At 46.1% G+C, this 68,432-nt stretch overlaps 4 protein-coding genes across 10 annotated transcripts; 2 read left to right on the top strand and 2 right to left on the bottom strand.

The window, feature by feature from the left end:
• The first annotated feature begins 13,272 nt into the window (after window positions 1–13,272).
• Window positions 13,273–40,074, top strand: Nynrin (NYN domain and retroviral integrase containing). 2 transcript variants are annotated; one of them, XM_013157575.2, is made up of 9 exons: window positions 13,273–13,709; window positions 13,834–14,048; window positions 28,925–29,583; window positions 29,709–31,421; window positions 32,188–32,318; window positions 32,441–32,537; window positions 33,960–34,061; window positions 34,267–34,368; window positions 35,517–40,074. In XM_013157575.2, exons 2-9 carry the CDS (start codon window positions 13,851–13,853, stop codon window positions 38,362–38,364), a joined length of 5,850 nt encoding a protein of 1,949 aa, XP_013013029.1. In that variant the 5' UTR covers window positions 13,273–13,709; window positions 13,834–13,850; the 3' UTR covers window positions 38,365–40,074. The 2 variants fall into 2 exon arrangements, with proteins under 2 accessions (XP_013013029.1, XP_013013030.1); XM_013157576.3 differs by lacking the exon at window positions 13,273–13,709 and having other exon boundaries at window positions 13,721–14,048.
• Window positions 40,075–43,730: 3,656 nt separating this feature from the next.
• Window positions 43,731–61,269, top strand: Khnyn (KH and NYN domain containing). Of its 5 annotated transcripts, none has more exons than XR_010043349.1 (8): window positions 43,731–43,944; window positions 51,006–51,223; window positions 51,686–52,770; window positions 52,921–53,051; window positions 53,144–53,240; window positions 55,918–56,100; window positions 56,228–56,329; window positions 56,848–56,868. XR_010043349.1 is itself a non-coding variant. In XM_063236850.1 (8 exons), the coding sequence occupies exons 1-8, from the start codon at window positions 43,827–43,829 to the stop codon at window positions 57,095–57,097; spliced, it is 2,109 nt and encodes a 702-aa protein (XP_063092920.1). In that variant the 5' UTR covers window positions 43,735–43,826; the 3' UTR covers window positions 57,098–61,269. The 5 variants fall into 5 exon arrangements, 4 of the variants coding, with proteins under 4 accessions (XP_063092920.1, XP_013013026.1, XP_003474408.1 ...); XM_063236850.1 differs by having other exon boundaries at window positions 43,735–43,944; window positions 55,918–56,025; window positions 56,848–61,269; XM_013157572.3 differs by lacking the exon at window positions 43,731–43,944 and adding an exon at window positions 50,287–50,436 and having other exon boundaries at window positions 55,918–56,025; window positions 56,848–61,269.
• Cbln3 (cerebellin 3 precursor) lies at window positions 46,501–50,205 on the bottom strand. The gene is made up of 3 exons (XM_003474363.5): window positions 49,173–50,205; window positions 48,743–48,862; window positions 46,501–48,485 (listed from the first exon to the last, which is right to left on the bottom strand). Exons 1-3 carry the CDS (start codon window positions 49,470–49,472, stop codon window positions 48,288–48,290), a joined length of 618 nt encoding a protein of 205 aa, XP_003474411.1. The 5' UTR covers window positions 49,473–50,205; the 3' UTR covers window positions 46,501–48,287.
• Sdr39u1 (short chain dehydrogenase/reductase family 39U member 1) lies at window positions 59,709–62,888 on the bottom strand. 2 transcript variants are annotated; one of them, XM_003474357.4, is made up of 6 exons: window positions 62,784–62,888; window positions 62,410–62,516; window positions 62,242–62,324; window positions 61,611–61,732; window positions 60,744–60,887; window positions 59,709–60,458 (listed from the first exon to the last, which is right to left on the bottom strand). In XM_003474357.4, exons 1-6 carry the CDS (start codon window positions 62,797–62,799, stop codon window positions 60,046–60,048), a joined length of 885 nt encoding a protein of 294 aa, XP_003474405.1. In that variant the 5' UTR covers window positions 62,800–62,888; the 3' UTR covers window positions 59,709–60,045. The 2 variants fall into 2 exon arrangements, with proteins under 2 accessions (XP_003474405.1, XP_063092922.1); XM_063236852.1 differs by lacking the exon at window positions 62,410–62,516 and having other exon boundaries at window positions 62,784–62,804.
• Between the last annotated feature and the right edge of the window lie 5,544 nt (window positions 62,889–68,432).

Below are 68,432 nucleotides of genomic sequence, written 5' to 3'. Positions count from 1 at the left end.
TTACATTAAAAAAAAAAAGTTGAGATCTTAGTTTTTTTTTTAATGTGGAAAAATATCAGTATACTTCTATATTTTAGGAAGTAGTTAGCAAAGGAGAAAACCTGGGGCTCCAATAGCAGGAGGAGGAATTCATTTTAAAGCCTTTCATCTTTTGGAGACACATTCTTTTGTCTGCAGTATAAAGACCTAATCTGGAAGACCTGTGGTTCTGTATCCATTTGGGTGTATCACAGGCATTTGCTTTAGATGGAGGGTTTGCAGCAGAGAGCAATTCTCCTTGGTTTCTTTCCTTCCTTCCAGACAGGCGGGTGCTGTTCCAGGCTGGAGAATCTAGAGACTCCTCTATTCCAGGCTGGAGACTCCTCTCCTCTCACTGGGACCTGGCTCAGCCTCCTATCCTGGTTGCTGGTGCTGTGGGGTGGGTGTTCCCCTTTTCTTGGACCGTCCTAGAGGTTATCACCCACAAATGCTAAGAAGGTGACTGACAGGTGATAATTGTAACAGAGTGAGTGAAGAGTGGTCAGGCAGGGGCAGTGAGAGGAGCACCTGAAAAAAGAACAGAAAAGGAATTATTCTGTTTCAGTGTGAACTTTATATACCATGTCCTCTTCTGCATTTTCTGACCATTTCCTCCTTTTCAGAATCATTGGTCATTCGCCCCTTCATAATTGTAAGTTTACATCATTAATTGTGTTTTTTAAGGAATGGTCCTAAGGAGCAGAGAGAGAGTTAATGACTTTTTATACCTCCTTGTGCACTGAATCATAGAAGCAGCCACTGCGGGCTGGAGTTGTAGCTGCGGGCTGAGATGTAGCTCAGTGGTAGAGGGCTTGCCTAGCATGTGCAAGGTCCTGAATTTGATTCCAGACACTGCTAAGCAAACAAGCAAGCAACTAAAAAAACCCAAATAAACAAAGTTTCCATTGCTGTGATGTGTAATATCAAGTGCCTTGTATGTTTTAATGGCTTTCATTTGCTGCAAACTGAAACTGAGTCTCAGCGTGATGTATTAAGAACAGAGCGCAAGGAAACAACATGTAAGGGGTGCTCACTCTGTTCCAGGGGCCTCAACAAACTCTTTATGTGTATACCTAATCTCATTTAATCCTCTCTCAACCATCCTGGGAAGTTTGGTCTTCCGATGAGGAAAGCCAGGGATTGAGGTTAGATAATACTAGAGTCACATTCAACTCACCAACGATGCATCTGGGATTTTTTTTTCAGGTGCTGGGATAACAAGTATTCATCACTATAGTCTACTCATAGCTAGGATTTGAAGGTCTATATCCTAAATCCAGGTTCAGTGATCTTTCCCAAGACATGGTGGCCAGTTCTTTATTATATGAGCAATTTCAGATTAAAAGTGAAACATCCAGTCTTCACATAAGGTAGACAGAAAGTTAAGAAAATAAACTTTAGACTTTTAATCAAATGTCCTGGGATTCTGCTTCTATTTGGATACCGTGTATTTTCCCTTTCTTTCTTTAGGTTGTTGCTTAGCCTCAGAACGAAGCCTCTTTTGTTCCTTGTCTCCAATGGTGGTAAAGGGCTTAGAAATAGAGAAGGCCACCGTCACCCTCAGCTATGGTGATGAAGCCAGAGTACCTTGATTCAGCTAGGTACCACTTTATGACTTCTAATGTGAATGACTAGTTGGAGCTCAAAGGTTTTCCAAACTGAGATGATAAGCTTCATATTCACTTTGGGACATTTTAAAAAATATTTTCTCCATCCTAAAAATTTTAATACTTAACTTAGCGTGCTGTTATTTACTGCTAATCGTTTTATCTAGCTTTGGAGCTCCTCAATGTAGGGTGGACCTGAATTCTCTTTATTTCCTGTCTGCATTAAAGTCCCCTCTTTATTGTTAAAGGTGTGTTTGTTCAAGATGATCTCTTTTTCTTCTGAATTGTAGCACACCATCACCAAAAGTCTCTGTAGCTCAGTCACCCCAAACTTCATTTTGTTGTTCATTTTGGACTACTAATTCTTTATTGAATAGACTTCCTTTTTATGAGGATTTGTGATGTTTAATTTTATGTGTCAACTTGATTGAACCAAAGGATGCCAAAATAGCTGGTAAAACATTATTTCTGGGTGCATCTATGAGTGCATTTCTGGAAGAGACTAGCATTTGAAACAGTAGGGTGAGTGAAGAAAGTCTCTCATCAGTGTGAGTGGGTAGCATCTAATCCATTGGGGGCCCAAACAGAAATCCCCCCACCTGTGTTAGGGCTAGGATATCCATCTGGTTTCAGCCATTAGAACTCCTAGTTCTTTAGTCTTTGACTTAGCCTGACTGGTTTCTCTGTTTCTTAGCTTGCCGATGGCAGATTATGGGACTTCTTGGCCTCCGTAATCGTGAAGGCCAATTTCCATAGGTCAGTCTTTCTCCCTCTCCCCCCTTTGCCTTCTCTCTGACCCTTTCCCTACTCTCTCCTCTCTCCTCTTCTTCTCCCTTCCTCCTATCTCTATTTTCTATGGGTTCTGTTTCTTTGGCAAACTTCGCTTACTGCAAGATTCTAGAACTTCCAGGGAAAGCACATCAATCTCTCTTAGAATTAAAAAGATATATAAGTCCTATCCTCAAGAATGCTGTGGCTCTGGCAGGAATTTGTCATATAGTCACATTAGTTTGTTCACAAAGGACTTAGATAGTATGAAGTACTAGGCAATGAGAAGTACTGGGGATACCCAGATCAATAAGATATGATTCCTGTCCACAAGGAGTTCACACAGAAGGGCTCACTAGCTGGTGGCCTGAGGTATTTATTTGGTTGGCAAAGTGATTTAATGGTTTCTGTCTGTTATCTATTGCTGCATAGCAAACCATCCTAATTGTGGTTTAGAACAGCGATTCATTTTTCTTCCTTGCAGTTCTGTGGCTTACCCTCACAATTCTGTGGGACTCACCCGGCAACTGCATTGGTGGTGGGGGGTCAGCCAGTTGGTTGTGGCTCCTATATCTGAGGTCTCTGTTGGGTCGGTTGGTCAGGCTGGCTGGGACAACTTTACTTTTATGTGACTGTGTAGCCTCTTTCCACACAGGATGTCACCCTCCTTTAGACTATCCTGGGTTCCCTTTGTGAAGGTAGAATATTCTAAGAAGGTCAAAGACAAAGTCAAGGTCTTGATTTAGTGTTGGAAATTTTAACTCCAACTGCGTCCTATTGGTCAATACAAGTCACAAGTTTAGGCCAGAGGTGTGTGTGTGTGTGTGTGTGTGTGTGTGTGTGTGTGTGTATGGAGGGGGAAGTGTCAGTAACATCACTTGGCAAAGGATTTGCCCATAGGAATGGGAGGAATTCAAGATTATATTTTGCAGTATATCATGGTTGTCAGTATAAAATCAAAAGTAAGTTTCATGTAACATCAGGTTTAGTAAGCTTTTCTTAAAAATGGGGAGATTTAGCAACATGACATTAGAGCTGAGTAAATCCTGGACTATTTGGGCTGGACTTTGTACTCTAGCTCAGAATAGAATCCACTACTCTTTAAAGGAGAGGAAGTGGGTTTTTTAGAGCTGGAAGTTTGTCTCATCTGTAGATGCCAGAGCTGGTGCTTTTAATCATTATATTCACTACCATCACTCAGTGGACTCCAAAGAAAATGATGTTGGAAAATCACGACTGTAGGGCCACTCAGTGTGTCTGGGTAAGATGGTCCCATGGAGAAAGTAATGCTCTTCAATTAACCAGGGTCTGGATTCTGGGACAAATGGATAGAGGAGGATGGTTATCTGATGGCTGCCCGACTGATTTAGTTGTTTCACCAGCTCAGGCAAGAGTGATCTGTGGCATCTGAATCTTAAATCTCAGAAGATAAGGGCCCATTCATGGAGCAGTTAATGTAAGTGGCACGTGAGCCAGTGAACCTTTATACAAAACACTAATCTAACTATGCCACTTTCCTCCTAGAAACTTTGTAGTCTGTCTATTGTTCATACTCTTGAGTCTAGATGTTAAAACACCATTTACTGAAAAAAAAAAAAAGCAACCAATAGGACTGTAAGGTAGACTGCAAATTATAGTTGATAATCATTGTCATTATGTGTTGAAGCTGTATTATAATCTCTTGTAACAAAAGTATCACTAGCTCATGATCTTGATAGTAGGGAAAGCTGCAGGAGGCAAATTTGAAACTGTTTTTTCCATCCAACCTTGCTGTGGCAATTCTAGGACACTTGCTCTGGCAAGTTTAGGAAACAGATAGGGTTGACTTTTCAAAAACTGCAGGACTCAAGGTATTACCTTTCCTTCATAATGCTTAATGCAGTTACTGTGAAACAATTATGCAATTGCTATGTTTTCAACGTTAGATTTAGGCTCCAAGAGAGCAGGAACCATGATCACTGCTACATCTCCAGTGCTCAGAACGGAACTTGGCACACAGGAGCATTCAACATATATTGGTTGAAGGAAGGAGAAATCAGTCTATAGAAATTACTGATTGATTTAATGAGAGAGGTGAGGGGAGGAAAGCTCTATGCTTCAGGGTGGCTTTAGTTAGTCATATTCTTGCTAGAGACCTCTCAGAGCTCCCCACTGTCTGTCCTACTCTGCATGACCTGTGCTGGCTCTGCCTTCTGGAGCCCCTGTTTGACAGCTTAGCTCCTTATTCACCCTAGGTAATTTCTAGGCCAGTGGGTACACATATCCAGCATCCGATATGCTCTGTCTTTCCCCTTCAGACCTCTAGTCCTCTAACACACTTCTGTCCAACCTCAGAGCTCTGGCCCAGCACCTATAAATCTTGGACAAATTGTGCCTCTTTTTTTTTTTTTTTTTGGTACCAGAGACTCGAACTCATGACATCATGCTTGCTAGGCAGGCATTTATACTACTGAGCTAAATCCCCAGCCCTAGATTTTTGTATCAGTTACTCAAAGTAGTAAATATGGGTCAAACATGGAAGTCACCAGGGTCCTTTGGTGTTCTTGGGTGACCAGAGCGTAAATTTTTGTGAAACCAACCTTAGACTTCTTCTAGAAAGGGCAAAAATACCCCAGGTCTAAGGCAAGGCAGAAATCTCCCAATCTGGTGTGATGTGAGGGACAGAGATGCTCTGTTTGTCAGTTTGGGCCAAGATAAGTAATAATCCTAAGGCCACAGGGAGGGTGTCTGTTTCAGAAATGAGTCCTGGAGGGAGGTGGGATCAGTACTTTCATCACAATTGGAACATTTTAAATAAAAGAAGATAGAGTGTCCTCCCTAGGTACTGGCATATTTGTGTAATAACAGGTCTACTTTACTTTCCTCCTATATAGTATTTAAAAATTATAAAGGCAGTACCTGCTCATTAAACCAACCAACCAAACAAACAAAAGCTATAAAAATAGGAGAGAGGCTGGGACTAATATATACACACTCACACACATTCATACACACGCACACACATGCAAAGGAAAGGCCTCTGAAGCAGGAAGTGGAAAACTCTTCTTGTAGTCCTGCAGCAGAAGATTCCCTCTAACACACACCAGAATACTTCAGCTTGTTAGTTGCCCAGGTAATAAATAGCTTCTGTTCTAGTTCTGGTTGCTTCTGTCTCTTGGAAATGGCTCGCCAATGTGAGGCATAGCTGGTCAGTATCATGCACATTGTATAAACCAATCCACAATTGACTAAATCTATTTTGCCTCTGTACTTCCTGCTTGCTTATCCCATGTTAGCCTTCGAACACAAGAGCTCAGGGCCTGCTGTTCTGGGAATGATCCTGATGGGTGTCTGCTGACGGACGTAAATAAGTCTGCCTCCAGATCCTGGGGGTTGCTTCGATGTTTCTGCCTCCCTTTGCACTCCTTTCTCACTCCACTGTAAAATCAAGGCGTATTTCTTGTTTTGGAGCTTGTGTCTCTTTGCTGTGCTCCCCACTCCCCGTTAGGGATCAATCCATCATCTATCTCATTATTTTTATTGGCTTCATGATTTCCCACAGTACAGCTGCACCATAATTCTTGAGAACAATCCTAGTATGCATAGCCTTTAATGCAGCAATTTTGCGTCTTCCAGAAACACTTGTGCTAGTGTGATTCTCTATATACATGAGTGTGTATCACAGGATTGTTTGTCAATAGTGAGTCATGAAACAGATCTGTTGATTTGTAATGTAACTGAGTGATGAAACCAACCACTTAGATATGAGGAACTCTGATGACTCTGTACAGGGTGCCATTATTATGTAGTGTACATGCGTTTCTGTTTTTGCCTTTTGGGGCCACAGATAAAGTAATATTGGGTTGCTCAGTCTGTGAACTGGACTGCTAGGTCTAAGCAAACAGGGAGGACACTCCTGACAGTAGCTTGCTCTTTTCTTTCTCTCTAACTTGCCTTGCATTTCCTCTTCTCATTTCCTTCCCTCCCTTCTTTCCTTCTTCTTTATATTAAAAGTAGAAGTCAGAGCAGTATTTTTCATTTTGCTTGTAATTTATGGTACAAAAACATAAAAATCAAATTAAATGACATGTTCCTAAAAACTAAAAAGTACAACAAAACCCTGAAATCCACAAAAATAGCAATTTTTTTTAAAAAAGGAATTAACTCCTTGACATGTGTTTGCTTGCCTTTTGCCTTTGTGTGGCCATCCCAGTCGAGGTGGTCCAGTGGCCATCAATATATTGCTGAATGGAATTTCAACACACAGACAGCAGGCAGTAATGTAACTGTGCATGGAAGTTACTGCGAACCATATGAGTACATCTCACTAAACCTACAATTAATGTGTCTCTATAGGATTTCTCCTTCCCAAAAGCCCCCAGATATACATGGTGGCCCTAATGCTACCAGACACAAAGAAAAGTGGGGCAGGGAGGAAGTCAAAAGGGTAGTCCATGGTGGTTTTATGAAAAACTTTTTGCAAATTTTACAAAAACATGGGACCATGTGAACACACTGCTGGAGCACACCCAGAGTCTTTTTGTGGAAGCCCTGAAGCTTCAGGTTCTTTAGTGACACTGTGACTATCTGTACCTATGGGTGTGGCTTCTAAGGTAGCTGATGGAGCTGCAAGCAGCTCGACAGTTCCCTCCAGTCCTTCCTTGCCGTTGGCTTCATCAAGCTCACCTTTCTGTATTTTAGAGCTAGTTTTACACTGGGACGAAGACAGCTGCCTACCTCTATCTTTGCTTTTTCTGAGTCATGGCAGTCATACAAACACCCATCTTTAGACGCTGTAATTTCTAATCCAAAAAACAACACTGCAAAGAATATACCTGCTTGGATATATTTTAAGCATTTGTGAGAATGAGTTTGTAAAATAAACTCTCAGAAGTGTGACTGCTGGGTCACAGAGGAAGGGTAGTTAACATTCTGATGGACGTTGTCATCAGGTGTCTTTGTGGGCTGGGTGAACATATGGGCAGGTACAAGAGTAAACAAGAGTGTGAGTTAGAAAACATTGTTGATTCTTGTCATTTTGTAGTTAAAAATGGTATCTTGCTGCAGTTTAAAGTTTCATTTCTGTTGTTAAGGATGGAGTGGAGAACCTTTCCATATTTTAAGAATCATGTATCTTCTTTGAGGACAACTGATATTCTTGGTTGTAGTCAGTATTTACAAAGGACATATAATTTATGGGATTATTCTATAATATTAACCCAAAAATTCAAATGCAGAAGACAGCAGGAGCTCTCTCTGTGAGATATAGACCTGAAAAATCCAGCCAAGGGCCTGGATCCCATGACAGTATCCTGCATGAGTATAGTCCACAGCAATGTCTCATGCAAATCTGTATCAAGGATCTACACTGGGAAAGCCCAATACCAGAAAAGCTAGAAAAGTCTGCACTGGCAGCAAAGTAAATGATCTGTGCCTCAAGGCTGAGAGATCTGTACTAGAGCCAGAAAGCAATGCTCAAGGTGGAGACCAGGGCTCCCCGGAAGCCATCCCTGGTGACAGCAAGGACACAAATTCCTACTCCAAGGACAACAGCCAAGTTCTAGTTTGTATCAGAAAAACCAGCCATGGCAAGCCTCTCCAGAAAATATCAGTCACACACCATCCTCCCTTCCACTTTCTTTTTGTACCACCGGCAACAATCAAGTGGAGCCACATTAACTCAGTGCAGTTTTTCAACTTTATTATTGTGCAAAAATAATATATACTCAGTAGAAATCATACTTCAATCTTTTTTTTTTCTTTTCTCTGGCTAGCAATATGTGCAATATGATGCTGTCAAGGTCATGAGGTTAAGCAGCGAATCTTCTATTGTGTGCTGTGTTCTTGAGCTGGGACATTTGGTAGGTTGGGTACACTGAACACCTTTGATTTATGATTTTTAAAATTAATTTTATTGGCACATTTTAGATATACAGAATGATCATATTCATCATAGGGAATTTGTACCTGAACATAATGTATCTTAATTCTTTTCCCCCCTTTTCAACCCCTCTTCCCCATCTTTATTTACAAAAATTTTGTTTCCATTTTTCCTTTTATTCTTTTTTCTTTCTTCTTCCTTCATTTCTCCTCCCCGCTTCCTTGTTCCTTTTCCCAGTTGAGCATTTCTCCCTATTTCACAAGATCTATTATACATTTTGGGACTTATTTACCTTTTCAGTTTTTCACATCAGAGAAACAATGTGATGTTTAAATACATGTCCAATTTATTTCAGTTAAGAGTATGGTCTTAGGTTTATCCTTCTTTATGGCAGATTACAGTACTTCACTGTGTTTAAAAAAAAACCCACATCTTTATTCATTCATTGGTTGATTCATTGGTGTGTTTCCAAGATTTAGCTATTAAAAATTGTGCTGCTAAAACATGGGTGTGCATTTATCACTGTGGCATAATTTAATTCTTTCAGGAAGCTACCAAGGAGAATAGGTGGGTCAGATGGCACTTCTAATTTTAGTTTTTTGAGGAGATGTTTTCAATTTACGATGGGCTTATTCAATGAGGTACTTGTAAACTGAGGAACATCTTTACAAAAATTCATGGTTATTTTGTGCTTTTATTATTTCTTTGTTATTTTTCCTTTGTTTCCTTCTTTTTTCTTTTCTTTCTTTTTTATTTTTTTTTTTTTTTTGTCTTTTTCGTTTTTATCGGTACCAGGGATTGAACTCACGACGGCCTGCTTGCAAGGCAGGTGCTTATGCCGCTGAGCTAAATCCCCAGCCCCTTCTTTTCTTTTTTTGAAGTACTGGTATTTGAATCTAGTGAGTGCTGAATTACATACCTAGTCCTTTCTATTTTTGTATTTTTGGGGGGACAAGACCTCAGTAAGTTGCTCGGGCTAGGCTTGAACTGGTGATTCTCTTCCCTTAGCCTCCTGAGTGGCTAGCATTATAGGCATACACCACCACATGAAGCTCATTTTTAATTTGAAGCATTTGATTCTCCAGGGATTTGTTTTGCTATGAGAATCTATCTTACTTTATCTAGAAGGCTTCCCATTACCACAAGGTAATTTTTTTGAAAATACATTTTGTTTCCACTAATTGAAAGAGTATCTTTGCCATATATAAATTTAAATATATAGTTGACCTTATTTTGTAGATTTTTAGTCTGTTCTATTGAGTAGTGTGCTTATTCACCCGCCAGCTGCTCACAGTAGCTCTGTGATATGCTTTGATTTTGGTCTGGTCTAGGTTTCTGACTGACAGAGCTGCCTCTCTTTCTGGATCTTTGAGGGGACAGGCTCTATGATTTCATCCGCCTCAGAGTGTAGGCCCCTCCTTCAACCAAGGTGAGCTTTCTCTTTGGAGACCTCTCACTCCTCATGCGAACAAACTCCTGGCAAGGTATACTCCCCAATGTCAGATACGCTGAGACATATCTATTTCTATTAACACCTGAACTAGGACCCTCTTGGACAATGTTGAAGAAACAGATTTGGCCTAGATTGCAGAAGGCCTCTAATATACCCAAACAAGTCTTAGCCTCATATTGTAGTAAGAAATCAAATAAATATATCATTTAATGCATTTGTGCCATAGAAAGACTTGGATCAAAAATTGCTGTTTCTCTTGCTGCCATCTCATTGTTCATAAACTTTTTTTTTTGTCTTTTTCCTTTTTATCGGTACCGGGGATTGAACTCATGACCGCCTGCTTGCATGGCAGGCACTTACGCCGCTGAGCTAAATCCCCAGCCCATCACAAACTTTTTTACCCTCAGTTGAAACATCACCTGGCCAAAGAGTCCCCATCAAGACACTCCTTGTTTTATTTTAAATAAAATAATACTTGAAATGCTACTGTTTTCTTTTTCTTTCTTTTTCCATTCCACAGAAGAGGCAGATATCCATATTAGTCAGTGCTATATTCCTAGAGCTTGGCCTATAGTAGGTGTTAAAGTCAATAAATAGGTGTTAAAATTGTTGAATGAACTTGATCCAATATGTGAACTTAGCTGAAGAAGACTTTTTAAAAATGATCTGCTTAAGGGTTCATAACACATTACTGGAAAACCTGGGTAAAAATCAGTCTACATGGCCAAATCCATTATATCCATGTGAACAGGTAGGAGGCAGGAGGTGAGTTATCAGAAAGAGTGAAGAAGAGTGATTTCTGGGATGGTGTGGTGACATGTGCCGAAAATAAGATAGGGAAGAAGAGACAAGATCTGTGAAAGGAAATCAAATACTTACTGGTGTGTTATGGTTTGTCTAAATGTAACCCAAAGTCTCATGCAGTTATGGGAAGGGACTTTCTGGAGATGCCTGAACCTGGACCATGTGATTGATTCATAATGCAATGCCAGGATTAGGGGTGTTGGGATTAAGGATGGGTGGCAGTTGGATCAGTACACTGATGGGAATGGCACTGCCCCAGTCATGGTAGACTCCATATAAGGGACAGAAGTGGCTCTTCTTTTTTACTCCTGCTAGCTTCCACCATAATAAACTGTTGCCCCTCTGCCATATGATACCCTGCCTTAAAGACAGCTAATTATGGACTGAAATGCTACTGACTGTGAGCCAAATAAACCTTTCCTCCTTTAACTTTGGGCTCCTGGTATTTTGCCTCAGCAAATAAGAAAATTAACTAAAACAGAATTTGGTACCAGAAGTGGAGTCATTGCTGTGACCATACATGACTGTGTGGTTCAGGAGCCTTTAGGAATGGCTTGTGGGCAGAGTCTGAAATGATCTGGAGATACTAGTTTAAAAAGTAAAGCTGGAATGCTATAGAGAGATTCTTTCAGTGTTCAAAAGACCAGAAGGCCGATAGAAATCTTGCCAATAGGTTCCAGAGGTTTCCACTGGGATAAAGGACTACATTGGCCTCTGGACTCCAAATGATGGGTGTCATGGCTTGGCAGAAAGTTTGTCTGGATCTTGCTCATGTCCACCGACTTTGCCTGAGACTAAGATTAAGGGTGGTGGACTAGTTAATCCGGCAGAAGAAATTTCAGGGGAGTCTAATGTTGAAGTGTGGCATGGCTACTGTTGTGGGCTTTTAGCCAGGTTTATGTTAAGAATCAAGAGTAAAGCTCTCAGCAGAATGATCTAAAATATTGTGAGTTGGCCAGTAAAGAAGCTCCAGTAAAGCTATGGACTCAAAAGACATAGCAAAGGAGTTCTTGACTGCTGAGAAGGAACAGGAGACAAGAAAAGATGGCCTAAGGGCATCACAAGAAGCAGCAGAACTCCACCCTTTGCAGCCTAATCTGCATAGACTCTATATGATACAAAGGACATAAAAGGGCTTATCTTGCTTTTCTTCTGTTGCTTTTGTGTCTTCGGCCACCATGAACTATTACCCCTCTGCCATATGACACCTTGCCTTGGTGCCTGCCAATTATGAATTGAAACCTCTACAAACTATGGGCCAAGTAACCTTTTCCTCCTTTTAACTTTGGGAGTTGGATATTTTGTTCAGCAATGAGAAAAGTAACTAAGACATGGTGCTTGGCCTTGTGCTTTATTTGTGTGATCTGATTTACAACCTGGGTTGTTGGTATTGTTATCCCTATGTTTATGAGCGAAGGAAACAGAGGCACAAGAGTTTAAATAAATTTACCTGTTTATGAAGGACCTAATTCCTAAACTTGAAAGAATTAGGGTCCTGCCTTCCACACAGCCCCTTCAAACATAAGATTAAAGTCCAAGGGTTTTCCTTGACCATGACACCCTGTTTGTAGTCTGTCAGTTGGAAGAGGGCAGCATGAGTTGAGCATTCACTCTGAGATGGAATGGTAAGTGTGAGGTATGGCTCTCATCCTGCTCAGGAGGAGAAATTGAATTAAAATATGGCAGAAGCTCCTTTGGTAATGAGGGCATAGTTAGAAATGGGAAGGGTGGAGAGAAGTGGAGACTCACTGTGAGGGTCTTTTTGTTTCAAGGTTCTCTAGAAGGGAAAGGACTAAGGACCAAGAATCCAGGTAGCCAGAGCTAATGCGGGAATCACATTTTCCTGTTCTGAATTTCAAACTGCTCATAAGAATCAGGCCTGGGGGCTGGGGATTTAGCTCAGTGGCATAAGCGCCTGCTTTGCAAGTGTGCGGTCTGAGTTTGATCCCTGGTACTGATAAAAAAAAAACCAAAAAAGACAAAAAAAAAAAAAAAAAAAAAAAAATCAGGCCTGGGGCATAAGAGGGGGCTAACAGACTCAGTCTAGTCCAGGCAGGGTGTTTCTGAGCCCCTGTCCTCCTCCCAGTTGACACCTTCTGTGCAATAGTGCTCTCCTGGTCCCTTGCCTATACCCTCACACAGGTGGGCCTGCAGCCCAGATATTCCAGCCTGACTTAAGGTTCACTTCCCTTTGTCCCCATAAGCACACTTGTCAGTCTCAGTTTTAGTCTGGAAAGGGAGGTCTTCCAAGCCTCAAATGTAGACCCTGCCTCCCAGGGCACAGTGCCAAGTTCTGTGCAGACCACAGGCTGTAGAAAGCTTTCTTTGTGCTGAGAATGTCTCAGGGCCTAGGTTTTGAAGGTGGCCCCCCAGCCTAGGGTAGTCCCAGACCATGGAAACCAGTCCTGAGTTTGTGGGTCAAGGCTGGAAGGAGACCTCTGGGGCTACCTTACCAACCAGATCCTCACTCCAGCCCCTCCCCTCCCAGCATAACTCACATTTGCTAAAAACGGCTTTCATAAACAACTGAAGTCTGAAATTCTGGCAGCTTCCCCTCTGCCCCTCCACCCCTGGGGGCTTCAGGAGGGTCTGGGCTGTCGGCCAGCCCCAGACGGTCCCCAGACTGCTGCGGGGAGCGGAGAGTCAGGGCTGTTACCCTTTCCTTCCTGCTTGGTCTCCAGCCCAGGGTTTCCTCAAGCCCCAGCCTCCCTCCCTACCCTCCCTTAACCCTTTCCTCCAAGGGAACGGTGGGTGAGGTCCCACTTCTCCGGGAAAGGCTAGCAGGCCTGGGGGGAGAGGGAGTCGCGTTCCAAATCACACAAGGGAGTCACTGAAACCAACTTTCTCCTTCTTGTCCTTTCCTCCACTAAGGATAGGGGACTGTGGAAGGAAACTAACTTTCACCCCGGGATTCTGGCTCGGCGCCCAAAATTGGGTGGAAGGCAGAGGGTTCTAGGACCCTCTCCGCCCCTCCTCCTCACCCTGTCTCCCCTCCCTCTTCCTCCCGCGCCCCTTTACGTGGTCAGGCAGACGGAGTTCACCCGGGAGGGACAGGCTGGGCGCTGGAGAGGCGGAGGGGGGCGGTGGAAGGGCCTCTTGGAGCCCGACCGGTCCCACCCCCAGCTCAACCCGGGCAGGAAGAGCTCGGTCGCTGGAGCCGCTGCGGAAAGGGACGGAGGGCGGGCGCCGGGGCCTCGGGGTGGGTTCCAGGCCTGGGGAGGCGCCCGGGGCGGGGGGCGCTGTAGGTGAGGGGGCAGGGCTTAGCTCCCGAGGGGGGCTCCTAGCGCTCTGGACCTCGGTGACGCCGCGGTCTCCCTCTCCAGCCGCGGGAGGGGCAGCCATGCTCCTGGCTGGGGGTGAACCCCCGGCGCTGGAATGGTTCATGGTGCAGACAAAATCGAAGCCTCGGGTGCAGCGGCAGCGGCTCCAAGTGCAACGCATCTTCAGGGTCAAGCTGAACGCCTTCCAGAGCCGTCCCGACACCCCCTACTTCTGGCTGCAGCTCCAGGGGCCCCGGGAGAACACTAGCAAAGCCAAGGTAAACAGTCCCCAGCCCCTTCCATCTTGGTCTCTCTTCTTCACGCTCCTTGAGAGGCAGAGGTTCCCAGATGTGCCTGACCTGGGTTCGGCAATTTGGCCTGCAGGTACTGGGGACGTCCTCTCTCTCCTCCAGATCTGCAGCCCGGGCTCCTTCTCTACCCGCTTCTTTTCTCTGGTGGCTTTTCTCGCTCTCTGCCCCACCCCTCTCTGGCATGTCACTTCTGTCCTCCAGTGAGCTGGGATAGCCTGAACGGTCTATCTCCCTGCAGGCTTTTCCTGGCCAGGCCCTAGTATTCACTGCCCTCCTGTTCCATCTAGGGAGCAGATTAAAGGTCCTGCATTTCTGTGGCCTCTGAGATACATCTCTTTGTTCACCATCCTTCTGTTTGCTTACGCCCTGGGCTGCCTTACTGAGTGCTAGAACTGGAGATACTCCTATGGTAACGATGACATTTTACAGATGAAATATTGAGGGGTCTGCTGGAGAATTCAGGGTCAAATAAATATGGGGTGGTGGAGTTAGATCTGAACCCAGGTAGGTAGGGTTCTGGGCTCCCCGCCTCACACTCTTGATGTTGTAGGTGGCCTCATAAAGGGCTCCGGGTGAGGTGGAGCTGCTCTGGAAGACCTTAGCCCTTGGTGATGAGAGATAATCCAGGAAGAAGGTGGTCGGCTTTCTGATGAAATGGCCTGCTGCTGTGTGGGGCATTGAACGGCCAGGTCACAGCTTCTCTCTCTCCTCTCTCACAAGCTTATCTTGCACTTGGGCCTCTCAGTTCCGCCCCCAATCTCGGCCAAGGTTGCCCTCTTTGCTCAGATTCCGCTATCTTATCTCTTGGCGGAGGCATGTACATATTCTTGTCTGCCCCATACTGGTTTCCCCAGACAGACAGACAGACAGACAGACACACACACACACACACATACACATACACACACATACCTTCTGCTCACAGCTGCCCCCACTGCCATCCTAACTGGTCACAGCCACTGGAGGGGAACCCCAGAACTGGGGAAGTGTCTCCCTCAGCCTTTCTGAGCTGCATCAGCAATTTTTCTAATTCTGACTGGGTGGGGGTGGGGGTGGGGTGGAGGTGCTATAACAGTAATAATCTTCAGATCTGGGGGAGGGTAAGTTAGCAAAAGGAGTCTTTTGAGTTCTTAATCTTTTAGTTACTGTGAAAAATCACATTCACTCGGATAAGGAGCAACATTTTCTGACATGCCCTGCTCTGCTACTGCCTGCTGAAATCCTGGGTGGCCTTCTCCAGACCTGCCAGCTCCAGCTCCCCCGGCTGCCTCCCTTAGGGTCCCTGGGGCCATGGATCCTCGCTTGCTATAGGTCCCCCCTTGGAGTACTGCAAAAGGAACACGGGGGCTCCCTCACTCCCTTTCCCAGCCCCCATTCCCCTGGGCAAAGGCACATGTATTACTAAAGAGTGAAAGGATTCCGGGTAACTCCTTCCCTTATCACACAGATGAACAGAAAGAAACAAATTTCAGAGGCAAGAGAACAAGGAAGGTGGGAAGAATAAAGTTTTGTTCCAGATCTAGGTTTGATGTGCTACAACCAAAATATGGCCCAGATAGAAGTGTGTGGTGGTGGAGTAAAATTAGGGTTTTCTGCATTATAATACCTTCATTCCAGGGGATTGAACCCAGGGAATTCTGAGACACATCCCCACCCTTCTTTATTTTATTTTGAAGCAAGATTTCCCTAAATTGTCCAGGCTGGCTTTGAACTTTTGATCCTCTTTCCTCAGCCTTCTGAGGAGCTTGGATTATAGGTATGCGCTGCCATGTTCAGTGACTTGGGCCAAGTAATTTGCTCTCCCTTTGAGCCACTTCCCTTATTTATAAAACAGTGTAATAATACTCATTTCATGGGGGGGGGGAGGTTGTGCAAGTCAGCTGAAGTAGTACGTACTTAAGTATTTTTGCAAAATGTGAAGAACTGTGGGAAATAAATGTCAGATATCCTTATTAACTAACTATAACTGAACAAGTTCTTTTTTTCTCTCTGAGTCTTACTGTCTTTGTTTGTAAAGTGACAGACAGGCTTGGATTAAAAGCTATGTAAACATTTTCCCCAAACATAAAGCTGTCTTATGGTTTCTAAACAGAGGTGATGTGGCTGACCTATTTCTAGCTGTAGGGGGATAGAATCTTACATTTGGTACATAGGCTAACTGGTAGAGATTGCAGGCTGGGGAGAGGGGAGGGTGGGGTGGCTTGTTTAGGTGGAGGAGTAAAGAAGGATGCAGGCTCATCTGGATAAGCACCTGGGTGGTGTTTATTTCTATCATACACACTTGGCTTTCCAGAAAATCTCTGTAAAACTCAAATGCCTTTATTTATTGATTTTTGATAACTGGGGATCAAACTGATGACCTCACGCATGCCAGGTGCGCACTGTGCCACTGAGCTATATCCCTGCACCTTTATATTGCTTTGAGTGGTGGAATTTATAAAAGATGAGGGACACTACTGTACATCACATTTCCAGGGACCAAAACAAACACTGGGGAAGTGCGGCTCTTAGGAGGTGAAACTAGCAGGTTGGGAAGAGAGTTTTAATGACTGGAGGAGCCCAGGGATCAACCCCGCTCATCATACCTGCCTTTGCTGATAATGATCTAAGGATGCATTGAGTGGCAGAAAGGAAAGAGGATGGACGTGTTCCCTTCTTTTCTTTTTGGAGGGAATGGAAGGATTTAAGGGGGACCCTGAAGACAGAAGCAATAGAAGAAATGACCTCTGGTTACTGGGTTATGGAGCTGTGGGGCAGGCTGAGGCTTGCTGGCCTTGGCTTGGCTGTCAGGTGGAAGTTGAACTGTCCCTGCTCTCCAGTAACTAGGAGTGAAACTGTGGGGGTTGGTTGTGGTCAGGGGAGCTCTGGACTTGGCTCCTGGCCACCCATTGTTAAGATTTCAGAGACTATTAAGCCAGTGAAATGCTATTTACAGCCATAGTGGGATTATTTACACCAGAGAAATTTGCAGATACTGCAAATCAGGGATCTTTCCCAGTCCTGTGCTGATTGCAAAACCTATACCAGCATACCTGCTTGTGCTGTAAGCAGCTAGTCCCTCTTTTCCTTAAAATTTTTCTTTTTTCAGTAATGTACATTTAAAAAGTCCAATACTTTTTTTGAAAATTTGCAAATGAAATAGCTCCCTGCCTTATCCTTTTCAACTCCTGTTTTTTTTTTTTTTCCTTTCTCTTTTATGGTACCAGGGATTGAACTCACCAGCTTTGATCAAGTTTGGATGTTATCTTTTTTCATTCTTATTGTATGTGAGGCGTTAGTTCCCTTACACTGCCATTCCTTTTTTCTTCCCAATATAGTTCTGTTTTGGTTTTACATTAAATCTTGATTTAGTGATAGTAAATCTTTATTTACTAGTTGTTGTCTAGTTATGCTTGTGCATATCACACATCGATGTTCACGAAGTATGATTTTCTTTTCTTTTTTTTGGTACTGGGAATGGAACTGAAGACCTTGTGCTTTCCAGGCAGGTGCTATGCCACTGAGCTATATCCTGACCCCACAATTTTATTTTCTTTTTCCTTTTTTTATTTCACTGAGGTTAAGAACTCCTTTTTATTCAGTTAGCTTGTTTTTCTTTGCATCCATTAATAATTCTTACACTTCCTAGTAGCTTCTCAATATAGTTTTCTATAGGTTCATATGCTAGTTAGCTTTCTATCACTGTGACAAAATACATGAGGTAAACAATTTATAAAGAGGGAATGTTTACTTTGGTTGTGGTTTCAGAGATCATTGCTTGGCCTTCTTACTTTGGGCCTGTCATAGTCAGTATATCCTGGTGGGAGTGTATGATGGAGGAGGATTCTTCATTTCATAAGATCTGGGAAGCAAAGAGAGAGAAAGGAAGGGACCAGAGCCCAAATATCCTTTCAAGGCCATGTGACCTCACTTTCTCCCAATAGGCCTCACCTCCCAAAGGTTCTACCTCCTCCTACAGCACCAATCTGAGAACCAGCCCTTTAACATTTGTGCCTTTGGAAGCCTTCTGGATCTAACTGTAGCAGTTAGTCGGTCCCTTCAAGGTGTTCTAAACTATTTTCTTGTAGACACCTTCCTTTTGTGTGGTCAGTTACTTTCTAGGCATGCAGCCTGTCATTCTGAGGCTTTGGTGTGCTGGCTTCCTTGGCATGCCTTTGCCTATCTTCTTGGTTAAATTATTTGTTTCTTGGATTTCTTGTCTTTTTCTTTCTTGGGTTGATGGGGTATATCCATCAGTAGTTTCATCAAGTTAAAAATATAATACATAGCCAGGTATGGTAGTGCATTCCTATAATGCCATAATGCCAGCACTCTTGAGACTGAGGCAGGAGGATCCCAAATTCAAACTCAGCCTGGGCAACTTAGTGGGCTCTGTCTCAAAAAAAAAAAAAAAAAAAGAAAAGAAAAGAAAAAAAAAAAAAGAAAATTCAAGTGTGTTGAAGGTGGTCATCAGCATGCCTTTTGCCGCTGACCACACTCTTTGTTTTGTAGCATTGGTGATTAAACCTAGGACCTTTCTACTGAGCTGTATTCCCAACTCTTATTTTTTATTTCAAAACAGAGTTTCACCAAGTCCTTAGCTTCCCGAGGCTGGCTTCAAACTTGTGATACACCTGCATCAGCCTCAGGAGTTCTGGGATTATAGGCCTGTGTCACCACACTTGGTTCAACATCCTTGAGTCTAGTTGCCTTCTCTGATGACAGTTGTTCTAAAGCAGTGCTGGCATATAGTCAGTGGTCAATAATGATTTGCTGAATGAATGAATAAATTTTGATGTCTGTCTTCACTGTCATTCTGGGAATTGTCTTTGCTTCTTTATTATGTTAACTCTCTTCTCTCAATTTCCTTCCTTGATTTGCTAGAAAATTGCTCCGTAATGGTGCTACTATTTAAAGGTCCTTTCCAAAACTCATGTTAAAATGGAATCGCTTTTGTGACAGTATTAAGAAGTGGGACCTTTGAGATGTGTTAGGTCATAAAGACTCTGTGCTGTAAATAGGTTCCTACTATCTGGAGAGGAGAGGGTTAGTGACCATGAGATGGGTGTAAGTTTGTATGTCAGGCTCATTCCTGTGCCTTTCTGCTATATTAGAACACAACCAGAGGCCCTGGCCAAATGCCAGTGCTGTGCTCTTGGACTTCCCAGCCTCCAGAAGTGGGAGCCAAACAGAGTTCTGCTCACCATAAATTGCCCAGTGTGTAATATTCTGTTAGAGCAGCAGAAAATGAATGAAGAAAAATGGCTTTCTAAGAAAGGTTTATTTTATTTTATTTTTTTGAGTCAGGGTTTTGTTTTAGTTTGGGCTGGTCTTGAATGCACTCTGTAGTCCAGGATGGCTGCAAACTTGCAGCAATCCACCTGCCTCAGCCTCCCAATTGCTGGGATTATAGGCATCTGCCACCATGCCCGGCGAAAAGTTTTATATAGTAGGAAAAACATTCGCATATCTGCATGTTTGAATTGCATATCCGAGGGCCATTCGATTGATAGTTGGCTGTACTGAATTATAAATTCAGAAATATAAAGGCAAGAGCTGATCAGACCCCTGGATACTTGTAGGGGAAATGGCAGGGAATAAAGACAAAGAATAATAGTCAAGTACAAAAGGACAAGAGGAACCTGCCTCTGATGGGCAGAGGCAGCAATCTCTGTGGTTGACTCACTTTTATTAGCAGGCGAGAAGCATGGGGGAGGGGTAGTGTACTTTTCATGGAACAGCAGCTACGGTAAATGGGGAGCAATTTAATGGAGAACAAGTCCTTCTCTGAATCAATATGCCTGTGTTCTTTAGATTGTCCTCAGCAAATGTTATGTTGCCTTATGCTGTTGTTATGAGCTTTCTCTGTGCAGCCAGGAAGCATGTGACCTTTTGCAAACTTCTCTGTTCCTAAAGAAGCTCACACTGGCCTTGGAGCCATGGAACCCCAGTCATGGTACTTGCTTTTTGTTTCTGTAATTGTAAAAGTTGAAACTCCATAACTTGAGGTTACACTGCATCATCTGATTTGATGTTCCTTACTACACTAGTGGCATTATGGCAATGAACATATTTTGGAGGGTATGTGGTAGACCCTGTCTTGTCACCAACTTTTTTAGCCTCCTAGGTTGTTTTTTTCACTTGCTCCAACGTCATCGGCCTTGCCACTTCTATAGTCATCAGTGGCTGAGGTATTTCCTCCAGGGTCCCAGGAAATCATCAAACCCGTGGTGGATTCTGCAGCCACGCAGCCTATCAGTATGAGCCTTCTCACGTGAGACCTTGGAAGAAATACCCTTGGCAAGTGGTGTGAATCATATGAGAATAAGGGTTTACAGAGACATGTACATATTGTAACTGCCCAAAGGATTTGGAATGGGAATTCTTTGCCCAATGATTTATTTTATGGCAATGAAGACAAAGACCTGGAGTTGGATCGGTATTCCCTTTGGCAGGGGGTGGAATGACTGGAGGAGTACACCATCTTGGCTGGACCAGTACATTGTTTATGAATATACCCTGCTTTTCCATGATTGAAACACTGAACAGCAGCATTTTTGTTCTCCTTTGTAAGACTTAGCACAGCTTGGGCTAACATTGAGCTTTTTATAAGATTCGGTTCTCACTTCTTGACAAGCTTTTTGATAATTTTTAAGATTTTTTTGTGGTCCTAAATGCCCCAAGTCTTATAGTCTTTATTTGTATTTTTGAAGGCCAGTTACACTGTAACTTTAGCTGCTTGTGAGTGAGGAATTTGTCTGTGGACTGTCTCCTGTAATCTAGTGAGGAATTGAGCATATGGCTCCCTGAACCCCTGTAAAATATGTAAAAGAATTGAAGGGGAGTACTCTCTTTGAGAACCATAGTTTATGCTTGTTTTATCATCAGATGTATCTGCTCACTGTGTTTTATTAGTGTAGGATCATTGTTGCCCATGATCTACATAAGGTCCTGTTCCCAGAACATATCCTCTGTCATTACTGGTCTCCTTGCTGTCCTATTTCTGTCTGCCCGTTCTACTGCCAGCTCTTGTAGCTGCACATTCGATGAGATACTGACCTGTCAGTAGATGAGAATGGTCTAAGATCTTTGGGGACCATACATGGGCTCCCAAAATGGACCCCAGGAGTCCCAGTGTGAAGGGATCCTATGTTCCTTTATTCATTACACTCTGTTTTAACTCTATGAATTCTGTTTTAATTCTATTCTGTGATGTTCATGTACCATTCTTTGGGGATTTTGGGGGTCCTGACTAACCATAATAGGGAAGCAACATCTATCTCATCATCTATCTCAGCTTGCCGATTTAGTTGTTGGTGCTTAGATAAACAAGGGTGGCTTACACTAGCCTCTGAAAATTTAGGAGGTATGGGCTAAGTAAGAGTCTACTTTTTTCTTGATCTCTTCTTTTTCCTCATCAAGGGGAGCAGTAGCAGTTGTGGTAATCATTGTAGCACACAAAGGTCCCAGTATAGGTTTCACCAGATTCCATGTTGAAAAGGTAACAGGGCAATCTGTTTTCCCCTAGCATGCCCCTTTTTAAATTTCTGCCCACTCTATTCCAATTCTTTACATCCAAAGTTCCTGTCTGCAGGCACCATGTTGAAGGGGCACTGGGCTTCTGGGTGCAGGAAGCAGGGAGTTAGAGGGTGCAGCCCAGCCACTCCTGCAGGTTTTCGCAAGAGCAGCACCAACCACAAAGATACCTGAGTACTGACCCAAGAACTGTAGCACCACAGAGCCCAACAATGATCCTGGTTTTCACAACTCCACCTGTAAATGTACCTGTTATGCCTTCCTGAGTGGCTGTTCTGGCCAGGGCACCCCCTACCATGGTTTTTCATGTGTATAAACCCCTGATTTCCTCCCCTCAGGGTCACTGTCTGCAAGATGACTCCTTCCTTGTGCCAAATAACCTTCTTCTTCAAGGCAGAGTGTCTCCATTGGTCTTGCGTGGGTTATAGTCTCATTTACCTTTCATATGTGTTGTAATTGACAATATCTTGTAACATTTTAGAGAGAGAAAGTACTGACCAGGGTCCCTGCCTGTCTGAGTAACATATGCAGTAACTGAACATAAATCTGTTTTCCTACTAACAAATTTTGGGCCAAAAGAAAAAACTCTTTTGAGGTGTTATTGCTTACTTTCACTTCTATGTGGCTGACTCCAGCATCATTCCACGGAATCCCCCAATGTATGCATTGCTCTTTCCTACTCTGGTGGCCTTCCCTTCTAAGTTTCAAATGCTTTTTAGGTGCTAAGTGCCAGGGGCTGATCAGAACCCCAGATACCTGTGGGGGGAATGACAGGGAATAAAGACAAAACACAATGTCAAGGTACAAGGGGAACAAGAGGAACCTGCCTCTAGTGGACAGGCAGGACAATCTCTATAGTTGACCCACTTTTATTTAGCAAGCAAGAAGCCCAGGGGGGTGGGATGGTGTACCTTCATAGAACAGCAACTAGAATAAATGGGGAGCAATTTAATGGAGAACAAGTCCTCCTCTGTATCAATATGCCTGCATTCTTCAGATTGTTATTGGCAGATGTTACGTTGCCTTAGAAATGCTGTGGTTATGAGCCTTCTCTGTGCAGCTGGGAAGCATGTGGTTTTCTGTAAACTTCTCTGTTCCTAAAGCAGGTCCCACTGGCCTGAAGCTTTGTGACCCTAGACATTCAGCCTGGTCCCAACACACTGACATCTTGAAAAGTGTGAATATATTCTGGTTTCTGGGCCTTTATTTGAGATGTTTTTGTTCTTGGAAGTCTTTAGTTTCTTCCAATGTTCTGAGGTCTCCCAGCCAGACTTCTGTATGGGTGAATCTGTTTTTTTCCTTTGTCACTTGCTGTTGTACTCAGTGAGTCCTTTTATCTGGACTTCATTGGTCTTCAGAACTGGGAAATTTTGGGGGAGCTACTTTGTTAATGATTCTTCCCCTGTGCCTTCCTGACCTCCTGTTAAGACACAGAGTTTTCTATAGGTTCTTTTCTTATTTTTTTTCTCCTGTTTCCCAACTTTAACTCTGTTTTCTAGGATTTTTACAGCCTGCTCTTTCTTTCTTTCTTTCTTTCTTTCTTTCTTTCTTTCTTTCTTTCTTTCTTTCCTTCCTTCCTTCCTTCCTTCCTTCCTTCTTTCTTTCTTTCTTTCTTTCTTTCTTTCTTTCTTTTTGTCTTTTTTGAGACAGGGTCTCGCTATGCAGTTCAGGCTGGTCTTACACTCTCTTTCTAACCCAGGCTGGTTTTGAACTCACAATGATCCTCCTGCCTCAGCCTCCTGAGTGCTGGAATTACAGGTGTGTGCCGCCATGCCTGGCTTTTACAGTCTTATTGTCCAACCTTTTCTTGGCTCTTTCATTTCTGCCACCATTTTCTTAGTGTCTTACAAGTCATTTGTGTTCTCTATTTTTAAAAGTAGCATCCTGTCGTGTACTATGTACCATGTGTTTCTCTGACAGGAGTAATGATAATAAGCTTCTTGAATTTTCTCCTCCCCACCCTGTTTCACTTCTTCCAGTTTTCTTTTCCCTATAAGTTTCAGCCTCTGTGTTTTACATTAGAAGTTTCCCTCATTTACCTGGTAATCCCTGCATAATTAATGGTGAAGGGCAGAAATTGGATTGGGAGTTAGAGCTGTGGGTGAGGCTTATTGATTTTGAGCTTGGTTGTATAGAGGTTGGGATATATCATCTGTTGAGGAACCTCTTTCGTGATCATTGTGTCTTTGTTCTTGGGCTGGCCAGATTCTCCAGAATTCACCCCTCTATTCTCCAGCCTGGAGGGTTCAGGGTGTGACTGTCATATCTCTGAATGGCAAGAATGGGTTTTTCTACATTCAGCTTCCACTGTGACAACATTATTTGGCCTTTCACCTTTTACCATCCCTGTAGTCCCAGTGCCTGGGAGGTTGAGGCAGGAGGCTGTGGGAAGTGTAAGGCTAGTCTGGCTGTATAGTGAGTTTATTTTTTTTTATTATTTTTTTATTTTTATTTTTATTTTTTTTGTCTTTTTCCTTTTTATCGGTACCAGGGATCGAACTCACGACTGCCTGCCTGCAAGGCGGGTGCTTATGCCGCTGAGCTAAACCTCCAGCCCCTGTATAGTGAGTTTAGAGCCAGCCCAAACTACATAGCTGGATCCTGTCTCAAAAACCAAAATCCAAAACAACAAAGAGAAACCATCGATTTTCTTCCCCAATATACTTCTTCGTTTTTATTTTAATTGTTTTTAAATTTTAAAAATTTTATTTAAGGAAAAAAAGAAAAAAAAAAACCAAAAAGTTACAAGTTATACAGAATTTAAAAAAAATAAACAGTAGAAAATCACTAGTTAATAGATTACATATTGTCATTTTAGAAATAGTTGTTCAAGGTACAAAATTAAAGCATATAAAGTGGACATTCAAACAATGAGACTGTAAACAGTTCTGTTCAATGATTCAACAAAAACTCAGTAATATGGTTATCTATCTTATACACTTAAATATACATGCAGTTATATCCTTTAGAGCACTTTCTTTTCCTCTTTTTTTTTACAATGACAATCACACATTTTGGGTTTTATTACTCCCACATTTATTACCTTTTTTTTTTTTTTGAAGAGAATAAAACCAAATGTGACATGACAAAACAGTCAGTCAAATCAAAAGGATGGACATAGTACATAATGTAAAAACAGAATACAAGGTGATCAATAATGGTTACTAGACTGCCTCTTGCTATGTTAAAAAGAATTGTCTATATCATCAGTTATAATAAAACTGAACAAAACAATAAAGAACAAAACCAATAAAACCAAAACATTGGAGATATTACAGGGCTCCAAAAGAAGATAATAGTCAAACCAGAATGAGCATCATAGTGATGCTCATTGCAGTTGTTGCCTATACTTTCAAATGTGATACTATCAAGCAAAACAGAATAGAGTAAAATCAGTCAAAACAAGATGGTGAGAGCAATACAGGGGTTCACATCCAATTAATAGGAAATCAAAGTGGGTTACTATAATATATCCTGCTATTTTTTATTTTTCCCTTAATTAAAAAGATAGAAATAAAAAAAATAAATAATAAAAAAGGAGATTGAGATAAAAGAGGATATAACAACAAAACAGCACAGGTCAGAACATAACCACTTAAGCAAAATAGTGTTTCACCACAAGATATCCCGACATAAAAATAGTTACCATCATGTCTCTTTCCTTGAAATCTTTGAGTATAACTTTGTATACTGTAGCATCAAACATATCAAGACAATGTAAAACCATTCAAGAGAATGACAGTACTACAGGGTATTTAGAACCAACTAACAGAAATGGTTTCTTCTTGTCTATAAAAGTTTTGTTTATATTATCACAAATGATAAAATCCAATAAGATACAACATGTTAAGACCACTGGAGACAGAAGAACAAAAGCTTGATGGGACTTCAAAACAAGATGATATTAAATCAGCACTAGCTATTATGATGTCTTGTTTTCTCCAAAATAGCTGTTCATTCCATCCAACCTTCTCTGCTTCATTTCTGTTGAGCTCTTTTTCTGTCCTTAGTTGTCAGTTTGTCTTCTTCATTTCGCTTTCTGCTCCATTCATTGTGGCCTCTCTGCCACTGTTTCTGGACTGTTGGTATTTTTCTCTCTTAGAATGTCCTGCAGTATTCTCTATAGAGTTGAATTGGTGGTTGCAAATTCCCCTGGTTCCTCTTTATCCTGGAAGCACCTTGTTTCTCCATTACTTTCTAGCAACAGTTGTGTAGGATATATTAATCTTGGCTGGAGGTTATTATCTTTCAAAGCTTGAATTATTTTACCCCATGCTCTTCATGATTTGATGGTTTGTGCTGAGAAGTCTGCTGTAATTCTGATGGGTGTTCCCTTGTAAGTGATCTGTTTCTTGTCTCTGACAGCTTATAATATTCTGTCCTTATATTGGATTTCTGGAATTTTGATTTTTATATGCCTTGATGCAGTTCTGTTTGGGTTGTAGGTGGCTGGCATCCTGTATGCTTCATAGATCTGAGTATCTTTACCTTTTCCTATATTAGGAAAATTCTCCTTGATTATTTCTGTGAATAGCCTTTGCAGTTCATTTGTTTGTATCCCTTCTTCTTCCTTTACATTCTTAATTCTTAAGTTATAGATCCTCTTATCATCTTCTAGCCTTTGAATTGTTATGCTTGTTTCCTTATTATTTTTAAGAAGTCTTTCCTTTCATGCTCCCACATTACAAATCTGTCCTTCAGTTCAGATAATCTATCCTTAGTTTTTTTCAAGCTGTTATGCCAGCTTTCAATAGAGTTTTTAGTTTCCTGGTAATCTCTTTGAACCTGCTTCATGTATTCTACGTTTTCTCTATTTTCTCCATCAAACAATTCTCCCCTTTTTTTCTGTTCTTCCATTCCACCATCTATTTTTTCTTGGAGGTGCTTAGCATTTCTTTAACTATTCTACTTATATCTTGCTTTACTTGGTTAAATACTTCACTTTTGAACTTGTCTATAAGGTCCCGGAGATATCGCTTTATGTCTGTTGGTGCCGTGCCTGATATTGCATGTTTTCTGTCCTCATTCTCCTTTGCATTTATCTTTCCTGGATCAGTGTTCTCAGGGTTGGGGGCTGAGGACCCTTTCTTGTTGTTCCCTCTTCCCATACTTTTTGTTCCTTCCATACAAGCATATATAGGAGGCCCAGTTTCTTTCTTTGTCAGTTACAGTTTGTTTGAATTGCGCAAGCTAGGTGTTCCTGCCCACTGCAGTGTACTAGGGAGACGCAGACCTGGGCAGCCTATGCTGGGCCCACCCCTCCAGGTCAGTCATCCTGCTGAAGGCTTCTCTACATTAGGGTGCACTGCCAGGTACAGGGACCTGATTTGGGCTACCCTACTGGGTCTTAGTCGTGGCATCACCCAGGTCAAGTGCTCCCCACCAATCCTGCTTGAGAGGGAATATGTGACTGAAGTCACTGTAGTGTCCTGTTCCGGCTAGTCTGCCTGGTCTTAGAATGTCCTCTGTTGGAGCCTCCTAGTTTATAGAAGGGTCCCTGTTCTTCTCACTCACCACAGGTTGATGCAGGGCTCCCCGCCAGCTCTGCTCTGAATTCGGTTAGCCAGTTCCCACTCTCAGAGCTTTTGCATCTCTATCCCTGCTGTGCCGATTCAGCTACAGCAGTGGCGGCAGGAAATTCAAGCCACGGTTTCCAGAGGAGCGGGTTCCAGTTTCAGCACTGAGATTTTAGCTGTTCCAGTCGTAGCGCCAGGATTGCATTTACAATTGGTTTCCCTCAGCTTAGTTCGTTCCTGGGTCAGCAGGGTATATCTCCCCCTGCTTAGGATTCCCCACACCGCACCATTCCTGGAATCTAAGCTGGCCATCTCAGAGAGCCTCCATAGCTGCTGTTATCTATCTGCCATGTTCTCTCGGAAGTTCACTTCTTCATTTTTATATACCGTTTTTATACTCTTGCAATGTGGGGTACATGGGGTTGGGGACATTAGTTAAGGTGAGTGTTTTCTGCACTTGGTCAGATTCACCTTTGCAAGGCCTTTGGCAAAGCTGAGGTTTGGGTGGCAGGAGCTGGATTAGGAAGTCCATCAGATAGTGTGCTGTTTTTCACTGGTTGAAAAGAGGTTATGCTTGGGTATAGTTCAGATCCTTCAGGAAGGGGTTGTAGGTAATGGCTTAGGTTGAGTGGAAGAGGTCTGCATAATCCTGAATAGTGAGAATGCCTGGATATTGAGGAGTGGTGTGGTGAAGTTTTCAGGATGGCTCTTGGAGATCTAAAATGGAGCATTGGCTCCCTACTGGAACTGTGAGGAGAGGAATGATTGTCACAGGCACTAGGAGGTGGAGGGACACAAAGGCAGATGCAGTCTACATGGACTGGTATATTAAGAGGGAGTGCTCATGCTACCTTGGAGCCTATGAGGCTATGCTGGTGGGACTGAGCCAGAGAGTGGAGGAGCCCAACCTCCCCCAGCAAAGTTGAATCATTCAGAGAGCTGGAAGCCTTTCTTATGGTTAGATATTGTGTGTTTCTGTGAGGTGTTTCCATGGACATGAGCCTAGCATCTTATCTCCTCTGTTCTGGGTAACAGAGTTACCGTAGCTACAGATTGTGCTAGAGAACTTCTGGAGATTAATGCAGAATCACACAGGTTTACAAGGTAGTCACTGTGCAGTCAACCAGAGGCAATGAGAAAGGTCTCTGGTTTTAGATTCAGGCAGATATGGACTGTGATTCTGGCTCACTCACTCACAAGCCTGTGTGTGCCCTTGAGCAAGCTGCACAACCCTTCTGAGCTGCAAAATAACAGGCTATGCCAGGGACCACCCTAAACACGTCTTAGATATTAGCTTGCTAAAGTTTTCAGTAGCCTAATGAGCTAGGAGCTGTTATATCCCCATTTTACAGATAGGGAAGCCCCCACAGGGGCAGGAGATAGCTAATTTGCTCCAAGTTCTTTGTCTTGGAGAGTACCCAGTAGTGCGTGGCCCCTTTCCCTCAGTCACGTAGTTTTGGAATCCCAAAGCAGGACTGGACATATAAGTGTCTAGTTTAACTTTTCATTTTATATGTGAAGAGACAGAGGCCTTGAGATTTCCCACAATGCTAATAGTGGAACTAGTTGGAGCTAGAATTGGGTTTCCTTGACTTCCAGCCTGGTTCTTTTCACTCGTCCTCTTCGGATTTCCATCATCATTCCCTGGAAAGACATGAGTGCATGAAAGGACAGGATCAGGAGAGGGTGGCTGCTGTGGCAGAATGAACAGGGGAGGCACATGCCTAGTAAGGGCTGGTGGGTGGGGTGTGGGACAGAGCCAGTGGCAGCTTGGGACACTCTGGTTTCCTTTGATTCTCTCCATGTGCCCAGGAGTATCTGAAGGGCCTGTGCAGCCCAGAGCTGTGGAAGGAGGTCCGCTACCCGCCAATGCTGCATTGTGCCTTTCTCGGCGCCCAGGGCCTCTTTCTGGATTGCCTGTGCTGGAGCACCCTGGCCTATTTGGTGCCTGGTCCTCCTGGCTCTCTGATGGTAGGTGGGCTCACTGAGTCTTTCACCATGACCCAGAACTGGCTGGAGGAGTTGGTGGCACGGCTGCGCTGGGGCCCTGCCCCTCTGCTGACCCCCCGGGGGATCTGGGAGGCTGAGGTGAGCCGGGCCTTTGGGGCCCTGGTATGGATCCGTGGTGACCAGTATGCAAGGGACCTGCTGCAGCTGCCCCCAGCCGTTCAAGAGCTACTGCTGAGCTTGGTGCGGGATGCTGCAGGCAAGGAAGACATCATTGAGTGGCTCAGCCACGTCGGCATCTCCAGCACCTGCTCCAGCCCAGAGGTCCTGATCAGCCCTCCCCAGCAGCAAAAGGAAGACTCCACCGTGGTGTCTGTGGGAGAGAATCCTGGGTCCTTCCTTGAGATGGGGACTCTCCAGAATGGGGGCCCAGAAAATCCAAAGAGAGTAAGCAGCCTGGGAGCCAGCAGGTCCCTGATCGCAGTCCAGAATACCCAACAGGAGACAGCAAACCAGATGGTATGGTAAGTTCTGGACAGTGAGTCTGGCTTCTCTGACCCCTACCTCTACCCCTCTGCCCCAAGGAAATGATAGTAGTTTGGGAAAAACTGGCTTTCCCACCTTATCAACAAACTTGGGCTTCCTCTAGGGTCGGTTCCATCAACCAGAGTGGTACGGACAGTGCTCAAGAGGAAGGGCTGGTACAGGCCACCAGCAGCCAGAACTCTGTGAACCGCACACCAGCTTTGTTGCAGCAAAAGCAGATCCACAAAGTAGAAGAGAAATTCCTCTTCCAGCCTCCGGTGTCAGCTCTGAGTATGTGTCCATCTTGGAAGGCCTGGGCCCCAGGGCCAGCCTTTGGGCCCTTGTGGCCTGGGACTATTGCTGCAGCCTTTTGGAGGATCAATGAACTGCATTCTCTGCACCTGGCCTGGCTTCTGTCTCAGGCATGTTTCAGTCTTCCATTCTGGCAGAGGCCGCTGGGCCCCATTCAGCTGAAGCTGCCAGGGCACAGTGCTTTGCCCTTAAATCTAGAGTGGAAGCAGAAGGAGCTGGCCCCTTTGCCTAGTGCAGAAAGCCCAGCTTGTAGACCAGATGGGGAACTGGGAGGAGAGGCAGCTCTACAGAATTGCCCAAGGCCAGAGACACCCCCAAAAGTCGTGAGTTTATTGGTTGCCCCAGGTGGCTGTGATGAAAAGGACAAGGTTAGCCCAGGACTTCCACGTAAAGGCCTACCTTTGGCCTCTACAACCCAAACTGGAGATAAACAAGAGAACCAAGGAAGTGTGCAACTGGATTGTAAGTGGCTGGAAAAGGGGCCCTCTCCAGTGCCACCCACAGAATTGGGAGAACCTACAGCTCAAGGAAAGCCCATGGCTCAAGGGGTTCTAACAGTCCAGTCAGAATCTGAAGCCCGAACAGTGCCTGAAACACTCAAAGTGCCCATGGCTGCAGCAGTACCCAAAGCTGAAAACTCACCCATAACTCAAAAGCAACCTGCAGCTCCCCAGGTGCCTCCATCCCAAACGATGCAGGCAGTGAGTACGGAGACTGCAGCTCCCCAAGTGCCTCCATCCCAAACGATGCTGGCAGTGAGTACGGAGACTGCAGCTCCCCAAGTGCCTACATCCCAAACGATGCTGGAAGTGAGCACAGAGACTGCAGCTCCCAAAGTGCCTTTGGCTCCAGCAAAGCCTGCGGCTCAAGTGGTGTCCACAGCTCAAAAAGCTGCTGTGCATCAGCCAGCATCAGCATCAGCAGCTCAAGTGACGTCTACAGCTCTAAAAACTGCCATGTCTTCGAAGATGCCTGCAGCCAAAATATCACCTGCAAATCCCAAAACACTCAAAGCTCACCCTGGGCCTGGGACTAAAACAGGATCTGCACCTCCTAAAACATCTGCAGCCCCTAAAGCACCTGCAGCTCCTAAAACATCTGCAAGCTCCAAAGCACCTGGAGCTTCTAAAGCCTCCAGAGTTGCCAAAACTCCTGCAGTCCAGAAGGGGCCCACAGGTGAAGGGACGACCTTGGATGTAGCCAGACTTTTGAGTGAGGTCCAGCCTTTGTCAAGAGGTGATGCCTCCTTATCAAAGGGCCAGGAGGAGCCTAGAAGGCAGGGTGCCCAGTCCAGCAGCACCTTGGCCCTCAGCAATAAGCACCAGTTCCAGGTGGAGGGACTCCTGGGGGCTGGGGAGGGAAGCCCGAGGCAGTCCCCTCGCCACCCACAGGCAAACAGCACAGTGACCAGCTTCCAGAGGTACCACGAAGCCTTGAACACACCCTTTGAGCTGAACTTGTCAGGAGAACCCGGGAACCAGGAATTGCGCAGAGTGGTCATTGATGGCAGCAGCGTGGCCATGGTGTGAGTAGCTGTGGGCATGGGCTGGACTGGGGATGCTAGGAGCTGAAGCAAGAAATTCATGGCCAATGGAGTATGGGCAGCCCATCTTGACCCATATAAAAGGCATAGGGTGAAATGGGGCCCAAGGAGAAAGGGAAATGGCACATTGAATGGCCACTATGTGCTAAGCAGTGTGCAATAAATTGTTCCAGCAGCCCTGGGAGGGAAGGTTTCTGTTCTTCCTCTTGCAGATGAGCAAGGAGTTGAGGAATCTCCCCCAAGGTCTCTGAGTCAGCCAGGGGCGGGGCTGATGTCTGGGTTCAGGTCTGTCCACTGCTCTTCCCAGGCAGTATATAGTGCATACATCAGAGCCAGCACAGATTTCCTCTGAAGCTTCCCTGATATCAACACTTAGATATTGCCCTGCCTGTGCAGTGCTTACTGATGTGGAGGTCTTAGCATGAACACGTTAGCCTGCTTAATTTGCCATGTGGCGGTGTAATTATTAATACTGAGCACATTCTCAGTACACAGTAGGCAGGCAGTTTTTTTTTTTTTTTTTTTGCTTTAAGCCCTAAAACGGAGTTCTTTGAGTGTGGGGCTGCTCACTTCCTCTCGTCTTCAGTGTGTGTATAAATATGTGTGCACACACATGCACACAAGCAGTACCTGAAATTGCTGTGCACTCAGTAGTTGCTCACAGAATGTTTCAGGATGGAGGACAGGACAAAGGCATTGTGGTGTCCTTGGTGCTGATGCTGCCCTCTCTCTTCCCACCACTGCATAGGCATGGCCTCCAGCATTTCTTCTCCTGCCGAGGCATTGCCATGGCAGTGCAATACTTCTGGAACCGGGGACACCGGGAGGTCACTGTGTTTGTACCCACCTGGCAGCTGAAGAAAAACCGAAGGGTGAGAGGTGAGATGTGCAGTGTCCACTCTGCCCCTCCGCCTTTCTGCTCCACCTTCCACTACTCTACCATGGCCCCTCCCACGAGGTCCTTCCTCTGACTGTTTTTGTCTTCTGCCTTTCCCCCTCAGAGAGTCACTTTCTGACGAAGCTCCACTCGCTCAAGATGCTTTCGATCACTCCCTCCCAGCTGGAGAACGGCAAGAAGATCGCCACCTATGATTATAGGTGCGCTGCACCCCAGGGCTGTCTGGGGGGCTCAGGTTGGGCTTGGGTGAGGTATCAGGCATAGTCCTGCCACATCTTCCTTGTGGAAATGGAGGCAGATGTGTCAGGGGGATCATGTCTGAAAAAATGGAGTGAGGCACAAGCGAGGAGAGGGCTCAACTCAAGCTCACGAGTTGCTCCTGATTTTGGGTCCTGATGCTGTGTTAACTGAGTTAACTGGCTTTCTTCACCATGGACTCTGTAGTCCAGCATCCATCACAGTGAATGAGACAAGCCCAGGCAACTAACTCTTCATGCTTCCAGTGAGCATCAGAAGTACATTAGGCTTTTGGGTACCAGTTTGTGTTGATGTTTCTTCTCCAAGTCCTGGTAATGGAGGAGGTGTGTGTGTGTAGAAAATGCTTTGGGCAAGGCTCTAAAACGGAGTTAGACTGGCTGCGTCTGCCCGAATCTAGAATGCTTCTGTGCCTAACAGTGACACTCTTCAGTGAGGCTTGCCCAAGGCTTGCCCCTGTGTCTGTTTCTGTTGGAGTGAAAAGGCCCTGCCAGAGTCACTGGTTCTGAAATGGAGGTGATGTGGGGCAGCAGAGGTCTTGGCTTCACTAGGTACCTCCTGGGCTGGGCAGGGAAAAGTTCCAAGTCTCCCCCACTTTTCCCAAGATGTGACATCCATCCATCTCTCTGGCCCAAGGCTGGGTAGGACCAGCCAGGCCCTGTGTATGATTTTTAAGAGCCTCTCAATTCAGGACTCAGTTTGAGGAAGAATGTTTTTTCTACACAAGGTCCCTCTGCTGGACACTTATGGGATAACATGCTTGGGGTAGTCAGAATGTCAGTCTTCAGCAATGCTAAGCAGTTGGTAGCTTTTGCTTGCTTTCTTGTTCACAGCACTCCTTAGTGGAGAGGTGATCATTGAAAGAGTAGATTTTTAAAATTCAGGTTTGCATTTTTATGTGTGTCAATATGTATGTATCATTTCTTGGCGTGCATGTGAATGTTGTGCATTGGGGAAGAATATGGGAATGAGTATTTGTGCATATGCCATGTAGCAGGCTTTGAGCTAGATGTGTAAATGCATTATCTCATTTACCTTAATTCTTACAGCAGTATCAGCTAGGATTTCATCTCTGTTTTACAAATGCAAAAACACAAGCAGTAAATATGCATATGTGAAATGTGTGGGTTTCTCTGTGTTTGTGTATATAATAGGTGTGTGTTCACATGTACAGTTGAGGTATGTGCGTCTTCCCAGGAAGCTGCTGGGGATGCCAGATGGCTGCAGAGGAGGGAGTGGGCTGCAGAGCCCTGGATCCCTCACTGTGCAGGGCACACCTCGCAAAGCTGCAAATTCATTTTCTTGGGGGACCCAGAAAGGGATGGGCCTGGTTCCTGGGTCATTAGTAACTCCTCTTCTTCCTTTAGGTTCATGGTAAAGCTGGCCGAGGAGACAGATGGCATCATTGTTACCAATGAGCAAATTCACACCCTGATGAATAATTCTAAGAAACTCATGGTCAAAGATCGGTGAGACAGCTGCCTAGTGGTGGGAGCTTTTTTGTCCTTTTGAGGTCAGGAAGCCCCTGGCAGAGCAGATAATGGGGCAGCGAGAGGGGTGCTGGAGTAGGGCTCAGTAGCACTTTCCGGAAGGTGGGGCATCAGCTAGGCAGTAGCAGGGCATGGGAGAGTCATGGCTCATCTAAGACCAAGCCCCTTTCTCTTCTGGGCCCAGCCTCCTGCCCTTCACGTTTGCGGGGAATCTCTTCATGGTACCAGATGACCCCCTGGGCCGTGATGGCCCCACGTTGGATGAGTTTCTGAAGAAGCCAAACAGGTAATTTATGAGGCCGTCCTGAGAGTTACTGGAAACTTCCCTCTTGTTTTAGCCAATATTGCCTGCTGTTTAATCATGAATGGAACAGAGTGACTTGACTTTTTCATGCTTGTATACTTCTGTCACCTATTGATGCATCCCTAAACCACTGGTCATATGGTTTTAACATTTCACACGTGCTTTAATGCTGTATGTATCCTCCATAACTGGCAACTGTATTCCGTATTTTACTATTTTTTTCAGATATATAGCATACTAATACACGTAGTACACCTTAGTGGCCATGCGGTACTCTGTTACATGAATACCCATTTAACAGATGTATCTGTTTTCTAATTGAGGACTTTTTGTTTTGTTTGTCATTGTTTTTGCGTTTTGAGACAAGGTTTTGCTATGTAGCCCAAGCTGGCCTTGAACTCTTGCCCCTTGAACTCTTGCTCCCCAATGCTGAAGTTTCAGGCATGTGCCACCATGTCTGGCTGGCTATTTCTATTTTATGCTATTGGTACCAGTGCAGCACTGAACTTCAGTTAGATGTAAATGACTACTGTCATGTATGGATGAGGAACCTGAAACTCAAAAAAACTTCCAAGGTCACTTTTCTGGTGTTAGCAGAACAGGTTTGCAGTCTTGCTAATCCTCTGGCCTCCATCCCCTCCAAACTACTTTGCTGCCCACCTTTCAGCACCCTGGGCCCAGGAGCAGGCGTTGGTTGGTGTGCTCTGAGCAGGGTGTGCTCCCCCGGCCTGACCCTCAGTCTCACTGCTCGGGTTCGGAAGCGAGGCTGAGGCTGTGTGTTGAGTTCTCCTCTCATGTTGCTCTCCCCCATGCCTCTTATCCTGGGGTTAGGTTAAGCCACCAGTCATCTCTTATCGAACCACTGGCTTAATACTAGGTTAGAGGCATCCTGCTCCGTGCAGCTTCACTTTTATGTTGAAGTTCTGGCAAGTGCAGAGCTGGAGCAAGAATTTGCAGCTAAGGGCCTGATGGAGCTCTTGCTATCCAAATTGGGGACTGGCATCAGTCCAGCCTTGGGGACACTTTGGAATGGGGCAAGGCTCTGTGGAGTCTCCACAGGTGTACCTTTTACCCTTGGGTGACCTTGAGGGGTGGGGTTGTTCCCTCTGCCTCTTCCATCTGTTTTATAGGTTGGACACAGATGTCGGCAACTTCCTGAAGGTATGGAAGACCCTTCCACCCAGCTCAGCCAGTATCTCTGAACTGAATGATGACCCTGACCCTAGGCCTTTGGAGAGTCCACAGAATGTGGAAGAAGTCAGGGAGAAGGAAGAAAGGCCAAATGAAGAGTGGAGAGAGGGACGGGGAATGCCAGAGCAGGCTGAGGAGGATGACCTGGACTCTTCTCTGGCATCAGTGTTCAGAGTTGAGTGCCCCTCCCTCTCTGAGGAAATCCTCCAGTGCCTCAGCCTCCATGACCCCCCTGATGGGGCCCTGGACATTGACCTCCTGCCAGGGGCGGCCTCTCCCTCCCTGGGCATCCCCTGGGATGGGAAGGCTCCCTGCCAGCAGGTTCTTGCGCAGCTGGCTCAGCTCACCACCCCCAATAACTTCACTGTGCTGTCCTTCTTTGTGGGGTTCATGGACTCCCATCGAGATGTCATCCCTGACTATGAAGCCCTCATGGGCCCTCTGCACAACCTCCTCAAGCAGAAGCCAGACTGGCAGTGGGGCCAGGAGCATGAGAAAGCCTTCTTATCCCTGAAGCGAGCCCTGGTATCCGCTCTCTGTCTGACGGCTCCCAATTCCCAGCTGCCCTTCCGCCTGCAGGTGACAGTGAGCCAAGTGGCCCTGACTGCCATCCTCTTCCAGGAGCATTCAGGGAGGAAGCATCCCATTGCCTATACCTCGAAGCCCCTTCTCCCGGATGAGGACAGTGAGGGCCCCCAGTCAGGCGGGGACAGCCCCTACGCTGTGGCCTGGGCCCTCAAGCATTTTTCCCGCTGCATTGGAGATGCCCCCGTGGTCCTCGACCTTTCCTATGCCTCCCGGACCACCGTGGCTCCTGAGGCAGCAGCGGGCCGCCGGGTTTCCAAAGCATGGTTGATTCGATGGTCCCTTTTGGTACAGGACAGAGGCAAGAGGGCTCTGGAATTGGCCCTTCTGCAGGGTCTGTTGGGGGAGAACCACCTGCTGACGCCGGTTTCGTCAATGCCTCGTTTCTTCCAGGTTCTGCCTCCTTTTTCTGACCTGTCCACTTTTGTCTGCATCCACATGTCAGGCTACTGCTTTTACCGTGAGGACGAGTGGTGTGCTGGTTTTGGCCTCTACGTCCTGTCTCCCACCAGTCCCCCTGTCTCCCTTTCCTTCTCCTGTTCCCCTCACACCCCAACCTATGCCCACCTGGCAGCCATGGCCTGTGGCCTGGAGCGATTTGGCCAGTCTAACCTCCCTGTGGTTTTCCTCACCCACTGCAACTGGATCTTCAGCCTCCTCTGGGAGCTTTTGCCCCTCTGGAAGGCCCGGGGCTTCCTGTCCTCTGATGGGGCTCCACTACCTCACCCAAGCCTGCTGTCCTACATTATATCCCTCACCTCTGGCCTTTCATCCCTTCCGTTCATCTACAGAACCTCCTACCGGGGCTCTCTGTTTGCTGTGACAGTGGATAACCTGGCCAAGCAGGGTGCCCAAGGGGGTGGACAGTGGTGGAATTTGCCAAAAGATGTGCCAGTCCCTGTCATGACTCCCCGTACCATGGGCAAGAGACCCAATTTGCTGGCATTACAGCTGAGTGACAGTACCCTGGCTGATATCATTGCCAAGCTTCGTGCGGGGCAAAAATTGTGTGGTTCCTCCCCTTTCAGTTCTGCCTTTAACTCACTCAGCCTTGATAAGGAGAGTGGGCTCCTTATGTTCAAGGGAGACAAAAAGCCCAAGGTCTGGGTAGTCCCGAGGCAACTCCGGAGGGACCTGATTTTCTCTGTGCATGACATCCCTATGGGGGCCCACCAGCGGCCAGAGGAGACCTACAAGAAATTGCGGTTCCTGGGGTGGTGGCCTGGGATGCAGGAGCATGTGAAGGATTACTGCAGGAGCTGCCTGTTCTGCATCCCCCGGAATCTCACAGGCAACGAGTTAAAGGTCATTGAGTCCCCATGGCCCCTCAGATCTACTGCCCCCTGGTCGAACCTGCAGATTGAGGTGGTGGGTCCCATCACCATAAGTGAGGAGGGCCATAGGCACGTGCTCATTGTGGCTGACCCCAACACCCGCTGGGTGGAGGCGTTCCCGCTGAAGCCCTACACACACATGGCTGTGGCCCAGGTGCTGCTTCAGCATGTGTTTGCACGGTGGGGTGTCCCAGTGAGGCTGGAGGCAGCCCAGGGCCCCCAGTTTGCCCGGCATGTTCTGGTGAGCTGTGGGTTGGCCCTGGGAGCACAGGTGACCTCCCTGAGTAGAGACTTGCAGTTTCCTTGCCTGGTGAGCTCAGAGGCCTACTGGGAATTCAAGAGGGCCCTAAAGGAGTTCATTTTCCTGCATGGCAAGAAGTGGGCAGCCTCCCTGCCCCTGTTGCACCTGGCCTTCAGGGCCTCCTCCACGGTGGCCACGCCATTCCAGGTCCTGACGGGAAGTGAGTGGAGGCTGGCTGAGCCCCTGTGGTGGGAGATGAGCAGTGCGAACATTGAAGGGCTCAAAATGGATGTTTTCCTGCTGCAGCTGATTGGGGAGCTGCTGGAGCTCCACTGGAGGGCGGCTGAGAAAGGCACTGAGAAGGCTGACAACAGGCGCTTTAAGCAGGAGACCCAGGAGAAGGAATGGAATGTGGGTGACCAGGTCCTCTTACTGTCCCTCCCCAGGAACGGCAGTAGTGCCAAATGGGTGGGTCCCTTCTATATTGGGGACCGGCTGAGTCTGTCTCTCTATAGGGTGTGGGGCTTCCCAACTCCAGAGAAGCTGGGATGTATCTATCCCAGCAGTTTGATGAAAGCCTTTGCCAAGAGTGGCACACCCCTGTCCTTTAAGGCCTTGGAGCAGTGAGCTGGAGAGGTGGGGGAGACCCCATCCAGGGAGTCCTGGGTTTCTGCTGCTAGGCCTCCACCTCCTCCCGCAGTGCTCTTGGCCCTTTGGGGGCCCTCTGTCGTGCCTTCTGTAGAAAAGCTGCTTCCTAAAGCTTTGCTGAGTTGCCTTGAACTAGGGACCAGTGTTTCCATGGAAATAGCCCCAGTTTGGGGTATTTGCAGAATTTGCCAAAGGCTGTCAAATGGGTGCCTCTGGTGATTTTACATTGGGGAATAGAAGGTCTCCTTACTAAAGTAGACCAGGCTCAGAGTCTTTCCCCAAGTATCTTCCTCCTCCACACATATGTAGGTATGTGATGTTGTGTACACCTCCCCCCATCTTATTCCTGGTTGTCTTAACCATGAAATAGTGAGGCTCTGGGCTCACAATTGGAGCCATAGTCCTCTCCCAAACAGGAACCTTGAATGTGGTCCCTCCAAACTGCGCACACAAACTCACATGGGCAGAGGGGAGGCAGCCAGCTCCTTAGTCTCACAACCAGCTTTCTTAGGCCCAGCATGGGCTCTGCTGCTGTCCAGGAAGGGGCTGGTAGTCTGCCTGGGCCATAAGGGCAGTAGCTCAGGATGGGAGGATGGCCAGCCTCAAGTTACTCACTTGTCAGCATGGGAAAGACAGGGTGGGATAAGTTGGTCTACCTCATTTGACTCCAGCTGATGGAGACAACTCCTGACCCCCATTTGGATGGTGTTGGCTGCATAGGGGTTAAGGATCTTGATGCCAAATGTGGCATCTCTGCCTAAGAGCTGCTTCTTCTGCTAGACCGAGGGGCCTCGGCCTCTGTTTTAAGGGGGAGGGCTTCAGAAATGAGCATTCTGGCACACAGTCAGGTCCAGTTCTTTACTTCCCAGGCCTGCCCAAGCCTATCCCCAAACCCACAGCCCTCCTCTTTTCACCCCCACAGTCCCTTGTATCATTAGACCTCATGTAGTGTGATTGCTTTGTCTGGAGCCCTCTCCCACCTTCTAGTCCTCTGAACCCCTCGCTCCCTCAGACCTGTTCTCTGCAGAGATTGTTTCTAGTGAGTAAGTGCTCACAGGTATGTGTGCCTACACTCAGTCCTCTGAATTTGGAGCTGCTGCTGAACAGCCAGTCTCCAGGTGAAGGCCAGCACCGTGTCTCCCTGGCTTAGCCTCTGAATAGTTTTGTTTCTTGAGAAGCTAAGCCAAGAGAGAACTTGGCATCAAACCCAACTTGCTTGTTATAGAGCGGAGGAAAAGAGGAAGTAACTTGGCCATGGTCACACAGCTGGTTGGTGGCTGACCTGGGCCCAGTTCACTGTGTAAAGGGTTTCGGTAACAGGTTCAAGCAAGAGACTCCTTTAGAATTCTATACCTATCCTCTCTCCATTATCCATTGTATCAATTTCTGCTCTTATAGACAAACTACCTTGGATGTTGTCTTTAAATCCATTCTAGTTGTTAATCCTATCCAGGAATGACTGGGTGACAGCAGAGAAACCGAGAAGACTAGCAGCAGAATTTTAAGCACATACTCTATATTCTCACTCACCATTGCCCCTTCTCTTCCTCCAATTCCCTAGTGGCACTTCCGACCTCATTCTCCCACTTTTGTGCTGGGTGCATTCTCCCTTATTACAACTTTGATCCTCTACCTTTTTCTTAAGTGAATTTTTGTCTTCATTTTTTCAATAAATGAGTTAAACTGGAACTAACGCTTGGTACTTTTTTAAGCTTCAGACTTAATTAGGGTGAGGGTTGGGGTGTTGGTGGGGTACAGCTCCTCTTAAGGCGTCGGCAGCACCTTTTCAAGATCCCTTGGCTTGAGCTGTTGGTGCACAGATGAAACCAGGTACAGGGAGTGATATCCTTCAGGACCTCACAGCTGGTTCATGGCAGTGCTTAGAAGAAACCCAGATTCCCTAGTTGGTGGTCTTAGAGTTCACGTCCTGGAGTGGGTGGGGTGAGAATGAAGGAATGGTGCCTGACTGGAGAAAGCAGAACGGCACGCATGGAGGCAGCTGGTTTGCACTGGAAACGTAATAGACCCAGAGTTGGATATGACTACTCTGAACCCGCACATATGTGTCCTGTTTCAAAGCCTCAGTTTCCTCAGTAAAATGTAGGGCAACAACTCTAAGTTATGGGGCAATGTGTGGATTACATGAAGTTTGAGTGAACAAGGTAGCCTGTAGCTTGAGTAAGCTTTCATAACATTACTCTTCCTGCTCAGGAACTCCTGTTGTTCTCTTCCTTTAAACTCAGCTTCTTACCTCGCCTTGAGCAAGTTTCCTGATGCTTGGAGCTTTTGTCTCCTGCTCAGATTTCTGCTCAGCAGTGGCACAGATGTGCAGTAGCAAGAGGGAGCTTCCTTTCCTGAGAGCTCACAGCTGTGCACACCATCGCTCATCCAGGACTTAGAGTGTACTTCCTTTCTGCCAGGGTTGGTCTAGTATGGAATACTAGGTAATGTGATTGACATGGGCTCTGCCTCATTGGTGCCCACAATCTGTGCCTGAGAAAGACAACGGAACAAACACTCACAGTACAGGATGGTGAGGGAAGCAACTAGGTATAGGAGTCCATGAAGAGAGGCCTGGGGTCTCAGCTCACACGTCATTCAGAGGACTCTTCCTGGAATACCCTCACCCAAAGTAATATATCCTCTCTTAATACAGGTCAGAGAATAAAGATTCATAGTTCAAATGATGTGAAAGGTGGTTAGGCAATAATTCCCATCCCCCCCTTTTTTACTATTTATTTATTTATTTTTTGAGAAAAGGGTCTCACTATGCAGTCCAGACTGGCCTTGAGCTCATTTTGTAGCCCTGGATAGTCTTTGTGCAATGATTCTCCAGCCTCAGCCTCCGAAGTGCTGGAATTACAGCATGTGCCATCATATCTGGCTATCTGTTTATTTTAAATTCTAGACAACTTCAAGAAGTAATCAGATTTTTTACCCACTGTTTTCTGAGCCTTTTAACCCTGAGATTTTTCTCTTCACTGTTGGACAGTTTATAAGAGCTGACAAGATATTTTAAGATTCCTTCTGTTTTGGGAGGCTAGTGGTGAATAAATGAGGTTCATCTACAGTCTGACACTGTGGACATGAGACTGGTGGCCAGTGTTCCTCATTTACAACCATCACAATCCTTTCCTTCTTGGGGCATTGGCAAGGCATGTGGGCTTCCTATGTCTCCAACAGAAGACTTATAAAGTAGCCAATATGCAGACAGTCTCATGACTTAGGGCAAATAAAAGATAAAGAAATCCTGAGCTCTATGCCAGTTCCCATGTTACAAGGTAGGTAAACATTCTTGTGTTTGTAGATAGAAGTGAACACCCTTAGAAGACATAAATATTGTAAAAAACAAAATACCACTAGAGAATAAGTATTATACCTATTTAAAATGGCCTAAGAATCCCTGGGATACAAGTTTTAATTTTTAATTCACACTCTAACAGAAATTTATATATATTAAATTGTTGCTCTGTGCCAGATACTGGTGTAGGTGCTTTCGATTTCTATGAGGCAGGGTAAAATTCATCTCCATTTTAAAGATGAAGGAACTGAGGCACAGATAGGTAAAGATTATGTACATTGAGGGTTTGGTGCAGCTCCTGAGTGGTTGCATCTGAACAGGACCTCCTACACCCACCCCCTTAATTGCTATTAAGATGCCTCTCACACAAGTGTATTCACCTTGTTCGAGTTACTCCACCTACCCTTTAAAGTATGGTCTCTTCATCTTTGATTAATGCATTACATAGCATCATTTAAGATTTCTTCATTTAAGCATAGTCTGGATTAAAATCAGTTTCTTAGAATGGTCTCGATTTACCTGTTGGATCTAAGAATGATTTTCCTGGTCCTGTTAAGTTTTAACTCAAATGACATACTCCCAAGGGTGCTGATTTTAGATTGTCACAATTTTGTAGATGGTAAAAGATGAAACAGCAGAGATTGCAGTCACTCTGTTGTGAGGGATCTCACAAACCATGTTAAGAAATGTAGATTTCATTCTGAAGCCCACTGGGAGATGGTAAAGGGCTTTACACAGTGAAGTTCATTCAGATAGATCACTATGACAACTTCCATACTGGAGAAAGGATTGAAAGGGAGAAAACTAGAAGTCAAGGGACCAGTTAGAAAGCTTTTATAGAAGTTTAGCTTAGATATTGGTGGTTTGAGCCAGGGTGGATGAGAAAGCAATAAGCAGAACCAATGGGTGTGAGTGACTAGATCTGGGGGTCATGAGAGAGTGGCAGCCGTGGCTGACTAAGCCGTGGCTCACTGGGTTGGCTGTCTGTAGGTGTAGCCCTTCTGGCCGGTGAGCATCAGGTTGGTGGTTCAATACCCACACCACATTGTCCCTCATATCTGTTTTACACAAAAAAGAGAGAGAGAGAGAGAGAGAGAGAGAGAGAGAGAGAGAGAGGTAGCTGTGGCTTGGCTGTTTTCTGGTTTGGGCAACAGGACAGTTCTACTTGTATACAGAAAGGAGGGAGAAAAGCCTTTAAGTTCAGATTGCAGCACGTTGAGTTTCAGATAATGTTATGTCTTGTAACTAGATGTCCCTCCCCTCCAAAGCCTCACGTGCTCATAGGTGGGGCTTTTCAGAGCAGGTTGAATCTAGGGCATATGATACTAGATTGAAGGGTGTGTGGTACTAAATTACTCCACTGATTGAATAAGCATAATTCTGCATGCTATCACCCGAAAGTTTAGCAGCCTGGATGTGATACAAGGGAAAGCTGGCTGGGTGCTTGCTGCGGCTTCTGTTGCCGCCCTCTGCCTTCTGCCTGCCATCCCATGAACCGTTTCTCCTCTGCAGTGCCCTTTTGCTGTGCTACCCTGCCTTGGAGCCAGCAGACTACGGACAGACACCTCTACAAACTGTGAGCTCAAATAAATCTTTCCATCCTTTAACTTTGGGTGTCAAGTATTTTGTCTCAGCAATGAAAAAAGTAACTAAGATTTAGAACCCAGTGTGTGAGGAAATAAGGGAAATGTGTACTTAAGAGAAGGTCAGTATGGGGAATTCTGAAAAAAAAATCTGAGCGTGGGCAGGGTATTCAGGTACAATCAGGGAACTGGGGGCAGGGACTTTTCCTAGGAAGGTATGGATAAGAGGGTCAAATGTTAGGGAGGTCCTGGGCAGCAGGAGGAGTAGGCGGTGTCTGTGGACTTCAGTGACCATAAATTGTGAGTGACTGGCTGAGGGCAGCTTAGGTGGAGCAATGGAGGCCAGAGTTTACCAGTGACTAACAGGTGACGTTTTTATTAAGATACATGGTCTAAGAAGCAGGTGAGGTAATGCTAACTAGTTGCAAGGGCATACTGAACTGAGGACAAAGGTATCCATGTCTACAGCTTGCCACACTTCTTTTTGCTTTTGGATTTAAGAGACTTGAATATTAACTTTTAAGTGCTGAAGGGAAGGAGTAGAGAGAAAAGTAAAAATGGAGAGCTTGTTTGAAGGCAACGGGCTCCGTGACTTATGGTTGAAGATAGTCACCAAGACAGGAGAGCGATTTCATCTGCTGCACCAGATAGGAAGAAGCAGAGATGAGAACCAAGGTGAGTTTGTGGGTGAGGGAGGGAAGGGTTCCTGTCAGTGTTTTTTCTTTTTAGTGAAGCAGAAAGTGAGATGCCTACTGCTGATGGTGGGGCCAGTGCTACAAAAGCTTGAAGTAGAGAACAGAAGGCTGCATTTGGATCCTGGAGAAGATTAGGAAAGAAACTGGCGTAGGAAACCAGAGAATTGCTTGAAATACTGAGGATCAAAGGGCTGGGGATTTAGCTCAGTGGCATAAGAACCTGCCTTGCAAGTAGGTGGTCGTGAGTTCAATCCCCAGTACTGATAAAAAGTTAAAAAAAATACTGAGGATCAGTTGTGGCTGGAGGCTATGGACCCATAGTGAATTTGGACCCATAGTGAATCCATCATCAGTGGGACTTTTCTCTGTCATAATCAGTTGCCAGGGAATGGGCACAGGGAAGGTGGACAGATGGGTTCTATTTTTAGGATCCTTAAAGTCTGAGCAGCTTTTGGCACCTGGAGAGGAACACTCGTCACTACTTGTGCTTTATTTATTATTGTTTAATTTATGTATTTCATAAATCTTCTTAAGCAAAAACTGTCTGAGCACGTAAACACTATTTAAGCAACAAACTAAAATCTATACATTTCACAAGTCAAATTATCTTAACATTGATTACAAATTTAATCAGATTCTCCTAAACATTTTCATCAACTCACCAATCTAATGTATTAATTCCTCTAAATATATATTAATTAAAATATATTAACTCCTCTAAAAGGTTCATATTTCAGTAAGCTGAAGACATCATCACAAAGATCATCCACATCTTAAACTATACGTAAGCTCACTGTAAAAGTAGATGTAGGGGCTGAAGATGTGGCTCAGTGGTAGAATCCTTGCATTGTATACACAGGTTCTGGGTTCAATTCCTAGCATCAAAAAACAAAAGTGATGTGTAAACCCAAGAGATACATATTATCTCACTCCAGAACAATTCTTGAATTTGGCTATCAAAGAGAAGAACAGTATCTTAAATCAAATCAATGCTAAGGAAAATTTAGATTAATCAATGAATTCTTGTTTTGGACCTGAGAAATGATTTGCTTTTTCAAATGATTAAAATGAGTCACTTTATATCTGAATTTGTATATTATACAAATTTTCAAACTGCACATTTTTCCTGCATTAAGTGCACTGCACTGCATGCCTTTTCTCTACAGGTTGTCATAAAGGTTTGATACACAGATTTATCAAAAATATTCCTGTCCTAATCCCTAGAACCTCCTATAGAACCTATATTACATGGCAAAATGGACTTTGTACATGCAACCTAGGTTATGGACCTTAAAATGGGGAGACTATTCTGGACATTGAGGTGGGGTTAACTGAACCATGTGAATTCTTAAACTTAGAGAACTTTCTCCGGTTAAGTCAGGGGAATGTGGCAGAAGGATAGGCCTGAAGAACTCAAAGGTCTTTCCTTCTTTCTTTCTTTCTTTCTTTCTTTCTTTCTTTCTTTCTTTCTTTCTTTCTTTCTTTCCTTCCTTCCTTCCTTCCTTCCTTCCTTCCTTCCTTCCTTCCTTTCTTTCTTTTATATCAAGGATGGCAGGCACTTGGGCTGCTAAGCTATATCTCTGGCAAGGGACTCAAATTTTGAGAGATGGGCAACAGTTGTTGCTTGGAAAATAAAGGAATCTAGGACTCTCGGTTCTACAGCCGTAAGAAGCTGAATTCCAAATGAATTTGGAAGTGGATTCTTCCACCCTAGGGGGAAGGCACCCTAAACTACACCTTGCTTTTGACTTTGTAAAACCTTGAGAATCCAGTCATGCTCTGCAAGACCTCTGACCTACTGAACTGATATAACAAAAAGGTGGTGTTTTAAGCCACTGAATTTGCTGTAATTTGTTACACAGCAATAGAAAACTAAGACAGAAACTTTTATTAACAAATTGACCTAATTATATTTTGAAAAAGTGTTAGTCATCTTCCTCAGTGTTCTTTTTTCCTTAATTTTAGCTTATGCTCAACAGGACATGGCTGCAGGAGTAAGACTGTATTTCTTATCCTATCTCCTGGGTTGGTGTGGCCAACCCAGGAGATTAATTCTAGTGATTAATTCTAGTCAATGAGATATAATCAGAAATGCTCAGTGTACCTTTCTGAAATCTTCCATTACAGGGAAGGGGTGTGCCCTTTATTCTTTTCTCTTTCCTGGAAGATGTTAGGCTGATGTAATAGCTGGAGATCAAGAAACCATTTTGGGTCATGGAGTGGCATCTCAAAGATGAATAGCAAGGAGACTTGGCTTTGATAACTGTAAAACTGCCTCTCATCCCTGAACTCTTTATTTGCAGATCCTTTCATATGAGACAGAAATAATCTACTTTGTTTAAGATATTGTTCCTGGTCACAAAAAAAGCTACATACATAATGGTGTTGGTGTTGGTGCTGGTGCTGGTGTGTGAGTGTTGCTGGTACTTGAACTAAGAGCCTCATGCATGCTAAGCAATGCTAGGCAAGTGCTCTACTGTTGAGCTGCACACCCTGCTCTATTTTTAGAGCCATAAATTTACACTGGTATTTCCAATTTAACTTCAATATTATTGTTTTTATTTGACTGTACTATATAGCTTCACATATATTTTCTTTACAGCATACCATACCTGCTTGTATCTATAGCCCTTGGTTCAAATTGCTTCTCCCTCTAGTCAGCCTCTGCTGTCTCACCCACTACTATTGATGCATCCATGCTGGACTAATGGGACTAGGAGAGACAGAATTTGTGATATTGCCGGGTAAGCAATTCAAGAGATGAATCATGGAATTTCAGGTACTAGGAAGCTTAAGGAGGAAAATATGACAGCATAGATCAGGGGAAAGAGTGAGGTGTTGGGGATAGGCTAGGACAGGTACAGGGAAGGTGACTCAGTGAGAAAGCCTGGTGAAGTGGCAGCAGAGTATAAAGTGATTGAAGTTCAGACTTTCAAGATGGAGCAGTTCCAGGAGATGGTTAAGCAAGAGGACACATGTATTCCATGGTCCCTGTGTGACCTTCTACCCCCACCTCCAACTTTGTACACCAGCTCTCAGTTCTACTTGTGGCCAGAGTAAACGCACACCCCCAAGTCTCTGGTGGAAGGTGAGGGCAGAGTCCATTTGGGATCTGGCACACATGGACAGCCAGCATCGTCACGGCTAGTGTACACAAGGGTTTATCAAAATATGCAGCAAATGTTTAAATTAAAAAATATTATTGCAGTAAATCAGATGTCTTCTCTTCTCTTGTCCTCCCTGCTTTCTGAAGCAGTTCTAAAAGTCCACTTTTGGGCTGGGGATTTAGCTCAGTGACACAAGCACCAGTCTGGCAAGTGTGAGCTTGTTGAGTTCAATCAATGGAAAGGCAGGCTTGAAAACACATAGTATGTTCTCATCTACCATACTCATTGAATCTGGCTCTAGGCAACTTCTGGCTCTCCTCAGAGTTAAAAAAAAAATAACTGGGAAAAGTAAATGTCTTGAATCAATTATTCAGGACATCACACGAGCTATGACAGTGCAACTAAGGATGTTCACTAAAGAGGATGCCCAGAATTGCTTCAGAAAGAGGCAAGAATGATGGACTGTGTTTGTAGTCTCTGTGTATGTGTGGGGTGGTTTTTTGAGAGACATTAATAACGTGTCTTTTACTATAATAAATTTTTAAAAAAATTTAAACATTTGCCATATTTTATGTCATGTAGAATATGCAGCAGGTTCAGTCTAAGCACATGCGCCCTTGCTGCCTCACCAGTCACAGGCTCCTACCTATACTTCCTCTTGAGGCTGAGCCTCCTGCACCAACCATACGGTAATGTGGGCTGAGATCCACAGTGCTGGCACTGCTCACAGGAAGGACCTGCAGGGTACTCTGATGCTAATCCATCTGGGCCCCTGTGGGAGCCTGTCCACCTGTCCCCAAATAGCACTGATTAGGAAGCTGGGATGGAGGAGCAGGAGAAGAAGAGAACGAAATGTAGTGCTGTAGACCTCCCTGTCTAACCTTGTCCTGGGCCTAGCGCAGCAGCAAAGAAATGCGGTGGGAGGGGACCTGTGCATAGCAGTGGGATGAGAAGGGGCAGTCAACGGATGCCTCCTCTTCTCTTTCTCCTTCTCTTCTTTCTCCTCTCCTCTCCTCTCCTCTCCTCTCCTCTCCTTTCCTCTCCTCTCTTCTTTCTCTTCTTTCTCTTCTAATCTTCGTGTTTGACACAGGATTTCATGCAAGAAGGTGGGATACAAGCAAACCTGCAGATTTCCCTTGCCCCAAGGATGCTGTCTTGGGGGCAGGGAGGGTAAAGCAGTAGTGGGGTGATTTCTGTCTTTGAAAGGCCTGGGCCTTCAGAGTGGGAAGATGAGGAAGCCAGAGAAGCTTGAGTATTTCCAGCCACCCAGAAGATTCCCCCGACGGAGGCGCAGGGACACGCGGTCCCCAGGGTCTAGGGGAAGTAGCACAGAGCTGGTAGCTGCCTCCCGGGTCACATCAGGGTCATTGGCAAAGGCTGAGACGACAGGCCATGTGTTCAGCATCAGGCTTACCTGGGGAGGGGAGCCCAATTAGCACCCATTCACCAACCCTTAGCTTAGGACCCTCACTTTCTCCAGGGCTTCCTCTAGGGAATCTGGGGTGTAAGGGACTCTCCCAGGTAGGTCTCCACTTTGCTAGGTAGGGTCTTTCCTTCCTTGCTCCTGGCCCCCAGCACACAGGTTCATTGAATGCTCAGTCTGGGGAAGTGCTGGGCTCTGCTGGTACTCCCACCCTCCCCTGGGTAGCTGGGGTCCAGCATTCTCATCACCTGGACGGTCTGGCGGTTGTACACCTTCACCACATGGAATCGGAAGCTGTAGACTCCCCGGACAGGAGCCACAAAGGAACCTGAGGCCCGGTCAAAGCCACCACCCTCATTCACCAGGACCTAGGGGAAGCAGATTCTGTTTGAGGGGCTGAGGGATTCCTGTGGCTTATCAGGATAAGCTTGGGTAAGGGGAACAATAAGGGAACAGAGGTGACACAGTAGGAAAGGGTAAGGTGTGTGTGTGTGTGTGTGTGTGTGTGTGTGTGTGAGAGAGAGAGAGAGAGAGAGAGAGAGAGAGAGAGAAGAAGCCTTAGGGAAGGGAAATGATCAGTGTCTGTCTTATGGGAAAACATGGGAGGGACAGCAAAGTGGGCTTGGATGTCAATTTCAGATCTCTAATAGGTTCTCTGGAATGAGGCAGGGGGATTACCTGATCGAAGTAGATGGCCCCACCAGTGCCATTGCCCATCTCCCCTGCTGGCTCATGATGGTGGCTCCGGACTGCAGCAAATGCCACTCTTCCTGGGGGTGCTTCTCCCAGAGCTGCGCCCCCGGGACCTCCTGCAGCAGCTCGGCCAGGCTCACAGACCACCAGGCATTCGCCTTCCAGCAGGACAGGCTCTGATCCCTCCTGGGCCCACCCCACCCTCACTGCCAGAAGCACCAGGGCCAAGGGCAGCCACAGGCTGTGTAGGGGACGCGGTAGCCAGGGTCGTTTCGCTCCCAGCATGACTGTATGTCCCACCACCCACAAATACCCCTGCCTTCCGCCCCTTTTCTGCTACCTTTGGTTTCCACTCTGCCTCCGGTTTTCCCAAACTTCACCCTGCTCCACCGCTCCTTCTGGGTCTCCCTGCTACCTGGCCACTGCACCTCCCTCTCCTCTCCACACCTCTGTCCTAGCCTTGCCTCCCACTCAGTTACTCCCGCTGTCATGGCAGTTCCCTCCTCCTTGGCAGAGCATGAAGTGACAGCAGTTGGGCTCTGGGAGGGAGAAGAGGGATGAAGACGGGCCGCAAGGCTCTTCCAGAGCTCCATGGTGCACTTCTGCAGGGCACAGTACTAGGGACTTCTGCAGGGCACAGTACTAGAGACCGGTCCTGGCACCACAGGGAACTGTGTGTTGTGCAATGTGTGGGAATTCACCCCGCAGCCCCTTCCTTCCTCCTTCTCACTGCTCTCCTTTAAGCTTCCTCATATGTCAACAGCTCTCCTCTGATCTATCTCTCCATTTGTTAGAAGAAAGGGGTACCCTTGTCCTCCCCACAATTCTTTTGGTAGAAAGTGCTTGGGCCACGAGGGTCATTACCCTGTGACCATGGACCAGTCCTTTTTTTCTCTTTGCTCTTCCACACCCTCACGAAAGTTGCCCTTGCTTCCTGACAAACAACTGCGCGGCGGGCCCAGAACTCCGAGGCCGAGGACCCCCGGGCAAGCGCGGGCGGAGCCAGGGCCGGCGCCAGGCAGGGGCGACACCCAGGCCGGCGCAGCGCAGGCCTCGCTGGGGAGGAGCGGCGCTGACTCCGCCCCAGGCCAGGAAGTGACTCAAAACACAGTTTGAGATGTAAAGAGAGGTCCCCGTTGGGCGAGGATCCCGGAAAGGCCCGCCCAGATTCGGGCCCCTCGCGAGTGTCCCCCGGGCCGGGGGCGCTGGCGAAGCAAAGCCGGGGCCTCCTGACGAGCCGGCGGCCCAGGCGGGTAGGCGCGTCTGTCCCCGGCGCCCAGGAGCGGGAGACTGCGGTGGGCAGTGCGGCCCGGCCCGGGCTGAGGCCGTGATCGGCTGTGGGCGGGACGGCCCCTACCCGAGCCCTAGTGGGGCGCCAGGGGTGGGCTGGAGGAGGGGAGGCAGGGGTGGGCGTGGCCAGAGCCTAGAAATGGGCAGACCTAGGAATGGGACAAGTCACACCCTTTTGAGGATTGGTCTTGGAGGGGCCGTCTTGGACCCTAAGGTTGCAGTTTTTTGAGGCGAGGCGCTGTTTTGTCCGGTCCACTCCTTGTGGTTTCTACACCGAGCTGAGCCCCCTACCCATCTTGCTCCGGGCTGTGGTCATTTCCCCTACCGTCACTTCTTTGGGAGAAGGGGCCTGCATCCCGATGATCTGACACCTTTCTGACCACTGAGATGGATTCAGATGCTTGTTACCTCCTGAAGTTGTTTACCAGAATTGTAGCAGAGTGACCTGTTGATTGTTGGTATGAACTGCGAGGCAAGGATTTGGGTTTCTGGGATTGTGAGGCTCTGAATTGCCTTCTCCCCTTCCAGGACTGGGGGAGGAAGCCATGCCTACTTGGGGGGCTGGCTCCCCGCCTCCCGACCGCTTTACGGTGTCTGCAGAGGCAGAGGCCAAGGTCCGGGCCGAGCAGGCCCATTTGGAGCGCATCTTCCGCGTGGGGGTGTGCATCCTCCCCAAGGACTGCCCAGAGAACCCGCACATCTGGCTGCAGCTGGAAGGCTCCAAGGAAAACATCGGCAGAGCCAAGGTAACTCTTTTCCCCAGTCCTTCCAGGGAGCCAGGAAGTCCTCCCGCACAGAGGCAGCCTCGGAGGAGGTGCCTGGGGAGGATCTCCACTCCTTGGCTATCAAGCGGGCACTGGCAGTCTCAGCGCTCCTCCTGTTAAGGGACTTCCCACTGTGTCTGGCGTTTTGGTTTCATTTTGCCTAGAGTCTTGTGGGGATGTGTGTGTGTGTGTGTGTGTGTGTGTGTGTGTGTGTGTGTGTGAAGGCGTAGGAGTGGGAGGTGGGAGACGCAGTGTTAAGCAAGGGTTCTGGTTTGACTGCCACCTGCCAGTCTTGAGTTCCAGAGTTTCGGTTTCCTTATCTGTAAAGTGGGGATAGTAGTAGCATTAACCACTTAAATACTCCAGGCATTCTGGAGCTCATGGGAGAATAATGAACCAGAAGGGAATAGCTTCCAGCAGTTTCCTTTTCTGACTTTCCTCCAGGAGTACCTGAAAGGTCTCTGCAGCCCAGAACTGCAGAATGCAATCCACTACCCACCCAGACTGCATTGCATCTTCGTGGGAGCCCAGGGCTTCTTCCTTGACTGCCTGGTTTGGAGCACATCAGCCCACCTGGTTCCTGGGGTACCCGGCTCACTGATGATCAGTGGACTAACTGAGGCCTTTGTCATGGCTCAGAGTCGCGTAGAGGAGCTTGTGGAGCGGTTGAGCTGGGATTTACAGACAGGCTTGTATCCCACCACTTCTCAGAATGCTGGAGTGCTGAGGGAATTCTCTGCCCTGCTGCAGCCCAGGGAGGATGCCCACACAGAAGCCCTGCTGCAGCTGCCCTTGGCTGTCCAGGAGGAGCTGCTGAGTTTGGCGCAGGAGGCGTTCATGGGGCAGGGGCCGTTGGGTGTTCTGCACCAGGGAGTCAGAGCTCCCCTGAGTGAAGGCAGGGAATCTCTGGATGCTGGCTGTGTAGGGCAGGGAGAGTCAAAGGGGGCCAGTGGAGTCAGTCATACCATGGAGAAGAATATAGGGAAACAGGGCGGTCCCAGGGAGATGGATCTGTGGTTTAAGGAGCTACTTGGGGAAGAGGCTTGGGAGAAAGAAGCAACTTTCAGGTCACAGCCAGCAGGTGGAGGGGTAGGGGGCATGGGGTGCCTGAAAGGAATGGCCTTGGCGGGGGAAGGGGTGACTCAGGAAAGAGGAGGATTTAGTGTCCAGGGTGAGCCTCCTGGTCCTCAGGGGCCTTGTCAGAGGTCAGCTCAGTCCCGGGGAGCCTCTCTCCTCCAGCGGCTCCATAATGGGGAGGCCTCACCTCCAAGAGTGCCTAGTCCCCCACCTGCGCCTGAACCCCCGTGGCCCTGTGGAGATCTCGGAGATCTAGGAGACAGGGGAGATAAGCAGCAGGGTCGAGGTCGAGGATCTTCGGGGAAACGGGGCACCCGTGGAGGCAACTTGGTGACTGGCACTCAGCGTTTTCAAGAGGCCCTGCAGGATCCTTTTACCCTGTGCCTTGCCAATGTGCCTGGCCAGCCAGACCTCCGTCATATTGTCATCGATGGCAGCAATGTGGCCATGGTGTGAGTAACTGTTGGGACTCAGAGTCCTGGGGGTGAGGGTTGAGACAGGCATCTTTGTTTGCCTCGGGGATGTGTGCTGCAGGACTGGCACTGCAGCCAGCCTGCCAGACCCCTTTTCTGGGTCTCACACACTGACCTTTCCCACTGCAGCCATGGCCTCCAGCACTACTTCTCTAGCCGTGGCATTGCCATTGCTGTTCAGTACTTCTGGGACCGTGGACATCGTGACATAACTGTCTTTGTACCTCAGTGGCGCTTCAGTAAGGATGGCAAGGTTAGAGGTGAGTTGGGTCTGGTCATCTTTGTCCTGAGTAGTCTCTGATTCCATCTTGAGGGCAGCCCTGTTTATGTTTCTTTTCTTTTTTTAAAATAGAAATTCATTTCCTGCAAAAGCTACACTCACTCAGCCTGCTTTCCCTCACGCCCTCGAGAGTCATGGATGGCAAGAGGATTTCCTCCTATGATGACAGGTACTTGCTTCTCCCTGGCTTGATATTAAAAAGAGCCCAGTAGAAGCTTCTCATTGTTTGCTCTCTCTGTAAGCTTTGGTGGTGGAAAGAGTTTTTCCTTCATCAACTACAGTGTATATATAGTACCTTATTATTTAGAAAATACTGGCTTTAGGTTGATATTAAAAGAGCCCAGTAGAAGCTTCTTGTCGTTTGCTCTCTCTGTAAGCTTTGGTGGTGGAAAGAGTTTTTCCTTCATCACTACAGTGTATATATAGTACCTTATTATTTAGAAAATACTGGCTTAACGGAAAAGTGGGAAAGCTGGTGACATGAGCAGCTGACAGGTACCTTCTTACAATCTTAAATTTTCAAATATGTAAAGAAATTCACCCAACATTATGGAAAAACCATAGTAAACAATTCAAATAAGTAAGAGCTGGGGATTTAGCTCAGTGGCTTAAGCGCCTGTCTGGCAGGTGTGTGGTCCTGAGTTCAATCCCCAGTACAAAAAAAAAAAAAAAAAAAAAAATTAAAACCAAGAAACACAATCTTTGAGTAATAGGACTGGGTAGAACATGGTTTATTTGAACTGGATTTAGAACTGGAAGATCTGAATGTGAGTCTTCAATTGCATTACTATTGAGACCATATGTGGGTCCATCTCCTAGTGAATTAACCCCTATGCCCTCCTCTGTTCATTCACCCTCTTTGTGACTAACAAAAGAAGTTAAGATGTGTGCTTTCTTCACACAAGTTAGTAGGCAAGAGTCCAATGGTGTTACCTCTTCACTTTACATGGACCTACGTAAGTGTTGCATCAAATCTTACCTCTATTTCAGGTATGTGAAGATAGAGGGTAAGAACAGTTAGCTACCTTGACAAAGAAAGCACAGACCTCACTGCTGCAGGATGGTTTAAAAAAAAAAAAAAGCAGGGCATACTTTGGCCACAGTGTGCAAACAAGGTGTGGCAAATGTGCAGATTTTAAAGCTAATGAACCAATTAAAAATTTTATAACCACAAGTTCTTTATTCTTTTTTTTTGTCTTTTGCTTTTTATCGGTACCAGGGATCAAACTCACGACTGCCTGCTTGCAAGGCAGGCATTTACGCTGCTGAGCTAAATCCCCAGCCCCAAGTTCTTTATTCTTTTCAAACCACAGTGATGACAGATCTTGTCTTTTCAAATACTTAACTCATACCTCTTCTAAGTAAATGGTTTTCTACAAAAAGACAGTTCACTTTCTCCCAGTGCTACTTTGTTTTATGTCTAGCTCTCACATTTCCCTCCAAGGTATGGACACTTTCCTTACTAGCATTGAAATAGAGGAAACTAAAGACTGAGACAGTTTTAATGAATTTTAAAGAATGTGCCTATGCAGTTGTGTAGGACACAATGCAAATTGTACAGATAACACAATATAAATTGGAAATTTTGCCTCCTAACAGTGATTAAGTATATGCACAGTGCGGCCTTGCTGTGCGAATACTGTGGAACATACAACATAATACAGTAGCAGTAAGATATGCTTAACTGGAGAATGTTTCTTGTATCCCACATGTATACCTTATACATTTATATATTAGCCCCTTAATTTGTTTCCCACTGGGAACACAGAACTAGACATTTCTCACACCTAAGCCTGATCCCTAGCTCCCTTGATACCACAGTGTCTCTTAAACACCAACTGTACATTTACTACTAGGTGCTTGGTCTTCAGAACAAAAACAGAACAAGGTCTGATTCTTGACTTCAAAGAGGCAAAAGAACCTATAAATCCAATACTATAGGAGCTCAGAGGGACAGGAGCCCTCCTGGGACTTGGGTATTATCGGACGGGAGGGGTTTGTGAATAGTTAGTGGAAGATGTGGGAGCTGGATCCTTTCGTGCATGTATCTTTCCCTGGGGAATCAGAATTACTAAAGTTGGGGGCAGGCATCTATTTTTAAAAAAGCACCCCTGGTGATTCTGTTCATCAGCAAGTTTTGGGAACCACTTTCTAGATGGAGGGAGTAGTTTGAGAAACTTGGAAGACAGACAGCACAGGGCATGTTTAGAGAGCAGGATGTAATCTGATCATTGATTATGGCTGGAATTGAGGGCACATTAGGGAATACAGGGAGAGAAAGCTGTAAGGGTAGCTTGGAGCCAGATTTCAGAGGCTGCAGCTGCCAGGCCGTGCATGAGGACTTTACTTGGTAGGTGAAGGGCAACTGTGGAGGAGCTCAGTGTAGAGGAAGAACATGCTTTCTTGTTAGAGGGACTGCAGAGTGGTGAATGATTAGAGCAGGGATGAATTAGACGGCAATGCAATAAGCAATTGTAATATTTGAATCACTGTGGCAATTACGAGATTAGAAAAGAAGGGGCAGAGTGGAAGACTTTTCACTCCGATACTGGATCTGAGTGCTGGTGGGCTAGGGTAGAAGATGGAGTCAGAGCTAGCCTTGTTGCCTCTCAGGGATGAGGCACAAGTGTTGGGTGGAGGAATGCTGTGAGCTGGTGGGATGCTATTGGGAGGCCACTTTGGATTCATCTTTCTTTTCTACTCAGTGGCACGTGTATTCAGTTAGTCACCTGTAGCTGGGTTAAGGTGACATGGAGAGCCAGATCTCCATCACTACAAACAGGTTGAAGGATTTAGTAGCATCCTTTGGGGGTGGGGGTTTATGGTTGCTGTGGCTTTTGAGACAGGTTCATGCTGAAGTTGGCTGAAGAGACCAGTGGAATCATTGTCTCCAATGACCAGTTCCGGGACCTGGCGGAGGAGTCTGACAAGTGGATGGCAATCATCAGAGAGCGGTGAGGGAGCTCTCCCTTGAGAATAGGGCACGGATTCAGACCTTTCTCTAAAACCAGCTCTTCTCTGGCCACTGGGTGAGAACTCTGGAAAGGGGCTTGAAGTTGCTTCAAGGGATGGTAGCCAGTAGTTTCTGGTGGCATTGGTCTCAGCTGTCTAGGTGAGCAAGTGCCCTTCTGTGACACTTTTTCTTTCCTTATCTAGCCTGTTGCCCTTCACTTTTGTGGGAAACCTCTTCATGGTTCCTGATGACCCACTGGGTCGAAACGGGCCCACCCTGGATGAGTTCCTGAAGAAGCCAGCCAGGTAATGCTCACTCTGCAGGGAATTCCTAGTCCCCTGTTCTTTGCAGGCCTGGAGACCTAGGTCGGCATGTGACCTCAGTTTGGGCCAACTTGATTCTGCTGTAGTTTTGGGATGCATTGGACTTGGTCTTTAAAATTTTCCCAGGGAATTCTGATACAAACTTCCTGATTGGAAGGGAAATTCCTGTTTCTTGTCTCTCTCAGTCAGTATGTTTGATGGAGTTGTTGGGAAGATGGTTGCTTGTAATGATGGCTTATTGTGCTCAGCACGCCCTTTGCTGGACCACTAAAAGATTAATTTAGGACCCTACATTTTAATTGTGGCAGGGTTCTTTGGGTTTCAGAAGTGCCAGTCTCTTCTTCAGAAGTGGGTCGACACTGCCACTCTGTGGCCAGATTTGGGAACTTCAGGATTGTGCCCCTGAATCAGGATGGTGGGGGCAATTATGAGAGGAGAGGCCCACTGAGGTCTGATTTCCCTCCAGCATGTTCTTGAGCTCTTCCTGTTCTTTGTTCCAGGAAACAGGTGTCTTCTAAGGCTCAGCCTACTTCCAAGGGCTTTTCAGGACACAGCAATCAGCAGCAGGGGAAGGAAGAGGAAAAAGGCAGTGGTGGCATTCGGAAGACTCGCGAGACAGAGCGGCTCCGGCGCCAGCTGTTGGAGGTGTTCTGGGGCCAGGATCACAAGGTGGATTTCATCCTGCAGCGGGAACCATACTGCAGGGACATTAACCAACTGTCTGAGGCCCTGCTGAGTCTCAACTTTTGAGCCTTACCCGCCTGTGTGACTGCTGCCCTGTTAGCTCCAGGTTCCCCCAGCTCAGCACCTTCCGTGAGAGTCCCTGTGCTGCTCAGACTCTGGCCTAGAGTCACTCTGAGATGGTTCTTTGGGTCAAGGAAGGACCGGGAAGAGCATTCCAGTGAAGGAAAAGTTTTTGTCCGGTCATTTTGGGGACAGGTTCAGAAAGTGACCTAATCTCAAGTCAGAACTCCAAACAGCTCTCAACAGGTTCCACTCACCTGTAACTTCCCAATCTTGCTTTAACAATCTTGCTTTCTGTAAATAGGGGGCTCCTAGAAAAGATAAATCATGGAGATTGGGACCACTGGCTGAGTCGGGGTAGAGGCTAGGGTAACCCAAGGTTGGCAGAAAAACTGGGACTTTCCTCCCCCTGGCTGCTGTTCTGTGGGAGGACAGATTGAAATTGCAGGCTGGGCATGTCAGAAGGAATGCTGGCCTCTTGAGGGGCTGTCATGTTAGGCAGAGGGTGACTGGCTTCCAGTCTCACTGTGGCTGTCTGTGGCTTTCATGGAGCTGCTCAGCTTGTCCTCCAGCCTATAATCAAGAGTAAGAGTGCCTGTCAGGGGAAGGCATGGGAATGCAGAGGAGAGCTTGGAGGAAAAGTGCTTGGACCAAGTCTCAGGTGTGTCTGCCTGTGACTGCACAGGCTCCTGACCAAAACTTTGCTCTCAGAGTGACGTGGGTCACTCACGTTCAGGTTCCACGCCTTAGATTTTCACACTGTGTCCTCAGAATGCCATGCCAAATAATGGCTGCATCCCTTTTGGTAAGCTCTCAGAACCCACATTTATAAAATAGTTAAGTTAGGGGTGACTGCATTATCAAAAATACTCTCAGGGTTCCTATAACTGGCAGCTCTCCTGTTGCATCAAGTGTTTGTTTACAGATTAACAGATATGTCAGGATGTCACTGGTTTGGTCCTTTTGTTGAAGCACTGGGAATATTCACCAAATCCATGAAGCCATGCTCTGCAATGATGTTAATGTGATCTGAGCTAACATTTTAATGTGATCTGAGCTAACATTTTCTTTACAAAGACCTAAGTGGTATAAGTTGAGGCACTTCGCTTTGAAAATGGTGCATGTGTGCACAGGTGTGCTTGTATATGTACCTGACAGGGCACCACACTAATTCCACTAACACACATGACATCCTGTCTCAGAGCTGATTCTTATAGGTCATTGCCTTGTATCTGCTTGAATTTTCTCAGTGCTGAGAATCTATTACCTGCAAGATAGCACATTTCTTACATGGACAGTATTCATTGGTTGTCCTTTCTCTAGTGTAGTTGCTTTTCTGTTACCTTTGAAGCTGGTCATTCCCTCAGGCCCACATCATCCTATCTTTGTGGAGACCTATCATTCTTGGAGACAGTAAACTTCCTAGTGTCTTAGGCCAGATGAGAGGTCAGGACAGGTGCCCCTGGCTTTGTTCTGTTTGGGTCCTATAGCACATTCCAGATTAAGATCCTTTTTAGGCTCTGACTTCTCCCCTGAATGGCAGGGAATCAAGCATGCAGAGCTGAACAGTGAGGGAGGGTCCCCAGGACCCAGTGTCTTTACCCTTTTACTTGCTGGTGCTTTATATTGCTAGTTGGTATTGACTCAGGCTGGAGGTATGCATGGTTGATACAGGCTGGTCAGTGAGTTGACAGTGACTCAAGCAATCCATAGTGCCCTGGGAAGAAATAGGACTGGATAAGATGGTCTAAAGTACTGGCTAATGAACTACTTTTGGTTAAATTGTGGCAGACATCACACTTTAGGTAGATGAAAAGGGTCCCAGATGAATACTTGGCACTTATTTTTTCCTGATAGGGTTGAACTTGTAGCCCATGTCTGACTCCCTGCCCTTTTCAGTCTCCATGATGGTGGACCTACACTTGGTCAGAGGGATCTTCTGCCCTTTTGTACTAAGGAGCCTTGTGGATGGAAGTGGCTCCAGTTAGATGAGCAGATCCTAGGGGCTGGATTTGTCCTGCTGCAGTTTGATAAACTGGGACTAATGTGATTGCTTTTGGGGGGGGTACCAGGAATTGAACTTGCGATCTTGCACTTGCCAGGCAAGCACTTAGGCCACTGAGCTAAATCCCTAGCCCTGTGATTGCTTTTTAATTCACTGGTATTTGGTGACACAGACTGAAGGCTGACCTATATATAGTAGGGCCTCATTTCTTCTTGGGGTAGCATTCCTGATGGCATGTACTTTGTGTACAGATGTGCAGGGTCATCACATAACTCACTGGAAATGGGTCATTGTTTGTTCTATCTTCTAATCTTTACCCTTATCATAACTTCATGCTTTATACTTGTGATCAGTCCTTTTGATAAAGAGGAACCAAAAAGGGAAAGGAAGAGGAGAGCTGTTGCTACTGTAATTAAAAAACCTCGTGCTGGGAACTGGGGATGTAGCTCAGTGGCATGGCACCTGCCTGCTAAGTGTGAGGTTCTGAGTTTATTCTGTATACTCCACCCCACCCCCCAAAAACAGCAACAAAAAACCCATGCCGGGAAAAATACAGAGCAACAGTCCTTGCATAAATTCTAGGAGAATCTAGAAAACATGAGCTGGAACCAGTTAGATAATTTATCTTTATTGCCAAAGCTGCAGAGTACTCTACACAGCACAAAGATTTGGGGCAACAATGTGATACAGAGAAACTAAACTTAGAAATTTTCCTACAGGGACTCAAAGAGGTTAAGTTCCCAACTTGATGAGATACAGCTGTGAGACTGGAGAATTTCTTAGTTAAATAAGGGGTGCGGGATCTGACACAACAATGGGGAAAAGAGGAATGGGAGAGGAACCCTGAAGAACCAGATAGTTTCTGATAGATCTGACCTGAGGCTGTTCACAGTACCTAACCAGGGAGCCTCTGGCAGGGGACAGGCCTAGGCCCCTGCCATGAGCTTCTTTAGGCTACGACTTCCTTTAAGGCAGCCCCCAGCTCTGGGAAGGAATACTGGTACCCAGTGGCCAGTGTTCGCCGGGGGACCACTTTCTGGCCCTCCAGCAGCATGACGGCACGTTCCCGCCCAAAGACAGCTTGTACCACAGTGCTGGGGACAGGGATGAAGGCTGGGCGGCCCAGGGCAGTGCCCAAGGCTTGAGCAAACTCAGCATTGGTAGTGGTGGAGGCTGGAGCCACGCCATTGAGGACTCCCTGCACATGGTTTGCTTCAAGGGCATGGATCAGGATTCCTGCCATGTCCCTGATGTGAATCCAGGGAAAGAATTGGCGGCCTGAGCCGATGGGGCCCCCCAGGCCCAGCCGGAAGGGTAGGAGCATATGGCCAATGGCACCACCTCCATGGCCCAGCACAATCCCTAGAATAGGGAGGTGTATTGTACAGGGAGGGCTCTCAGCTTGGAAGCAGTCTGACTATTCCTCATAGTTTCCCCTTTTTTATTCTTTTCCCACATGGACTCTGCTTTGTACTAGAGTTGAGGAATGTGGCTCTCCTTGGGACTTCCCATCCTCCCCTCTGCAGGTTTTCCAGAAGTGATAGCATCCTCTCACTCTCTGTAAGCACAACTCCCCTGGTTCTACTCCACCCTCCCTAGCCCAGTGAAGCCACGCCACCATCTGCTACCAGGTTACTTGGTTCTCACCTGAGCGCACCACTACCTGTCGTGTAGAATCTCCTGGAAGCCTGGCTGCAGCTTCCCATTTGGTCACAAGGTTGGAAAAGAAGTCAAAATCTCCTCCTGGGCTGTCTTCATCATACTCTGCAGTCAGGCTGGGCTGGTAGTAAGCTGTCAGTGGAAGAATGCTCATTTATGCTGGGTCCTGCCTGGGCCTTTGTGGTCAGGGTTCCATTTAGCCTCACCCTTTGTGGTCCTTGGGTATTTTTATGCACATTTCCCCCTTGAGCTTCTCTATGACCTGACGGGCTTCTTTTGTAAACTCCTTTCCTTTGTCTGCAGGCTACACCCAGAGGCTGCTAAACTGTAGTGGTTAGAAACAGAAACCTGGGTGCCAGGCTGCTTGGGTTTTAATTTCAGCTCTGCTATTTCTTAGCTTTGTGACTTTTGGTAAATTACTTTTCTGTGTGGAATTTGTGCATCTTTAAAATGGGACAATAGTACCTACCTCATAGGGTTGTTGCAAGGATTAAATGATATAATAAGTCTAAAACACTTTGAGTACTTTCTTGTATGTCTACTGTGTAACTGTTTGGTTCCAAAGGGGACAAACAACAATTAGGGACTCTGTTACTAAAGAACTATGGTGTGGTAAGCACAGGACTTGGGAACAGGTGGACTTTTCCTTAGGACTCAGGCCTCTTTCTCTGAGAGTCTCTACTTCTCAGTGAAAACAGGACAGGAGAAACGTGCATGGATTGAGCACCTAGGAGTTACTGTGTCTGGAAGAGATCAGCACTCAGGTGTATATAGCTAAAAGCCCTGAGCTATCTCTCACCGTGGCACCTTCTTTCCCCCCTGCTAATGTGAGAGGTTGGTAGTTTGTGGGCATACCTACACCTGTGACAACAATCCAGGCCTGGGGTGGTTGTGGGGCTTTTGTGATGGCGTTTGCCAGCATTTGGGTGGTCTCCAGGCGGCTGCTGAGAACCTCTTTTTGGAAGGCTTCATTCCACCTACAAGAAAAACAGGAGGTAAAAATCACTAACTACATACTTGCACACGTACCTTTATCCCTAGGGCCTATTCTACACCAATTTCTAGTAGAACTTGGGCATTGCAAAAGAGCATGTCTATTGCTGGGCGTGGTGGCTCACACCTGTAATCCCAGCACTGGGAAGGCTGAGGTGGGAGGAACTGTGTGAGTTCGAGACTAGGCTGGGCTACAAGGCCACCCTGAACTGCATAGCGAGACTCTGTCTCAAGACAAAAAAAAAAAAAAAAAAGTGTCTATTGCAGAAGAAAAAAGAGGTATCTTTCTTGGCCATTCCTGAGAATTTAATTCGACTGAATTAAGTCGACTGGGTAGGAGAGAAGGTGGGCGCGTGGGTGGGACGAGTAGTCTGCGATATAGCTTTAGTTCTCAATCTGGAAGCTCCATTAGCCACAGCTCGCAGGTCCTCAACAGAGTCGGACCCTCACCTCCCTCTGCTCTGAGGGATACCCGTTTTGGGCGCCATCTGACCTTCGGAGAGGGTTGAGGATGTTCTCTCCAGCCAAGTTGATCACGGCATCGCAGCTCGGCAGCCCCGACCTGGAGAGCTCCTCCTGCCAAAGATAGCACTGTCCGCCTCCCTGCCCAGGCCGCCCTCCCAGTCCCCGCCCCCTTCTGACTCCCCACTAGACGGCGTACCCAAGTGATCTGAGCGGTCCCCGGCTGTCGGGAGATCAGCGTCACCTCGTGGCCCTTGGCTTTTAGCAGCCGGGTTAGGGCTGTCCCAATGAAGCCCGTCCCACCACCTGATCGGGAAATACAAACACTTTACACTCCGGTATGCAGGAAGGCGCTTTGCGTCCCGGCTTGTGCGCCCCTCCTCTGGTGCTATCCATCCCTCCAGACTCCCACTTCTCCCCCTCCCTGAGCACAGAGGTGACACAAGTCCCTGGAAATAGGGGGAGTCAGCTTCTTAAGCGAGGCGGTCAACATCAGTGCCCTTTGGGCAAGCACTTCCGGCCTTCAATCCCAACTCTTATGTCCGCCCCCAACTCTTTCCCGCCTGCCCTCACCCACTAGCACCCGCATAGCGAACGGAACCCAATGCGCCTGCGCAAAATACAAAAAAACTTTTCTTTCGCCTCCCTTTACGACCTTCTGCGCATGAGTCTTTTGGGGCGGTGCTTCTTTTGCAAACAGGAACTGTGGTCTCGAGACTGGGCGTGGCCTTTCCTGGCGACCCGGAAGTGTTTCTAGAGATTGGTCGTGCATTTCCCGGAAGGAGGGGGAGGCCGCAGATAGGGCAAGGCCCTGAGTAGGTGTAACGGGGCAAGAAATCCTTCCAAAGAAACAAAGCCACAAAATCCTGTGCCTAAAATTTGTAGTTATTGAAGCCTCAGAATTCCGGATGTGCATTTAGTTTGGTGTGTCAGCAGTATTCTGGATGTCTTTCTGTTCGTTCTATTTTATTTTCTCACTGCTCTGGCTTCTTCCTGTGGGCATTTAAACGTTCTGAAATTTCCCTCATTTTAAAATAACTCCAGCAAATGATCTTTTGCACTTCACTTTCACAGCTGTGGGTGGTCCATTTCTCGAGGTATAAAGGAGCCAGAGAAAATAATTTGGAAAGAAAAACATTTATTAAAGCACAGGCCTGGCAGCGCAGCCTCCAGTAGCCATAATGGAAGACTGCGCCCTAACGGCTAAAGGGCAGGGTTTTTATCTTGTAAAACCGCAAATGTCTGCTGGCTCACAATGCGGTGGATGGGGGGGTGGGTTTGCAGTGCACTACAGAACAGGAACACGGCGGTTACATTTCTTCGGAAGAGCAAGGTTCAGGTAAGGGTTGGGCTAACAAGCAAGTTTAGATTAGGCAAACATCCTCTGCAGAAGGCACGTCCTGCAAACAAGTAAGGTATCCTGCAAACAAGCAAGTTTAGATTAGGAAGACATCCTATTCTGCTTAGAGTTACCTTTGATCTTTCTCTTGCCTCGAGACTTACGAGGGTTTAAAAAAAAAAAAAAATATATATAGGTTACAACAATAGCCAGATTTTTAAATGTGGCTTCAGTTTTCTGCTTCCCAGTTCACTCTGTCTGGATTCGTCCTCTCTTCCTCAATTTCCATCTCTAAAAGAAAACGGATTTTCCAGGTGGTACCAAATCTAAAACTTAAGTTTTTTTCTTAGAATCACTGGGATTTACCAGTTTCTTACGCCCTTTGGAAATAAGCGTCTCTTGCCTCATGAAAGATACTGTCTTCTAGGCCTTTATCTTAACTGCTTGGGATCTAAATCGCTTGCTTTGATGTGTTTAAATTCTTAAAATGTTGCTATTTCTCAGAGCTAGGTCCTGGGACTTCCTGCTCTACTTCTCTTCAGGTTTCTCTGTTGTAAATTCAGTTACTGTTTTTTTTTTTTTTTTCTTTCTCTGTGTCCAGTTGTTCACAGTTCAGTGGAATTCTTTGCTTGGTTAAATTTGACCCATTTGTTTTAATTCCTTGTAAAATCCAATCTTAGTTTATTAAGTACTCAGTGCCTTTGACATCTGGTCACCTTCAATATCTGATCAGATCCCCTATCCCCCAATACCTCCAGTTAATGTCTCATCATCCTAGCTTATCTTCAGCAACAACCGTGAGACTGGCTTAACCATAAACCCTTTTGCATTCTGATACTTTCCCAAAAGTATGTTAAGCAAAAAGGAAGTTGTTAGATAAGTACTTGCAATATAATGCTTTCATTTAGAGATTAAAAAGAAGAAAAACAGTGATTTTTTAAATTGCAGGGATAAACAGGGTTGTAGTGAAAGTAAAAAGAAATGTATGGAAATGTTAATGAGAAAGCAGAATAAAGTTTACCTGTAGAGTTAATACAATCAGGGAGGAGTACCTCACAGACTTGAACTTCCTGTTTTTTAGGTGATGAGCACATGGATGTTCATTTTATTTTTCTTTATATTTTTGTATGTCTGAAATACTTCATAGTAAATAAAAATGTGTAGTGAGTTTAAAATTTATAGTCATATTCAGATATGCAACATATAACTTTGAGCTGGACATAGTGGCACATGTCCGCAATTTCAGTACTCAAGAGGCTAAGGCAGGAGATCACCATGATTTTGAAGCCACTGTGGGCTATATAGTGAATTCAAGTTTGGGTTACGTAATATGACTCTGAAATACAACTTTATTTTGAAATATAACTTTACTTAAACACAAGTTGTTCATAAACGTCTCTTCTTGGTAGTGGAATACACTTAAACCCAACAAAGTTAACTATCATTTCTAGTTTAAAACATCTCCTATTCTCAGTTTTCTCTTGAGTAAATTCTTAGACTTGTTCTTATTCTTTCCTTTTGACACCTAGATACCTGGGTGTGGTATGTTCTTTGGTCAGTGATTGTCATCTGGTCACCAGTGCCTCCTCAGAAGGCTCTCATTTCTTGGCCATGGGATAGTGTCTACTGAGATCAGCCAAGGCACAGATGGTGTCTTAGTTACTTTTCTTTCACTGCTGGGACAAAATACCCAACACCCGAAATGAAGGAAGGAATGTTTAGTTAGCTTACAGTTTGTGGAGGTTTCAGTCCATAACCTGCTGGCACCAAGGCAGAATGGCATGGCATAGGGGCAACAGTTTAAGGCAGCAGACAGAAAAAGTGAGAGCAAAAAGGGGAGAACAAACCTCTTCTACCTTATATTGTAAGCAGGCTACCCTCTCTCCCAGGGTGGGTGTTAACATTCATACCACCTCTGTGCCTTCCTCTTTCACAGGCTGAGGATATTTACAAAGTAAGGATCCTGGCTCCCTGCTAAGTCTCTTAGTTAAATTTCTAAACTTCTCAAGTTAACACAATGAATCAGCCATAACATATGATCAAGCCAGGTCTATGGGCATAGAGTTTTGGCCTCTTATTTTGGTTCCCACAGTTCTTACTGTTAGGTTTGGGAGAAGGGAGAGGAGAAGTCCGTGGGAGAAATGGAGCGGACGGCCGTGAAAGTAGTGGTCAGCGGTGGCTTTATTCCGGGAATGCGGGGAGGGGGCCCCCCGCCGCCGCCGGCCCCGGGACGCAGCATCTCTGCACTGAGCCCGGGGCCGGGCTGTGGTCTCTCCGGGAACACGGGGAGTGGAGACTGGCACGCTGGAGTCTGGCGAGCTCTCTCTCTCTCTGGCGAACTCTCTCTGGCGAACTCCCCCGGACACGTGGCGTGGGGGAATCTAAATAGCCTAAGCTTAGGGGCAGTGCCCCAAAGGCCATTAGAGATGTACAGGTATCTCATTGGTGCACAGGTCCTTAAGGATGGGGATATAGGATTACAATCAAGTGCATAGGGGGCAGCGGGGGGAGGAGTTTAGCTGCAGCCTTTTCTGGTTACAGTGTTTCATCTGGGCCGGCAACTCTTTCATATCCCGTCTTCTGGTTATTAGGAAAAGGGGCGAAGATCTCTCTCTGTAACTACTTCCTGCTGGCTGAGGGCGCTGTATTGGGGTCTAGGGGAGTTTGACGGGATGAAGGTTGATGCCCAGGTAGACACTGATGCCAGGTGTTTTAGCCAGGACAACTTCACTGGTGAATGTATGTATGTCAGACTGGAAAAACAAAGAGACATAATGTTATTAGGAGACATGGCACTATTATATTTAAGGACCCAGGTGAGGTAGATAGGAAGGTGACTTTGGTTTTGAGATGGTATTTTATCAGGGTGACGTTGAGGTGGCAAGGCAGAATTCTGAAAAATAAACGTGGGATTAGGAGGAGTGAAGTTATGAGAGGTGTTTACTCCCCCCTATGAAAGCATAAAAGTTAAAAGGTAGGTAGGTAAGGCTTGACTCTGGTATATATGATGTTGGAGTCTGTAGGCAATCGTGTTAGGGACTCCTGCTATAGAAATGATCATTAATAGAATGTGAGAAATTAAGAATCAAACTCGACAACAAAACATGACAACCTGTGAGTCATAAGGCAGAGATGTCACGGCACCATCTGTTAGGTTTGGGAGAAGGGAGAGGAGAAGTCTGTGGGAGAAATGGAGCGGACGGCCGTGAAAGTAGTGGTCAGCAGTGGCTTTATTCCGGGAATGCGGGGAGGGGGCCCCCCGCCGCCGCCGGCCCCGGGGCGCAGCATCTCTGCACCGAGCCCGGGGCCGGGCTGTGGTCTCTCCGGGAACACGGGGAGTGGAGACTGGCGCGCTGGAGTCTGGCGAGCTCTCTCTCTCTGGCGAACTCTCTCTGGCGAACTCCCCCGGACACGTGGCGTGGGGGAATCTAAATAGCCTAAGCTTAGGGCAGTGCCCCAAAGGCCATTAGAGATGTACAGGTATCTCATTGGCGCACAGGTCCTTAAGGATGGGGATATAGGATTACAATCAAGTGCATAGGGGGCAGCGGGGGGAGGAGTTTAGCTGCAGCCTTTTCTGGTTACAGTGTTTCATCTGGGCCGGCAACTCTTTCACTTACTTTGTTGTTCTCTGGGTGAAAAGAAATGCTTGTCTTGCTTTTTGGCCAACAGCATAGATAATATGAGGACCTTGATGAGTCTCCCCTCACGCTCGCCTCTTGACTGTGGGTTGCTGCTCATTGTCATCATTGCCATGCAATTTGCTATGGTCTAGCACTAGGTTATATGTTACTGTTAACAGATTATCTAAAGAACATAGTAGTTTGAAACAATAATGCTATTTATTTTCCCACACAGTTTCTGTGGGTTGGGAATATGGGATTAGTTTAGCTAGGTGGTTATGGTTCAGGGTCTCTTAAGAGGTCACGGTCAAAATGCCAGGTAGTGCTGCCGTCACCTGAAGACTTGTTTTGGGCCAGCCAGAGGACCCTTTTCAGGAAGGTTCACTTATAGGCTATTGGCAAAAACTTTCCTTCTTTGATGGTTTTTTCTTACCTTATAGATTTCTGAATATGATTACTTCATGACTTCTCACTGCCGGCAGAGAGTGACCCAAGAGAGTGAAAATGAGAGGGAAGCCTCAAAGCTTTGAACAACTGAGCTAGTCTCTACAGCTATGTACAGTATTTTTTACCACAGTCCATTTCTTAGAAGTGAGTCAGTAAGTCTGAGGGTAGGGGAGCTTGGCTGTGACTTTTGAAGCCAGAAATGTCACATAATTTGTGGGCATTTTAAAAAACCATCACAATATCTGTGCAGCAATTAAGGCTTCTCTGAGAGGCTTGCAGTCTCTCAGTTATGCCTTGGAATTGTGGCACAATCCTTTTTTAAAAAAAATTATTTAGAGGAAAAAAAAGCAAAACAGAAAAAAGGGTAGCAACAATATAGAATTAAAAAAACCGAATCACTAGTTGATAAATTACATACTGTTATCTTAGATATAGTTGTTCAAGTTACAAAATTAAAACATACAAAGTGGACATTTAAACAGTGAGACTGCAAACAGTTCTGTTCAATGATCCAGTAAAAACTTAATAATGTGGTAATCTATCTTTCACAATTAAATGTACATGCAGTTATATCTTCTAGAGCACTTTCTATTCCTTTCTCTTTACAATAGCAATTATACATTTTGGGTTTTATTATTCCTACAGTTCTTATTACTTTACACTAGTGACACAATGTGACATTTATAAATATGATTCTTATTTCACTTATGAAGATAGTCTCAAGTTGTCTCCATTTACCTATGAAGGCCTCAAGATCATCTTTTTTAATAGCTGAGTAATATTCCATTGTATAAAAATACTACATCTTTTTCA

Source organism: Cavia porcellus, unplaced genomic scaffold (assembly GCF_034190915.1).
Source record: "Cavia porcellus strain 051 isolate PalLab524CR breed Dunkin Hartley unplaced genomic scaffold, mCavPor4.1 scaffold_26, whole genome shotgun sequence".
Lineage (NCBI taxonomy): Eukaryota > Metazoa > Chordata > Mammalia > Rodentia > Caviidae > Cavia > Cavia porcellus.
Note: the sequence above shows the minus strand (reverse complement) of the source record. Positions and strands in the feature narration are given on the sequence as shown.

What these genes read in the sequence shown, in the direction of transcription:
- Cbln3 (XM_003474363.5), bottom strand. Translation starts at nt 49,472, where the DNA reads ATGCTGGGAGCGAAACGACCCTGGCTACCGCGTCCCCTACACAGCCTG. An exon ending in GGGCCATCTACTTCGATCAG is followed by an intron (nt 48,863 to 49,172) that starts GTAATCCCCCTG and finishes TGCTTCCCCTAG; the next exon opens with GTCCTGGTGAATGAGGGTGG. An exon ending in ACAACCGCCAGACCGTCCAG is followed by an intron (nt 48,486 to 48,742) that starts GTGATGAGAATG and finishes TCCCCTCCCCAG; the next exon opens with GTAAGCCTGATGCTGAACAC.
- Khnyn (XM_063236850.1), top strand. Translation starts at nt 43,827, where the DNA reads ATGGAGAGCTTGTTTGAAGGCAACGGGCTCCGTGACTTATGGTTGAAG. An exon ending in GGCAGCAATGTGGCCATGGT is followed by an intron (nt 52,771 to 52,920) that starts GTGAGTAACTGT and finishes TTCCCACTGCAG; the next exon opens with CCATGGCCTCCAGCACTACT. An exon ending in TAAGGATGGCAAGGTTAGAG is followed by an intron (nt 53,052 to 53,143) that starts GTGAGTTGGGTC and finishes TTTTTAAAATAG; the next exon opens with AAATTCATTTCCTGCAAAAG.
- Sdr39u1 (XM_003474357.4), bottom strand. An exon ending in ATCCTCAACCCTCTCCGAAG is followed by an intron (nt 61,733 to 62,241) that starts GTCAGATGGCGC and finishes TTTTTCTTGTAG; the next exon opens with GTGGAATGAAGCCTTCCAAA. An exon ending in ACAGGTAGTGGTGCGCTCAG is followed by an intron (nt 60,459 to 60,743) that starts GTGAGAACCAAG and finishes TCCCTATTCTAG; the next exon opens with GGATTGTGCTGGGCCATGGA.
- Nynrin (XM_013157575.2), top strand. Translation starts at nt 13,851, where the DNA reads ATGCTCCTGGCTGGGGGTGAACCCCCGGCGCTGGAATGGTTCATGGTG. An exon ending in AGAACACTAGCAAAGCCAAG is followed by an intron (nt 14,049 to 28,924) that starts GTAAACAGTCCC and finishes CCATGTGCCCAG; the next exon opens with GAGTATCTGAAGGGCCTGTG. An exon ending in GGCAGCAGCGTGGCCATGGT is followed by an intron (nt 31,422 to 32,187) that starts GTGAGTAGCTGT and finishes ACCACTGCATAG; the next exon opens with GCATGGCCTCCAGCATTTCT.